This window comes from Pleurodeles waltl, chromosome 6, assembly GCF_031143425.1.
Source record: "Pleurodeles waltl isolate 20211129_DDA chromosome 6, aPleWal1.hap1.20221129, whole genome shotgun sequence".
Lineage (NCBI taxonomy): Eukaryota > Metazoa > Chordata > Amphibia > Caudata > Salamandridae > Pleurodeles > Pleurodeles waltl.
Window position 1 is genome coordinate 535708147 of NC_090445.1, and position 72089 is coordinate 535780235.

Genomic DNA, 72089 nt, shown 5'->3' on the forward strand with positions numbered 1-72089 from the left:
TAGGCATCTTCAAAGGCAGAAAGAGGTATAAGTAGTGGACCCAAAACCCCAGACTTCAGATAACTTCAAGGATTCAAGAGGAACCTCTGCCAGGAGAAAGCTGAGGAGAAGTGCTGCCCCTGTCTGTGACTGTGCTTTGTTGTGCTATCCTGCAGTTGCTGCTTCTGCCTGTGAAAGGGAACAAAGACTGGACTTTGTTGTGCATTCCTGAATGAGAGGTATCTCCAAGGGCTTGGACTGAGCTTGCCTCCTGTTTTTGAAGCCTCAGGGACAGCATTTTTTGCGTTCTTTGAGTCTGCATGCTGTGGATTCTAGCTTGCCAGAGGGTGCCATTCCAGTTCCAGGGCCCCTGGAAGTACATTTCTGGTGAAAGTCCTGTGAAATGACGGCGGACGACTCCATACGACTTCACTAATGATGCCGCTGCCTGAAGCCTGTGACCCCACCTACACCTGGATCCGTGGAGCTCGCCGAAGCGCAATGACCCCACCGACAACAAAGGCCCGACATCGCTGCAGCTGCTGACATCCACACGAACTTGTGAGTTGGAGTGTCGTACACACCACGTTCATGACACCTAAGTCCGTTGCAGCGCCTGTGACCCGTTTGAATGACTGCGACCCCGTGAGGTCGCCCTGCAGCATCATGACTTCGCCGGACTTTGACTTTGCTGGAGGTGCCACAGGACTGGCTACTCGCCGCCGACAGCGCCTCACCTCCACCGCTCCACCGCTAGGACCGGATGCCTCTTCATGCCAATGCTGCTCCTTTGTCCGGCAATACCAGAACCGATGCCACACCAGATTCAGAGACGCCTCACTCCCGACTACGGGCACGGCCTGATTTCCACATATTTTGCTAAGGTACTGTACCTGGGAGTCCGTGTGACTCTGTAAATGGCACTAGTGGCATTGCATTGTGGGAAATTATCAGTCACAATGCCGCTTTAACATCAGATTGCAGTATATGTGCCCTTAGGCACTATTTTGGTGTTTTTAATTGCTAGAGTCATATTTTTATTTGTGTGTGGTGGATGTTTATCGTATTTGGTCTTTTTTTATTTAGATAAATATTTTTATTTTTCTAAACCTGTGTAGTGTCCATTTTGTAGTGTTTCACTGTATTACTGAGTGTGTGTTGGTACAAATACTTTACACATTGCTTCTGGGCTAAGCCTTTCTGCTCATGCCAAGCTACCAAGGGGCGGGCAGGGGTTAACCAGGTGTGTTTCTCCTTTGCCCTGACTAGAGTGAGAGTCCTTACTTGGACAGGGGGCAATCTAACTACCAACCAAAGACCCCATTTCTAACAAGTCTGTTCGTGGTGTTTCCATTGTGTGATTTAATTTAAGTGTTGCACAAATACCTTTCACATTGCCTTTTAAGTTAAACCTGACTGCTCTGTGCCAACCTCCTAGAGGGAGAGCACAGATTAATTTAGAGGGGTGTATCTGACTTTCCCTGACTACGATTGTGGTCCCTACTTGGAGAGGGTGCGTATGCCTCTGCCAATTAAAGACCCAATTTCCAACAGACTTCTTGACGTTTCAGATAAAAATTTCATTAAGGAAGGCAAACATTAAGTTGTTCAATCAAAATCACATCTGATTTATAAGGATTTAGCAGAAAGCTTAGACAAATACAGCATGATATGACTTAAGGTCTCTCTCAATAACACAAGTCACCACTCTAGGAGACGGGCAAACAAGGCTGGTTCACCTCCAGAAGGAATGCTTTTTTGTATGACTTTTATAGTAAAAGGCATACAGTCAGCATGAGGTGACCAAAATGATACACGAGCTCAGCAAACTATAGTACAGAATAAAATGTAACAGTAATTAATACTGTCCCCTAAATGAATAATAAGTAGCCCCTTTTACACTTTGTGTTGCACACAAAACAATGGCAGACCTATGAAATTCATAGGCTCATGAGAGTCAGGTAGGAAGAACAGCAAGAGCCTTAAACAGTAACATTTGAGACGGAAGTTTGCTCTAGACTTACAAAGAACAACATTTTATTATGGCAGAATCGCAATACACAATACAGTCAATAATGTTTCAGTGCACGTTTTGCTGCAAGTGGAGACAGAAAGAGTGAAAACATGATCATGGTTAAAAATTCAAAATGGAATATGGCCCTAGTTTGGCCAAGCTAAAGAAAATGTGGTTCGGTGGTCTGTAGCAAATTCATTGCATAAGCAATTCATTCTAGTCACTAAATAGTCATTATTTACTCACTAAGAATCTGCCCTAACAAAATCAGTGGATAAAGTGGGCTGACTCAGTACCATGCTGAATGATACCGTGGGAGAAAGAAAGCGACAGCTGGTTGAATAGATCAATGAATAAGATCACTCTAGATATATGTGTGTGTGTGTGTGTGTCCCTGTGTCTGTGTGCATGTGTATATTCCTTCAGATTCTGTGATCACAAAGCTGTCCAGAACTAAATAGGTACAGCACTAGTGTTACCCATGCACCAAAGGCTGCATCTTCACCTTGTGGTAGAAGCCCATGCTGCTCATGAGGCAATGGAAGAAACAAGCATTGAGGAAGGAGTCAAAAAGCACTGTGTTGTACTTGTAGGCAGCAGTGCAGACAAGGATAAGACATGTTTAGGAATGGACCTGCAGGCTCTAGGATACATCCCATAAGATGCAACCAGTGTCAAGTTTCCCATACATTTTAAGTGTCTACTATAACAAAGTAAAGAGTGTAAGGTTTGAGGCAACGCAGGCTGGGGAAGCCATAACCTCGGGTCTCACATTAAGCATGCAAATGCAATTTTGCAGCTGTTTTTTTCAACCAGAAAATTACCTCACATGTCTACACTGCAAGTGTTTTACACATTTTTGCAACACCCAATAGAACAACAATTGTGTGGCGGGGCTATTAGTCATAATGACCTATGGCAATTTGCCTCTGTTCTTGTCTGAGTCCACATGGAGGAGAGTGAAATCAAAAGCAACGGCAGGGGCCTTCCATTGCTGAAGCAGGTGCAATGGCACCAGGGCCCAAAGTCCTGAGGAGTCCACTGAACCCTGATTATTTCTATATTTTATAATTCAAACAGCAGACAGGGGGCCCCTTTCCTTCCTTGTACTACGACCCATGACCCACTGGCTATGCTACTGGGTTGAGGCATTACTTCCTCTGCATGCACTAGGAGCTTTTTCAAAAGCATAAAAAGAGCTATAGGCGAAGGACCTCCAGACCAGGCATCTGAACTTCAAAGTTAGAGACCTTATCCAGTGCTACAAAGCCTGTCCATCACTACATGCAGGTCTTTGAGATGGACTCAGATGGCCACTTTTAAGCAAGAGTGTGACACTGATATCACAGCTCTCTCTATACACTAATTGTAGACCTAGCACTTTTGCAGGTTCTCCCGCAGATTTTTTGCCTTATGCTACTGAACCCTGTTTCTGCTGGTATTAAAACTCTGTGCACTTTTCCCTGCTAACCAGTGGTAAAATACGTGTGCTCTTTTCCTTAAAAAATGCTGAAGTTGGCATATACCAGATTGGTATATTTAATTACTTGTAATTCCCCAGTTAATTGTTCTACATGTATCCAAGGTCTATAAACTAAATGCTACTAGTGGACAACAACAGTGTATATACTGCCCACTAAAGTAGCTTTTTAAAACATGTTTCAGGCCTGTGACTGCAGTCTGTAGGGCAGGTTTAAACTGCCATTTCAACCTGGCAAAATAAGTATTTTCACAAGGCCTAAACCTTCCGTTAAAATACTTAAAATTCATCCCTAGGTAGGTCCTGAACACTCAAAGGACAGGGTGCGTTGTATTTAGAAGGTAAAACATGTGTACTTAAGTTTTACATGCCCTGGCAGTGAAAAACCTTTAAAGTTGTTTTTCACTGTGGAAAGGCCTATCTCTTCTATACACTAACACTGGGCTACTGTATTGCAATTTAAAATGCTCTTTAATGGTAAAGTGGGATTTTAACTTATAATTCTGAAAATGCCACTTTTAGAAAGTTGACATATTCTTGTTCCAACCATTTGTGCCTTCTGCCAGTGTCCCGGGTCACATGTGAATGGCTCTGCTATTGGGGTATGTGTATTGCTTCCAGACAGTAACACAAAGGGAGCTTAGGTGTGGACAGGATAGGCCACGATAGCAGCATGACTGTGGAGGGGCCGTGTGCTACCCCGCTTACACTTCAAAGAACTTGGCCTTTTGCACACACAAAAGAATCTGACACCAGGCCAACCCTGTCTTTTAACACCCCAGACAGTTTGGAACCCTGAAAAGGATGACCTTCTGGAACTGGATGTGGCACGTAGGAGGGTACAACAGGGAGTCTTCTCACACAAAGGCTGGCACCTCTAGAGCCATTGTTCAGAACAATTCTGGACCTGTGGAAGTTACAGATGAAGGACTGCTCTCCTTGCCCTCATTCTAGGATAAACAGAGTGACTTCAACTCCAAGGATCCGTTGGCTGATGACCTATGTGAGTTACAGGGACACAACAAGTTTCAGTGGCCTCCTTTCTACTGCCCATATGACCTGCTGCAACTGGACCTGCCTGGACTTGCAACTGGACCTGCCTGAACCCTGCTGGCTTCCGTTGGATCGAGTGCCTGATCCCCAAGGGATGCCTGGTCCTAGACCCTTGGCTGGCATCAGAGTGTGCTCCACCCAAGAAATAAAGTGAAAATCCTGAAATTTGGGCTCCTTGAGACCACAAACAAGCCTGTTCCTGCCCAGAATCTTTCAACCGCAATAACAGTCAATGTGAAGTTCTGGTGAGACCTGCTGCTCACATCAACAGTGACCTCCAGCAACAGGAAAGCTACACTTTGTCATACAATGATGAATGTTCCAACGACCATCAATGCAAAGCTACAGTAATAACTGTCCATGATGCTTGGCCAGCTCTTCACACTACATCAACAACTGTCCACAATGCCCTACTTGCTCTTCACTCTCCAGCGACGACCATTGAAAATGCTCAGCCTACCCCTCGTGGCCTCCTTCACCATGAACAGAAATCTTCATGATGGACTGTGAAAGTAACTTTTCGGCTGTACTAACGTGGTTCTTGTATCCAACCAGTGATCCATCGCAGTCAGCCTGAGCTTGTGACTTTCCCTTAGTCTAGTGCAACCAGATGGCGCTTGTGCTGTTGTGCACTATTTTCACTGAGAACTGAATATCTCTAGTTCTACCGGTTGGACTTTTGTCATTCTGATATCATTTTATGTATTAAAATTTTGGAACTATTCTTGTGTTGTGTTTTTACTTTATTACTGTTTGTGTGCTGCATAAATACTTTACACATTGCTTTTAAGTTAAGCCTGACTGCTTTTGTGCCAAGCTACCAGAGAGTTAAGCACATGCTAATTTAGTGACTTAAGTGGTTCACCCTCATAAGGATTATGGCTGTTGGTGGAGTGAAACGTTCACCCCCTCAACCAATAATGCAATTTTTTACATTATTGCTCAGCAGTGGGATTCAGTACTTGTATTTGTGCAGTTCTACTCAGTGATTTTGTGCAAAACTAAAATCGGATGTAAATAATCTGACATCAGATTCATCCTCTTTTTTAATTCTCCTTGATTTTTCAAAATTCCCTTCTATTCCACCTGACTTTGTGCACATGTAACTCTGTCTAAAAGCATGGAGTTTGAGCTCAACAACATGGAGAGATACACTGTGGCTTAGGTCAAGGGATTCTGACAGGAGAGAGGGCTTCCAGCAACCAAGAGCTCCAAGAACTAGAGCCTGGGAGGAAGCCAACTAGTTACAAGCCGCAGCACAGGAGCAGGAGCAGGAGGAGGATGAGGAGATGGAGGAGCAGGGGGAGGAGAGGATCGAGGATGGAAAAAACCTCCTGGTCATAACGCCAGAGGAGAGAAAGTAGGACCCATTGTAATGAGGTCGCCTGCCAGATCCATGGCAAGCAGCAGCATCTTTTCCTGCAACTTGCTCCCTGAGGAACTGAAGGGCAGGAGAGCTAAGAATGAGCTTCCTCTGCAGCTGGCCAGTCTACAAATGAAAGCAGACAAAGGGAAGGCTGATACAAAGGCTGCAATTAGGACCTAGGAAGAAATGAAGCTTCTGAAGCTCATGAAGTTTGTCTGAAGGAGCTCGATCTATAAACAAGGAATCACTCATAGTCCAACAGCATTGGTGGAAGTAACCATGCAGTGTCCCATGAAAACAGGGGGACCCACATCCCCAAGGATCTGGGGCTGTGTTGTGTGGTATGACATTGATAAGTGTTTGAGGCTTATGAGTTTATCGTAGAAATACAAAGTGTCCCTGAGGAGGATTGTAGAGCTACTCTCTTGAGGCACATTCCCATTGAAGGGAGGGATTTACTACTGACTCTAAGGAAGAAGCAGGATGAAGTATCTCCTCATGAAGGCCACACTTGTCAAGAAGTATGGTCCAACACCTGAAAAGTATTGAATGACGTTTAAGGACAACCAGAAGCTGTCAGGCCTGTCTTGGGTGGATTTCATGGATTATTCCAAGAAGGCATTGGAGGGTTGGAAAAAGGGCAGCAATGTTGGTAATTATGATGAGCTGTTCAATCTTATTCTCAGAGAGCACATGTTCAGTCATTGTTTTACAGCGCTGCACCATTATTGTTTTGATTCCAAGCTCACTGTCTACAGTGATCTTGCCAAGGAAGTGGACCTATGTCTCAGTACCAGGGTTCACAAGAAGGCATCTGGGACCGGCCCCAAGAGGGGGGCCTCAGGTTTCTCGCAACAGCATGAGCTAGAGGTCCAGGGTGATGCATACAAGTCCTACAGTAAGGTGGGGTGGAAAGGGTCCCCATGCCCCTACTGAGAAACATGAGGGAGGTTCTGGTGAGCAGTGGCCCAGGACGGCCCATTTCCAACCCTATTGCTTGAGTGTTCCCATTTAAGACACAAGCAGAGGGTTACTGTCTGTGCCAAGAAAACACCCACTGGTGAAAATTCCACAGGGTTGGCCACTCTGGCATTGGAGAAAATAGTCCACCCCCCCCCCCGAGCAGAGATTAGAGCATGCTCTAGTCTCCTTTAGTTGGGAGATAGACTCAGAGGGTAGGCTTGTGATCCCTAAGGGTAGGAGTCACCACTTCCATCAGATCAATAGGATTCCTGTCACTGCTCTGAGAGATAATGGTGCCAGCACGACCATGGTAGACCTGCCAGGACAGGTGTGTAGGGTATGCCAGGCACTAAGGCTGTTTTTTGACTGCCCTGTGGCTCTGGTACCCCTTGAATGGGGTGGGGAAGTGGCCCTGAGGAAGGTCATAGTTAGTTCCTAGATGCCCATTGAAATATTTCTGGGAAACAAGTTACCTCTGTTGTTGAAAGAGCTAGAAGGGGTGTGTGTCGAGTGAGTGTATAGTGTCGGAGCGGGGCACCATGTTATGGTAATAATCTTATTGTAGGCCAGTAGGATCCATTTTAGACATCCCCTTGTTTCACATGGCAGAAGATGGAGGAGGATATTGTACCGTTTAGCAGGGTATTGTTGATTAGCCTTTCCTGAGTGCCACCATTTGGTGGATGGTATGGGAGAGGAGGTAAGCCAACAGATTCTGTACTATTAAAACACTTTTCTTTGTCAAAGACATGCACTGGGGGATGTACAGTATATTATATTTTCACACTCTAAACATCCTCACTGGACCTTACTAGCCCAAAAATGTTTAGATCCCTTTCCTTACTGCCATATAGATTTATAAATATTGAGAAGACTGTCAGTTTTCAGCTACAGACTTTTACTAAATAGAATAATTTCCTTCATGACCAACAGGACACATTTCGGCCATGCTGCAGCACCATGATAGGCTGTTGCCTCTGCAACTGATAACTTAAGTCTGTTAGTGGTGGAGGTGATGGAGTGGTCCTAATTCTATTGAACTTCTCCACTACGTTCAGCACCATTGGTCATACTACCCTTATTCAATGCCTTAATGACGTGGTAACTGGTGCCACTGCCATACACTGGAGAACGTCTTTTTTACTTAATTGATATCAGTAAATCCAACTAGAGAGTTACCACTGTCTCCTACTCTGGTGAGTGCCTTAATGGGCATTTATTTATTCCCTGCTGTTTAAGCTACATATAAATCCCCTCGCATTTCTATTACAAGAATATTGTATTAATTACAACTTTTATGCAGAGTACACACTTTATTTGCAGCCTGGCTGCTAATTCAGATGGAAACACCGCCAATGTGTCCTCTATACTACACATTATCGAAAATGAGATGAAAACTAACTTCTTAAAGCTCAGTCCTAGTAAATATGAGAAATTATCAATTTCCTTGATGATAAACAGATTGGAGCCAACTCTCTGACCCCAAACCTCTTAAAATTGAATGCAATTTTACTAACGTGTAATCTATCCCTTAAATCCCAGATCTCAGCAGTTAAACAATCCTGTATCTTCCAACTGCAACAACGTAAACAGATTTTTCTATTTCTTTTATTTCTTCACAAAGTTACTGTGACCAAATCATTTCTACTGCCAAAACAGGACTATGGGAATTCTGTGTATCTGTGCCTTCGTCAGAAAAATATTGCCCATACAAAAAAGCCTGAAAAAAATGGTCATATACTTTCCCATCGTGAATAACCCCATTGGTTGCCGGTGAACAAATTTATACTGTTCAAGGTCACCTGTCCAATGCATAAAAATGTTTACAGTTCCGGGCCTTCTTTCTTCTCTGACAGATTTAACAAATACTCACCTTCTAGATGGCTACCATTCCCTCAACCAAGCCCAACGTTGGCATCCTAAATTTCAAATTGTTTAACTTGGAAGGAATCACCCCCTTTTTAATTTACCCTGAATGAGATCTCCTCAAATTTCGTTAATCTCTAAAAACGTGTCCATTAACGTCTTAAATACGACCGACATGTTAAACCAGTCTAAACAGTTAATGTTTCAGAGCCAAGAGACACTGTAAACGAGTGCCTGTGCCCTTTAAAATTATTATAACGAGATAAATTAATACTGTGTCTGCTGATTGATCCCTGAATTCTGAGCTCCTGCTCCCACACTACCTCATTGTGAAGCCTTTGCCAGCTCGCCCTCAGTGGTAAAAGCCATCTACTGAGGTCGGTTGCAACACTGTCTTGAACAGACATTTGCCTGGATTCTGGGTCTCATACTAATTTCTGCAAAGGTTAATTTAAACAGAGAGGTTCTCATAGCAACCCAGGGAAATGTCTTACACATAGTAGGCAGTAAGGCTCAGTTTCCTCTACAGCCACCGTACAAAGACCACTATGTGTGACTTGAGGCATGTAGCTGTCTCATCGATAATTGCCACCCAATTGCACAGTAGAATTCTGCTCTGCCTCTAGGTCTCAAACAGGCACAAAGCCCGACTTCCGGACTGCAACAAAAGGACTTCCACATTAATTGAAGATGCTATTTTGAGCTATGGTGATGTAATTGGAGGCACTGAAGTGGAACTTGAATGTATAACCGTCATCACCAGCCAGCTGTCAAGCTAGGAGTAGATATAGGGGCCATGAACCCTCAGGAACATGGCAAGTGTATTATTCAAGTTGATGAAAATTCAGTCTGTTGCCTCAGTCTGAGTTGGAGCTGCAACACCCTGTACTGCATGTGTGTGCCAGGCACCACAAATGGGAGAACGTGTATGAGTTAGTTTCTGTTTCTAGGGCAAAATATGAAAGTGTCCTTGTGCAATGAAAGGTCAAAGAGATGAGGTCAAACAAGCCTGTATAAAGGTGCAAAATAATAAAAGGTCCTCTTCCCACTACTAAAATGCGGGGGGAAATCCCTATCATATTTCACTTAAGAGGATATATTTGGTAGCCTCGTCATCAAATTGCTTCTAGAACTGTCCCATCAGTTCTTCAGAATCCAGATAGAGACATGGATGGGACAGACGAATCAACAATTCAGAATATGTGCCTAACCACTAATGATGCCAAAGGAGTCCTGAGAAACAGATCTGCAGGAGTGCAAGCTCTCTAAATTCTTTGTAAAGATAAGGGGTGATCTCAACTCTCTGGGCTTTTGGAGGCATTTTTATTGGAGATATTTGCATTATTACTAGACTGCTTGAGTCACACAGTTACTTTAGGAAGATCTGTGAAATCCCTTCTAGAATCCTCATAGTTGACTCTTCTGCTGGCAATGTTATGTTATGTGTATTTGTAAAGCATACTATCACCCATGAGGTATAGTGGCACTGAGCAGATGTGTGTGCCTCGGTAGACTGGTTTATTGAAAAGCCCGGTCTTCAGTTTTTTGCTGAGTTCAGGAAGAGAGGAGGAGGCTCTGATGTGGAATGGGAGGTCATTCCATGTTTTAAAAGCAATGTATAAGAACGCCTGTCCTTCTGATCTGGTTCTATGTATGTATGGATATGTGCAATAAGGAGCCCTGCAAAGCAGAGGTGTCTTGGTGGTTGGTGGAAGGAGATGCAACTGTTCAGCTAGATGGGATTTGAGTTGTGTAGTGTCTTGAAAGTGTGTGTGAGGAGTTTGAATTAAGGGCATCTATGTATCAGGAGCCTGTGTAGTTCCCTGAGATGTGGTGTGATGAGTTCTGTGTGGGAAATTGAGGTAGAATCTGGCTGTTGAGTTTTGGATGGTTTGTAGTCTTGTAGTGAGTTTACTGGTGATCCCAGGCATAGAGTCCCATAGTCGAACTTGCTGATGACGAGGGCATAAGTGGCAGTTTTTCTAGTGTTGTTTAGAAGCCATTTGAAGACCTTCCTCAGCATCTTCCAAGGTTCCTGGAATGGTTTCTAGGTGTGGGTCAGACGGCCACGAGCTGGAGTCCCATGGTGAGGTGTTTTTGTCGAAGAATACTACTTTTGTCTTGTCGGTATTGTGCTTGAGACAGTTGGCTTTTATCAAGGTAGCGACTTTGGTTATGCAGGTGGTAAACTTGTTTCTTGTTTTGGAAGTCTTCTCCAAGGGAGAGTAATAACAGATAATAGTTGCTCAAGGTTCCCTGTGAACCCTAATCTACAGTTTGAAATATTTCTACAATAGTGTGTAGATCCCCTAAGGAGCGATGTGAGGAAAGACTGGAGCAAAACCGCATTCCTGGACACTTAGAGGTCAGGGAAATCTTAATGCAGTAATTATGAGCAGAAACACCTGATCACACTTCCCTGCATCACTTTATGAATCAGAACATTTTATCCAGAAGTAGGTCATTAGCATCCCTGAAGAGGGACTTAGATAGAACCATGGCAAAGGAAGTAGGGTTCATCAGAATAGAGAGGGGAGAGAGGGCAAAGGGAGACACAGGAGTGAGCAGGGACCATCACCAGATCAGGAAGTGATGCTGGAGGCACAGCAGCAGGAGAAGAAATTGGATGAGACATGGGTCTAATGAAATCCCAAGAGGCAGAGGTGAGAATGGTACAGTCACAGGTGCAAGTTTAATCACCATGAGATTCCTAACAACATACTAAATTCTGTCAGTATAGAGCAGCAGTAAAAACAGTTCTACCTGTGAAAACCTCTGTCATGTTGATGCTTATTTTTCCGTGGGGAAGGAACTGATGCAACAAAAAAGTCATCCACTTGAGAGTGTTTAATCAATTCAAAAGCATTAATATGATCAATCATAAGCTGACCATTTCTCTAGCATGGTCGTCAGTCCTGGATGCATATTTAAGAAATAACTGTGCTTTGCTATGTTCTGTAATACTTTTTGAAAGTTTCTTGGGGTGAGTTTTAGTGCATTCTTGATATTTTATTGTAACATGCATGTCTTAAAGTAGTACAGTCTTCTTGCCTACATTTGGATATTTGTAGAAAAATACATCTGTTTTATTCATAATCCATGGATAAATTGGTAACCTCTTTTGGTTAGTTAAATAATTCTGCCACCCCATCCCATTGATCAAAATATTCACTTTGATTCAGACATTCCTGGAAAGATAACCTGTAATATAAATATGAACCCCACAGGCAAGTTCACTATCTGCATGACTGAAATCACTCAGTGGATGAACACCAGCTGTCTGAAGCTGAACACTGTCAAGACTGAAATCATGATCTTTGGAAAGAGCTCTTCACCACGGGACTCCACCTGGAGGGCAACAGATCTATGACTGACACTCACCCACATCAAGAACCTTGGGATAGTCATCAACAGCATCCTCTACATGACTGCCCAAGTCAATGTGTCAATGTCCCAGGCTTCCATACCCTGAAGATATTGAGGAAGGTTTTCAAATGGCTCCCAATCAGCACCTGGAAAATCGTCTTGCATGCCCCCTTCACAAGCAAGCTGGGCCACGGTAGCACCAGCTATCCCAGGATCAACAAAAAACTCACCAGAAAGCTGCACAGCATTCAGAACTCGGTGGCCATATTCACTGCCAGCCTCCTACATCGCACTCATGTCACAAGAAGAAAGAAGTCATTTTGAGAAATGCCCTCTAATTTACATGCTAGTACGGGTACACCCAAATTCAGATATGTGCAAATAATCACTGCCTCTAAACTCCATATCTTGTGGCCATTTTGGAAATACATTGGTTTCCTTGTTACCTATTTTCACTCTTTATATTTTAAGAAATGAATTAAAGTATCCCTGGTACACAATGAAAAACCATTGCAAGGTGCAGCTTAGTTATTGGCTCAGGATACCTCTGGTTCTTGCTGAACCTACAAGCCCTATATATCTTTGCAGAGAGAAGGGTCCAGTGGACCTAACAGTTTATTGCTATCAAAACTCTGCTGTTGCTAAAAGTTACTGAAGAAAATGTAGACGCAAATGGCTGTTTTTTTATCTCAGTTTCAATATTTTTTTATTTCAACTGTTACTTTCTTTGGGAAAATCTTGAAGGATCTACACTACTGGCTTTTGTTTACTTTTCAGAAATGTATAGCTTTCTGGGATCCACCGTTGGTTTCACACCCATTTCTATCACTAACTGGAGGGAGGTTAAAAGCACAAAAAAATTGTAAAATAGGCTATCTCCCAGTAAAATGCCAAAACTGTGTTGAACATTTTAGTTTTCTGATTCAAGTCTGCCAGTTCCTGATAGCTGGGTTGATGCTGATTGTAGCACAGCAAACCCTTCGTTTGCCTTTTGCAGAGAAAAAAAACAAATGCTATCTTCTGCAGCACTTCTTTCCCATTTTTTCCAAAAGACCCAGATATTTAGATGGATATTGGCTAATTCCTTGGTCCCCTCTAGGGGAAAGGAGAAACCCTGGCTACCTTTAGGATCCCCAGGATGTTGGGAAAAAAGGAAGGATTCAAATTTGGCATGGATACTTTATGTGGGCAAAAAATGATGGAGGCCTAAGCACAAACTACCCCAAATAGCCAAAAAGGCTTAGTACTGTGGAGAAAACGCCTAGCAGCAAAAGGGTTAATTCCTCCAGATCCGATGTTATGCAAAGTCTTGACAACAATGCATAACGCTTTAAAGATAATATATTTACTCACAGTTAGCCAATGGAACTTCACAATCCCTGCCGAGACTGATTGACATTTAGAAATAACAAGGATCAATCTTGCTAACGCATTTTGAACCAATTGCAATTTGGATATTGAAGTCTTCTTACTATCCAGATGTAGTGTATTGAGGTAGTCCAGACTGGATGAGATCAGTGCCAAAACCACACGCTTGCGCGCTGCGAAGGGAATGTAAGGAAACACCTTCCTAAAAATCTTAGAAACAGGTCGAAACTGTTCGATTGACCTGAAGGTCAAATGACAGGTTTTTGTCTGCTAGTACTCCAAGGTGCTTTGCTGAATCTGTAGGAGTGGAAAATGCACCCAGCAAGTCTGGCCACCACAAATTGGTCGGTATGGGCAGTTGACTACCAAAGATCATGACCTCTGTCTTGTCTTCATTAAATCTAAAGTAGTTTTTACCCCTCAGGTATAAAAGACACAGGTGTGTGACTTTCAATCTCACATCTGATGGATCTTTCTAAGTTGACTGAGACTCCAAGGGAGTTAACAAAAATAAAACAATTTATTTTTGCGAATTCCATTTTGCCACACAATAATGATAAGCAATCGGGGATTGAATTTAAGTGATTTTTATTTCCAATCAATAATCGGTCCAATATCTATGCATGTCAGCTTAAAAAGATACAAGATTACAGATGGCGAGCTGAAATATCACAATTGGTTCAATCTCAACAGATGAAGCCACTGCAATACAGATACTGAGAATTAGGAACAGGTGTTCCATAAAGAAACTCCTGTTCTCTCTCCTAAACACGAAAAAAGTCTGAAATCATCCACTCAAAGATCTAAATAATAAATGAGGATGGTTTGAATACATTTGTAGGGAAATTTGGAAATGCAAGAAGGTGTTAGCATAGTGAAGGCTTCAGTAGATGTCTTCCAGAAAAAGGAATATAAAGCTTTACACTTGCAACAATAAAGGAAGTAGAGAGGTCTGTACCCCTCAAAGGCTAAGGGAATCTGCTCTAACTTCTAAGAGCATGAACATTATTTAAGACAAACATAACCTTCAGTAACCATGGTATCTCTTCCCACCCCACCAGGAACCAATCACTTCTCTCCGCCTGGCGTAGATTAGCAACATCACCTAATTTCTCATCCTATGGAACATGGACAGATATTGCAGCCATGAGCATCCCTCATTCCTGATTGGCGACGAATAGAAGCAGAGCCAGACTGGGTTCCCAAAGCAGTCCTGGCAGTTTTGTCAGACCATCCCCTTGGTCAGGGGGGAGGTGCAAGTGAGAAGCACTGCTGCTTTTGTTACTGGGGGCCGAGCTTGCAGCACTGTTGTAAAACTGGCCATCAGTAACAAAACTAGGCCCCACCACTGCAAAACCGACCCCCACCCTTCCAGCCCCCTGGGGAAACGCCTGATGCCCACAAAGACTGGTCCAGCCCTTAAAAAATGACTTCCATCTGCTCATTAGGTCCTCATATTTTTTGGCAAGGTTTCTCTTCTCAGACCTTGCTATCAATAAACTAATATATTGCAACAATACTCCTTTCTCTAGCTAATGAAACCTTGAGAACACAGCTGCAAAAGAAAGATCACACTACCCAAGCAAAATACATTACAAAATTGAAGCTTTCAGTCCGGCTAACTTTAACTAAACATTTAATGAATGCAGAACGTGAGCAAAAGAGTGCAATTCGCCCAATTATTATCTGTAGTCTCTCTTGCCATTCTTTGAGAAGTCCCTGTGCCTTGTATAAAGTCTTTTCGTAATTGAGCCAGTAAATATCTGAAAGATTATGTGATACGAATATGCCCAGATATCTAATTACCCGTGAGGCTGAGTAGTAAGGCTGCATTAGCCTAGGGAGCATTGACACCAAGCTATTAAAAAGAAGTGCTTCAGATTTTGCGTGGTTCATGCTGTACCCCTCAAGATCAGTGAAACTTTGAATTACATCGAACACTCTAGTGATATTTTGCTCTTCTGCCAATAGATAAAGTATTATATCATCTGCAAATAATTTAACCTTGGGTGCATTTTGAATAGGGGCTGTAAGTGAAAAGTCTTGTTGAAGAGAGGTTGCCAAAGGTCAATAAACAGTGCAAAAAGGACCAGTGACATGGGGCAGCCTTGACATGTACCCCTGCGGATTATTATGTTTCCCACCCTATTCCCATTTACTACCCTCCCAGCCACAGCACAGCTATATAGGTTCTAAGTACATCAGCCAATTTCAGGGGGAAATTAAAACAATAAAGAATCGCAAAAAGGACTTCCCATTGTGCCAGATTGAAAGTTTTTTCTGCGGCAAGCATGATAATGGCCGCCTTGACAGAATTATTAGAAAAATAGTCAATTGCCTGAAGTAGGCAATTTGTATTGGATGTCATATGCCTTCCTGGAAGTAAGCCTGATTTATATAAATGGACCACAGCTTGAGCCAGGGAGATTACCCTAGGTGCTATCATATTTGCAAAGATATTGAAATGACTTTTTAATAGACTAATTGGGCAATAAGATCCTCGTCTATCTGCCGGTTTGCCTCGTTTTAAAAAGCTCACTATTACGGCTCCGTAAAAGAGTAGGATATTGTCATGCCTTTAAGTATTTCACTGAAGAGTGACACCAAGAATTTAGCAATTTAAGCCATAAATTCTTTATATAATTCAGTAGGCAGTCCATCACTCCTACAAACCTTCCCATTGGGGGGATACCTTGATTACGCCCTGTACTCTTACCAGTGTTATATGTGCGATTGCTATGAAATGGAGTTTGTCAATAACTATTGGCAATCTACTTCAATCTAGATATTCTTTTACTTGTTCTGGGGGGTCTGGATTCTATTGATGTATATATTGGAATAGTGCTCAAGAAATTCCTTACTAATTTCCTCTGGTTGAGTGTCCAAACATCACTCTGCCTCATCATATATTGATTTGATTACCGCGTTGTTGCGGCTTTTTTAACAGACTAGGCTAAGGTCCTCCCCACAGGCTCACTTTCCTCGTAATACAATGAAACTATGCATTATGATTTATCAGCTTTTGAGACGTATAGCATTCTTGTGATGCCTATCGCGCTTAAAGTAGCCTAGTACCTGACATAGACGTTGGGAGTGCCACATGAGCTGCTACTGCTCAGTCTAATTCTCGCTTAAAGGCATTGATATGTTCCTTTCTTACTTTGTGGATTCAAGCCTGATATGTGATGGCGTCCCCCCAAATTAACACTTTACAAGCTCCCCCCATATTGTGAACGTAGAAGCGGATCCAAGGTTCTTATAAAAAAAATCTTGTAACACCAAGCGCATACCTTCCAACCAACTTGGTTTGACTAGTAGTGCTTTATTGAGTACCCATCATATCTTAACTTGCTCCCTTTTACTCACTGTTATCTCGAGTGCGGGGACCAAATAATTGGAAAAGGGATTGGTAAGTATTAAAGGTCTTCTTCTTCTCAGTTGTGAAGATATTAGGAAAAAGTCTATCCGGAAAGCAAAATTGGATTGTTTAGAGAAACAAGTAAATTCTCGTGCAGAAGGATGCTCCTGTCGCCATGGATCTACTAGTGCAGAATCCCTCATCCTTTTGGCTAGAAAGCATGCTGCCCGAGTTTGTTCTGGTCCTCATTTCTACAGGAGGAATAACTTTGGACATCCTGTAGAATATTAAAGTCCACTTCATCACAATATAGCCTTGCAAGGTAGGCAAAACTTTATAAATTTTGCTAAGGGAGGTGACCCTTAAACCACCCCCTTAATGTCCCTTGAGCCCCACCCGTCATAGATTCACTCCCCAGCACCCTGCCCTCACCTCTATTGCCCCTACCTGTGTTCCCCATCTCACCCCCCTAACCCCTACCCTCCCTACAACTATTCCCCCTGAATAAGTGCCATAATCTGGCACTTGGGAGCCTGCATTAGAGCACCATAAAACAAAGCAATGAGAACAATCTGACACTGAGAGAGTACATATTGCCGACCGTATGTCATTTAGCTATTTCGATCAGAATGTACTATTGCATGATGGAGTTCGCCCCCCTCCATCCTCATTCATGTTCTTCAGAAATCTACTGGCCTGGTACACCGACTGACATATGTGAGTTTGACCTTTGAAGAAGACCTTCAATTTTGATTGCTAGACTAAGCCAGATAGTGCCCACTGGCTTTTAAAGCTATCAATCAGTCCAATAAACTATGCTTTCTTGCTGCTGTGGCGGACATGTCTGAAAATACATGAAGCTTAAATTTATGTGGGCTATTAAATATTATAGTTTTGATAGCCTGAGATAAGATCTGCTCCTTGACGAAAGTTTACCATGATAGTTTGTGGGTACCTTGCGTTTGAAGCCCTGGTGGACTGTACATGAAGCACTTGCATAATTGTCAGGTCTGAGCTCACTTGGGCTTGATCAGGGAGAACATACTTATTAACCAGATCAGTAATCAATTCAGCTACTGTTCCTTCCCACTTCACGATCCTCAGGAATACCGATGAATCAAAGATTTGTGCGATGAGCTCTGTTCTCAACATCGTCAAGTTTCATCTGTAGATCCTCCAACTGCTTGAATTTTGGAAGTTGTGGGGTCCTGATTGTTGCTTTTGTCTTCCAAATCACTGACTCTCTGCTCAACCAGAGACGCATGAGAACCAAATTGTTGACTATTAGTATTAATTTGTGTGGGATGTTCATTCATTTTCCTGTGGGCCTCTTCTTGTGAAAGTTTGAGATCCTGTAATTCTTTTAGAATCTGTTTTAAGTGTTGGTTCCAAGCTTGCTGGCAAGACTTGGAGTATTAGCCTATCCCTGCTTGTTTGGGGGGAGATCCTGCCCATGTTGGAATGTGCTACTTGAGCACTTGGAATACCCCCAGCAAGGCAGAGATTATAATTCACTTGAGTGGGGCTTGGCCTTAAAGCTGTGTCTTGATCCTATAAGGGTATTTCCATCGCCACCCTCCCCTTGGAGGCGGCTTTAGAGCTATTCACTTTTAAGGGAAGAGATCCAACTGTGCCCTCTCCTTGTGCTACCTGGGCTGCCATCGGGCCACCACCCGGGGAGGGGGCACCTTCTTCTTCTCCCTCTCTCCCTCCACTAGTGGTCCACAGGGCAGATCTGATTGGAAGAAAACTGATTCCTCAGGAGACTCCAGATTTGTACTTCCTGATGATCCGTGATCTCCCCCCCCTCACCCAGAGATCCTGTCATAGCCACATAGCCATTCTGGGTCTTGTATCTTGTGATAGGAGGGGTTGGCTTTAACTCTTGATTGGTGGAGCCGTTTTATTTGTGGCAAATGCTTCATGGATGTGACACGGGAAATCCGCTTTATCTGTTGTCCATGGCAGTTGCTCATGGCTCTCTGTGCTTCCTTGACTCCACACTTCCACTCTTAGCTAAACTGGGGAGATGCTAAAAAAAGAGACTTAGTGGGGCACTGGAAACCCCACAGGAGGGCCTCAAGCCACATTTATCCTGCATAAACCACTTCTGCTGCACCGCTTGATCCACTCCCCTCCAGAGGGACCAATCGTCCTCTCTACAGGTTGCTTCAACCCCTTGCCACTAGCAGGAATGCTGATTATGCCTATGCAGAAAGTGTATACTGCACGATTGTCTGGATTCAATCCTGCTACACAGAAGTCACTTACATGGTATTCTTCATTTCTTTATCCTCTCATATTCAAGTTTATCTGGCTCTGATATACATCTTGTTCTCCCTGGTAGCCTGGCTAAATTTGAGAAACCTTCTGAAGTGGAGGCATGTAGCTTTTCTTTTCCCTTATTATTGTTTTCCTCCTTCAGTCCTCCTTGCATCCAAATAAATTCATCCCCCACTCTGAGTTTTAGTATTAAATTCGGGCCCTCCCATAGGCCTGAAGCAGAGACAGTCTGAATTCAAACAGTCTTAATCAAGTCAGAAACGGCATCACAGTCCGGCAACTGAGTGGGGTAGGCAGGGGCCACAATGCAAAACATCGAGAAGAACAACAGCAGCACAGCAATATGGGAGGTAAGACGTTCACTCACTCTCTCCTTACGGCTTCAATTCATGCGTATACCGCGTGAGCTAGAAATATGCACTGCAGTCTCCTACCCATTCATCGATCAAGCTCCAGGGCTCCAATAACCATCAACTCTGAGTGTCTTCTCTTCCTCGTCCGCCTCCTCGTTACCTTGTTTGTTTGTTTTGTCATGCGCTACGGGTGGAAAGAGTGATGATGGCAACATGCGGCTGGTCACTTCTTTAAAGAATTAATGCGAACAATCACGTCGCCACACTGCCCCATATCACTCGATATCAATTCCACGCCGCACCCACTCCTTCACCTTCCAGTAGCCATCCGTTGAGCGTCTTTGCGTCTTGCAGAGTGCGTTGCTGCTCTCTGAGCAGGCTCAGCCACAGAGCATAACTGGAGCTCCTGTGGCCACTGTGAGCAAAAAGAGACTCATGTTACTTCTGCAAATACAACTTAAAGTGTAAATATGAACATGAATAATGAATACATGAAAGCAATTTAAATGAACCTTACTGCCCGCGTTTATAAAGCTTCGGTTTCTCAGTGTTTATATTTCATTCATAACTTTAAATGTTCACACACATTAATAATATTAAGGCACACAATAAATATAATATCAAATACAAATGTGAATTTGTGAAACACTAACATGTGAGGGATGGAGTCTAAACTGCGCTACTCCACAGGTGGTGCAACAAAAGCAATATGATCTCAAAATTTGCATACCCTGAACACCCTGACTAGCTGCTGACCTAAGAAACAGCAAATATATAGGTGTAAGGAAAAAACATCACGAGACATAGACAGCTCGAAATTTTGAGAAGGAAAGCTAAGGAACACGAGCTACACAAAAGTGTCCAATCCGCAAGGTGAGCAGAGAAGGATGGAGGACATGCAATAGAGCGGGCTGATGCAGCGGCTGTTCGCAGGACAGTCAGGCCTTGAAGGTTGGTAGTGACAGCCCTCTGATGGGTAAAGACGCCCTGTTTTCCGGCGAAGGATGCGTAGTTACAGGGAGTAAGGAGGAAGGCGAACTTAGGGTGACCACCTGTTTGTAAATTTCACGGACTGCCCGTAATTTCACCCTGCCGTCCGTTGTCAGTGATGAAAGGCATAACGGACGGCATTTGTCCGTAATTTTTGCCTTTCACCAAAAAGACAATGGAGGCAGGGCGAAATTATGGGCAGATGAGTTTCCCCAGCTGGATTGAAAGGCAGGAAGTCTCCAGTGCTCTGAGGGAGGGAGCAGCAGACAGATAAGAAAAATACCTTCTTGGCAGGGGGTCTCCTTCCCTAAAGAAAAGCAAATGTAGGCAACTGCTGAATCTGCAAATGCTGAATCTGCAAATGCAAAGGGGCATGAAAACCTGCATTGACTTTAATCAAAGGAGTCACTTAAAGCTTTCTGATGACAAATATATTTAGTTTTAGAGAGGTATTGTAATGGTGTTCCAAGGTGCACTGTGGAGTGTGTGGTTTTAATGGACTGTTATAACAAAATGTTAGTACTAGGTATAAACTGCATATTATTCAAATCTGTATTTTAGAAGGACTTTTTTTTTATTTAACCAAAATGTATGTACGCATTTTGTAGCAGCCTATATTGTGATGTAATTGTATTTATATAGCGCTTACTACCCCTAACGAGCGTCGAATTCATGTTTATAATAAGTACTTACACATTCACAGTTCTTTCAGGGACCTCGGTACCTCATAGTACTAACAAGCATTGGCAAAGCCAATAGGTCTCGTCTAAAAAAGAGTTATTGGCTTTGCCAATGCGTTTTAGCCATGTTAAACACCAGAGTGGCTGCTGTTCAGCATGGCTAAAGTTAGTGGCATAGTGGTGTGGAGTGGAGTAGAGTGCATAGGAGCAGTGGCGTAGAGCCCAGTGGTGCAGAATACAGTGCAGTGGGTAAAGTGCAGTGGTTTAGAGTGCAGTGGCAGGGAGTGCCGTTGGGCAGAGTAGAGTGGCATAGAGTGGCAGAGAGGGCAGTAGTGTAGAGTGGTGCAGTAGCACTGAGTGCAGAGTAGGCTTGCATGGCATAGAGTGCAGTGGCACAACACATGCTGGAACCACGCATGCCTAACAATGCGGTCGGAACAACGACCGTGTTGCTACCACTAATGCCTTTACCACGAATGCCTTAACAACGTTTTTTGTTGTAAAAGCATTCCTGGTAAAGGCATTAGTGAACGGCATGCATGGTTCCTGCATGGTACCCCACCCACCCCTCACCCGGAAACCTAAAACTACCCCAACCCCCCACCCCCGCCGCTTAAATCTAAGACCACCCCAACCCCGCCCCTTAAACCTAAAACCACCCCAAGCCCCCACCCGGCCCCTTAAATCTGAAACCAACCCAACCCCCCGCCCCACCCCTAAAACCTAAACTACCCCCACCCCAAAAATTAAAAATACCCCGGGCCCCCACCCCGTCCCTAAAACTAAAAATACCCCCACCTTCCACCCCGCCCCTAAAACTAAAAATATCTGAACCTTCCTCCCCCTGCCCCTAAACCTAAACCACCTTGACCCCCCACACCCTAAAACTAAAAATACCCCGCCCCTAAAACTAAAAATACCATGACCCCCCGCCCCTGCCCCTAAAACAGCCCCAGTCCCACCCCACCTACCTGATCACATCATCCTCCTCAGCCGACTCCCTTCTTCTGTGCCTTAACCACGCCTGTGCGTGGTTAAGGCACATGCGTGGTTAAGGCACTGAACAAGGAAGTTGTGGTTAACGAAAGCGTTGTTCCGCTTTCGTTGTCCACGACTTTGTTGTTCATGAGTCGTGGTTAAGGCTGCTTCCCGGCATAGAGTGGTGCAGAGTGGAGAAGTGTAGAGTAGTGCAGTGCAGAGTAGAGTGCATTGGCATAGAGTGCTGTGGCATGGAGTGGCGCTGGGCAGAGTAGAGTGGCATAGAGTGCAGTAGTGTCGAGTGGTGCAGTGGCATAGAGTGCAGAGTAGACTTGCGTGGCAGAGAGTGCAGTGGTGTAGAGTGGAGTAGTGTAGAGTGGTGCAGAGTAGAGTAGAGTGCTGTAGAGTGCAGTTGCAGAGAGTGGAGTGATGCACAGTGAAGTGACATAGAATGCAGTGGCATAAAGTAGATTGTTTCACAGTACAGTGAAGTGGCTTAGAGTGGTGAGGTGCAGGGTAGAGTGGAGTTGCGTAGAGTGGCATAGAGTGTGATGGCATAGAGTAAAGTGGTGTACAGTGCCGTGGCATAAAGTGTAGAGATGCAGAGTAGATTAGAGTGATGTACATATGTAAAAGAAACACTAAGTACATTTTACATTTTTTTACATTTTGTTTGTGCAATTTACATTTCAAATATTTTGAAGATTCTGTATGTACTTGACACTTAGGGATACCCAAATCACTAGTTTGGCTTTTGCTCAATTTCAAAACCATTTAAAGACATGGGCAAAGCGGGCAATTGCCTTGCACAACCGTGCAAGGGGTCTGGCCCCTGCTCACTCTTCACAAGCACGAACAGCAGACTATTGTACCAGAAGAGTTTGCCAAGGTGGATGGGTGTTGCTTGTTCAACCACTTGACAGTGCCTCTTCTGTTTCTCTCCTGTGTGCAGAGACAACTCCCCAGGTACCCAATACCTTCCGATAGTCTTGGTGGACCCATCTTGTCTGATTTTAGGAACTGTCCCACATTGTTCTTCTATTCCTTATTTATCAGGTTCTTAGCAAGAACCCTTTGAATTACTTGCCGTGGACCTCCCATTTGATCTCAATTTCATTTTCTTCTTTTATTATCTTTGATTGGTAGTCTGGGCTCCCATTTCTGAGATAAGTACCAAACATACACTCTAGTGCTGTGAGACTGCAGGCAAGTTGTGGGTACCTCACATCCTGACATTAGGGGGCATATTTATACTCTGTTTGCGCCAAATGATTTGGCGCAAACCTTGCTCCATATTTAAACTTTGACACCTGTGGACGTCAAAATTCCTCTGTGTGTATCATTTTTGGATGCGGGAAACTGCCTTGTGTTAATGTTATGCAAGGTAGGCGTTCCCACCCAAAAAATGACTTAAAGACCTGTGCAGCTTATTTATACTCCAGCGTCATTTTGACGCACAGGAGAGGGCAGCCTTAAAAACAAAGCACAGCCTGATGTGTGCCGTTTTTTAAAGCCTGTGGCAGGGCAGGCGTTAAGGGACCTGTGGGCTCACTTCCATGGTCTCTTACCATGGAAGGAGTCCAGAGGTGCCCTTCCCTGCCCCCAGGGACACCCCCTGCCACCCTTGCCCACCTCCTGGAGGACACCCATGGATGGGGGGACCCATCCCAGGTAAGTACAGGTAAGTAGAGGTAAGTATATTTTTTTATATTTTTAAAGTGGCATAGGGGGCCTAATTTGGGCCCCCCTATATGCCACTGTGACCAATGACTATGCCCAGGGGACCAAAGTCCCCTGGGCATGGCCATTAGGCAAAGGGGCATGACTCCTGTCTTTCATAAGACAGGAGTCATTTCAACAGGGGTTGTGCTACAAAAAATGGCGCAACTCCGGTTTGAGGCATGATTTTTGCCTCAAACCTGACTTGCACCATTTTTTGACGCACAACCCCCATTTTCCCCTACGCTGGCGCAGCCGGCTAACGTCATTCCTTAAATAAGACGCTTTCATGGCGCGTGGGAATGGCGTTAGCCGGCGGTAGATTTTGACGCAAACCAGTGCCGGCGCAGGTTTGCATAAAAAAGTATAAATATGGGCCTAGGTTTGAGACTGTCGCTCACAACATCTGCCCTGCCTCATTCATTTTTTTTTTTAGGTTGAAAGTCCACGGGCGGTTGGGGTGAGCCAGATGATTTTGTTCAATTTGTTTAAACTAGCATAAGGTTAGTTACCTTAATGTTTCCCAAACTGTTTGCCGGGGTTTTAAAATGTCGAGAAACATAATCAAAAGTTTTCAAGAAAGATTGGGTAGATTTGGGGAGGGGCGATGGCCTTGACACTGTGATAAAGGGCATTAATTTACTACTAAACAAGGATGTACTGTGAGACCTGAATGTAGCATACCAGGAGGCAATCTCAAAAAGACCACAGTGAATAAATAGTACTATGTAAAAAAGAGTAAATAAATGCACTGACAACAAAGTGAGGCATGGCCTCTCTTGGGGGGTGTCTGTAAAACTGACGTTTGATCTTGAATTTTTGTCCTGAATTTCGACCCTTTGTCCTGAATTTTTGTCGTGAATTTTGACCCCTTGTCCTGAATTTTTTACAGTCCTGTCCTGAATTTGCCTCAATGCCAGGTGGTCACCCTAGGCGAACTAAATGTTCAATTTCTCTGTACAATCATGCAGCCAGACAATATCGGGCAAAGGATGGTGGACTCGGTGTACCTGGATGACCCAGAACTCCATAATCCTGAAATGGGCCAATGTCAGCCAAATGTAGACTGGATGCACCAATACTCTAAATAATCTGCAATGGGGCAAGACCAATCAAATATGTCTACATCAAGTTACTCAAAGACTTCGTACATACTTCCTGGACTACTTGCCTGGAAAACAGAGAAGAACATTCCACTAAAATGTTCAAAGATGTAGATTTTTTTTACATGGATTCGCCGGGTTCGCTATTCTGAGTTTCAGAAAGGAGCTTAGGGCTCTATTAAACTATTTTGCCAACACAGGTTCTTTGATTCACCTACCATTAACAAAGAATTACACTCTTTCCAAATTGCGCAGTTTAATAACTTCAAATCCTCAAGTATGTGCATGCCTACGTGGGATTTCACCAGGGTGTGATATTAGCAACGTATGCAGTTTAATACAGTTAAATTATTACTGAAGGTAAATTATTGGACACGATGACAGAAATGCTATGTGCAAAATATCTCAGCCGTAGGAGGAGGACAAGGCCTCGTCGGCATTTGCTGATTAATTAACATACCGAACAACTAACCGGCACTGTCATCGAGTTCCAACAAGCTGTCTGCAAGGCTGCGAAAATGTGCACTGCACCCCAAATACTAGACTGGGTTAATGTACATAGATACATTACTTGTTCTAAACAGGCTCAATAATCTATCCATTGGTAAAACCAGAAACTTTCCTGATAGAAGGCAAAAGAAACACAGAAATAGCATGTGCTAGATGTTAAAGTAGGCTGAAGCAAAAAAAACGAACGCATATGTAGTATAAAGAGAGCTGAGCTGGAAATGCAAAACAAAATATGTTGTTGGAAATCAAACTAATGACAGTAAACCAAACTCTGTATTGTAGCAATGCAACGATGCGGAATGATTTTGTGGCTCTACAAGACACACATCTGAATTACAATTTATGTTTGTGGTGCTGCTAGACCAGGGTTCTCAACCCAGTAACTCTCCAACTAAATGTGAGTATCTCCCCTACGAGCATCGCAGCCTAGTAAATCAAAAAGTTTGTTAGGTTGAATTAGGTATGTTTCTAAAATCGAAATTGGATATATTTACAAGTAATATGTGTCTATTTTCAGAACTGGATAGCTGATGTTTGGAGAAATACTTTATTTAATGCTGATAGTTAAATGGCAAGTCATACACCCCGGAGAGTCTTATTATTGGTGTGGTTTCCCCTGCGCCAGGGAGCATTGTGTATATGACTGAAATGGAGTCTAGGAGCAATTAAACATTAACACTGAAAACTTTTTTTATATACTTGCTGGTGACATTACCTGATGCACTCTGGTGGTCAAAGCTGCTAACCCTGTATGGCCACTAAAGGAAACGTGTCTGAAGTGGTCACTCTTGTAACGCTAATAATGTGTGATAGCAGCTCAGGATGAGTTTCATTGAACACAAGTGTCTCTTATTGTAAAAAAGACTGGTGATCACTGCACTACACCTCGGTAACTGGCTCCCATTAGTTTGATTATGTACAATGGGACCTAAACACAATGTAATATCAGTTCACAATTTGTCATTACAGCCTTTCCTTATCCTAGCTACACTACTCCATACCCGATAGACCATGGTACCTTAACTACCTCTCTTCTTTTACATGCAGTACTAAACATCACAACCCTTTCACAGTAATTCTCATATGGGGACCCTAATGAGCACCCAATAAATTCCTATTGGTCCCTCTGTAGTATACAACTTCTCCTCCTATCCATCAATAACCACAGCTCTGATAAGGCACAACCCCTTGCTGACCAATCAACAAATGCAACATATTCACCCCACTATGGACCTACAAAGTTCTCCACGCCAGAAAGAGTCAGGTCTGCTTGTTTACTCTCCTTATCTAGTCTATGTCCAACCTGATCTCTGCACAGTTGTCAGCGCCCTACTTATCAAGTCTGCAGACCCATTTGGCACCAGCTCCATATGTGCAAGGGTCTGAAAGACTGAGTAAATTATAAACGAAGGTATATTTGCTGCCCACTCTCCTTCACTTCCCCCCTTGGCTGGAAGATAAATACACAATTTATTTATCTATTTATGTGTTTTACGTTGTTCCTGGTTATATTAGATCACAATAGGATCTAATGAATATGAATACAAGGTCAAGTACTGGCCGACAGTAGTAAGAGTCCAACCCAGCTGGGTGTTAACATCTATCTGTAATTCTTCAGTTGTTATCTTTTCTGGTGAAGGCAAGTCTGTTTCTTTCTTTTTTCAAGAATTTCCCGAAGTAATGACGTCAATGTGTTAGGACAGAACACAGTCCAACTCGCATTTGCTATAGACAATGGTCAAGGAGAGAATCTTATTTTACATGCTACTATTATTTATATCTTATTATATTACAAATTACTGGCATTAAAACTATAACCTCCAGGTTATGCAGAGTTCATTGTAGCAGACCCTCAACCACCTCAGCTAGCCCCACAGAGCTACCATCCATAATCTGGAGGGTAAGACTCTTGATCCATATCCGACTTTTTACTATTTTAGACTGGTCCATGTTAAGTTAACTGGAAGCACTTGAGACGTAGATAAGAAAACTCCTTTTATTCAAGCAAACACGAACAACCCCTGCCAGATTACAGAGAGGGCAACCAAGCCATCAGTGGTCTGCAAGTCCTCTTTCAAATATACATTCTAAACCTACACTCCAATAGGTTGTTAGGATACAACACATCTCCCCCTTTTATCCACTACTTAAAACATGTGCAAACAAACAAAAAGAAACAAAAATATAGTGTTATATGCACTGTTATTCACACCTGCTAAGTGCAATCATAATCTCTCATCCATGACGGTTTGGCTGCAGTTCTACCACTACTTCTCACACCACGATCCACCTGATTGGACCTCCTTCTGTTGATCTCCTCACGCTTTACTCCACTCTCCAACTCATTACAACTTGTCACTCTTCGCGCATTCCACTTCTTACCATCACTTAACCACACGCTATTACCTTTCACACCCTCTACCAGTTTGGGTTTAGACCACTTTGATGAACACCTTCTATGACCACATGGTACTAATGATCTGACCCAGTCCCCCTTTTTGTATTTATGACCAATTCTCTCCACACTGTCATTATGGGGGTCATTCTGACCTCGGCGGTAAAAGGCTCTTACCGCCGGTCAGAAGACCGCCATCATACCGCCGCGGCCGCGGTAAACCGCCACGGTCATTCTGACCCACAACTGGCAAACTGCCAAAAACCCGACATCCACGTAAGGCCGCCTCATCAGCGGTCAGCGATAAACTGGAGACGACCAAACCTCCACCGTCACGCCAACACAAACACGCCCATGCCATTACGACCCACGAATCCACGCGGCGGTCTTTCAACCGCGGTATTCCATTGGCGGTACACACCGCCGCACTCAAATTACACACACCTTTGCAAAACACAGCCACATTGGCCAATTCGAAATACACACACCTGATACACATACAAACAACACACCCACACACCCATCACTATATAAAACACACACCCACATCACCCTCAAACCCCCACAAATCAAAATTCAGAGACAAGGCGCAATACACAGAGAGAGAGCACAGGGAACGCAAAGCACAACACACACAGGAACCCAACACCATCACCCACACCACATCTACGCACAAAACACCACACACCACCACTCTCATCACCACAAACACCACCCCACACCTCATCCACACCACCCTATGGCACCCCAAAGACACCCCAGGTTCTCGGACCAAGAACTCAGGGTCATGGTGGAGGAAATAATTAGGGTAGAGCCCCAGCTCTTCGGCACACAGGTGCAGCACACCACAATAGCCAGGAAGGCGGAGCTATGGCAAAGGATCGTCGACAGGGTCAACGCTGTGGGACAGCATCCCAGAAATCGGGAAGACATCCGAAAGCGCTGGAACGACCTATGGGGGAAGGTGCGGTCGATGGTGTCAAGACACAACATGGCTGTGCAGAAGACTGGCGGCGGACCCCCACCCACTCCACCCGAATTCACAGCATGGGAGCAAGAGGTCTTGAACATCCTGCATCCTGAGGGCCTCGCTGGAGTAGGCGGAGGAATGGACTCTGGTAAGTCTGATCTCAACTACTTCACCCCCCCCAACTACCAGCATGCCAACCCACACCCCCACCCTCACCCCCAACCCCCCAGCACACATACTCCCTGTTAATGTCTCACCAGCACAACCCACCCAACCCCTGAATGCCAACACAAACCATGGACACCCATCACCTAAGCATGACCACTGCACATACCCATCCCCCCCCCCACAAACCACCCTCACAACTCCTCCCACATGGGACTGCCAGCACTGGGGGACAAGGGCACCCACAAATCGCACGCCATGGCACACACAAAAGCTATAACCATACTCTTTTACCCCTGCAGGGCCCGAACGCCAACACACCGTCCAGGAGGGTCCAGATTTGTCCATCCCACCCCCAGAACAGGCCCCCAGTGATGACAGCAGCTCTGTCGACCTAGAACCTGATGACCAGCCCGGCCCATCGGGGACCTCTGGACAGTCGGTTACCCTCAGTCAGCCATAGGCCACAGCAGACCTACCCCCCTCTGGAAACACCAGCACAGCACCCACCCAGCGGGCCCATGCTTCTGTCTCCAGGACAGGTCAAGCAGCGGTGTGTCTACCAGTACAGGGCACCCAGGGTAACCCACAACCCCAACAACAACAGGGACCTGGGGTCACTGGTAGTGGGCACACCGTCCAGGGGACAGAGGCCCAGGAACAAAGAGGAACTGGGAGGGCTGCTGTGCGACAGAGGGAGGACAGGCCTAGGGAACCCACTGTCCAAGAGGCCCTCACCATCATCATGGGAGCGTACCACCACTCCCAAGAGACGATGACGACGGTCCTGGCCAGGTTGCAGGAGATCCTGCTTCTGCATGAGCAATAGAATATGGGGTTCCGGGAAGAACTGCGCAGCATCAGTGCCGCAATGGGTACAATGGTGGTGGCACTCAACCAGATTGTCACCACTTTGCGGGACCATGTGGCCCCCCAAAGGGCCCCTGCCACTAGCATGGAGGAATAACAGCCCACCACCTCCGCCGGCGCTAGTGGTCAGGAGGCCCCGACACAACAGCAACGGCCCACCCGGACCCCACCCCCTGCAGAACAAGAACCACCCCGCAAGAAAGGCCTGAGGTCTAGGAAGAAGACAGAGTAGGATGTCAAGACCCCCGCCATGCACGGAACCCCCCGGATGTCATCCCACTGTCCCACTTTTTCACCCTGTCCAACCTTGAACTGCCCCTGCTCCACCTCCCACAGGCATATGGACAATGGAGCTGTAGGAACGACAGTCTGGACACTGCCATGGACATGCCTCCACCATCACCCATCACCCTTTTTGAACTATACACCTATTTGAAAACTTCAATAAACACAATTATTGCACAAAAACCAACTGGATTCTGCTATCTATTTATTTAAACCAAATGTATTCGATATAACCAACAAAACATTTCTATTTACATTGTGATGACAACATACCAGTGTCACACAGTGGTAGTCCATGGGGAAAAAAAACAGAGGGCACTCCGTGGGGATCAGATCACTGAAATAGGAAGTGATATACACAACTAAGTTACCATACATTGGGGTGAAAAGTCAGACAGTAGAGAGCCACTACAGTTACAGACATAATACAATGCAGGAGTAGATTATTACCTGTGTGTCACTGGAAATACTGCAGTATCACTCTGTCCCTGTTGTCTGTGTCGTCCTCTTCGTCTTCCTCCTCTTCACTCTCCGCAGGCTCCACAGCGGCCACAACACCACCATCTGGACCATCCCCCTGCAGGAAAGGCACCTGGCGTCGCAAAGCCAGGTTGTGAAGCATGCAGCAGGCCACGATGATATGACACACCTTCTTTGGTGAGTACATTAGGGATCCACCAGTCATATGCAGGCACCTAAACCTGGCCTTCAGGAGGCCGAAGGTCCGCTCAATCACCCTCCTAGTACGCCCATGGGCCTCATTGTACCGTTCCTCTGCCCTGGTCCTGGGATTCCTCACTGGGGTCAACAGCCAAGGCAGGTTTGGGTAACCAGAGTCACCAATTAGCCACACACGGTGTCTCTGTAGCTGTTCCATCACATAAGGGATGCTGCTATTTCGCATGATGTACGCGTCACGCACTGACCCTGGGAACTTGGCATTTAAATGGGAGATGTACTGGTCAGCCAAACAGACCACCTGGACATTCATCGAATGATAACTTTTTCGGTTCCTGTACACCTGTTCATTGTCTTTTGAGGGAACCAAAGCCACATGGGTACCATCAATGGCACCAATGATATTGGGAATGTGTCCAAGGGCATAGAAATCACCCTTCACTGTAGGCAAGTCACCCACCTCAGGGAAAATGATGTAGCTCTGCATGTATTTCATCAGGGAAGACACTAGAGGCGGAACCCTGTGGGTTGGCGGATGGGTGACATCAGGTCTGGCTCCAGCTGGGCACACAGTTCCTGTATAGTGGCACGGTTGAGTCTGTAGGTGAGTATGACGTGTCTTTCTTCCATTGTCGACAGGTCCACCAGCGGTCTGTACACGGGAACATTCCTCCGTCTCCTCGCAAGTCCCAGCGGACGGTGCCTAGGAAGGACAACATGGAGCACAGAGTCAAGCAACCCACAGGTAAGTGCCCACAGCATGCCAGTACACGAGTTTCTCGGGATTGAATGGCTAGTATGATTGTCGGCGCAAGGCCTAGCCATGTGTGACGCAGTAGGAATTAAGCCATGTGGGCCCTTGAAATGGCGGCTGCCTGACCTGTGAAGTGTGACAATGTGAAGTGAGGTCATTGCGCAAGCGTGGCACACCGTGGCGGTAGGCGGTCGCAGTCTGCGGCGCAAAGCCGCATTGGACAACATTGAACCCTATGGGTTTCAGGAGCCAATGGCGGTGAGCGCTGGCGGTCGCGGTACGCACCGCCGCGGTACGCACCGCCGCGGCCGTAACCGCCATTTTCTCTCTGTTGATCACACGATGCCTGAGCATCCACAGGAGAGGACCTATACTGCAAGTGCTGCTGTGACCTCGGTCTGGAAGTGACAATGGCTGCTGCGACTGGGGAAAGGGCCCCAGCCTTCAGTTCCGAGGAGTTGGAGAAGCTCGTGGACGGGGTCCTCCCCCAGTATGCGCTACTCTACGGGCCTCCAGACCAACAGGTGAGTACACAGGGGGCAATGCATAGTGCCCAATGCCTGGGTTGAGTGGGGAGGATGTACGATGGAGGGGAGGGCAGCGAATGACGAATGCATGGCACGACAGATGAGAGCATGTGCCACATGGCAAGGTTGGGGAGGGGGGCCACTCACATCGACCATGCAGAAAAGTGATGATGTTTCTCTTCCCCCCCTGTACATGTCACATAGGTCAGCGCCCATCAGAAGATCGACATTTGGCATGCCATCGCCAAGGACGTCCGGGCCCTGGGGGTCCACAACAGAAGGGGCACCCACTGCCGCAAGAGGTGGGAGGACATCCGCCGCGGGAGCAGGAAGACGGCGGAGGCTCTGCTGGGGATGGCCTCCCAACCTAGGAGGGGTGCCAGTCGTACCTTGACCCCCCTGATGTCCCGGATCCTGGCGGTGGCCTACCCCGATTTAGATGGGCGCTTGAGGACATCACAGCAGACACAAGGGGGTGAGTATCAGCACATTCAGCTATTTTGCGCACAGTGGAGGTGCCTGGGTGGGGGAGGAGGGCTGTGGGTATCCCTAGGCCAGGGTGATTTCTGTAGGATAGGCCCGTCCGTGAGGTATGGTCCTGTGCCCCCGCCCCCCACCTCTGTAGGGTGCCTAGTAACGCGATTCATGGACCAGTGTATACTCTGTGGGCAGTTGTCGCCCATAGGCTTGTAGGGCATGTCCCAGTGAATGAGTAGTGTACCCCAAGTGCGCAGCGTAGTGCAGGGAGCTTCTGTGTCTGTCCTCTCCGCCAACGGTGTCCCCAATGCAAGCACTCAACTTGTCTTTATGTTTCCCCCCCCCCTTTTCTTTTTTTTTTCTGTGAATGTGTGCATTAGCATCATCAGGCGGAGGAGAAGTGGCATCGGCGCAAGAGGGAGCTGCATCTCACATGGCCCCGGAGGGCCATGCAACGGACTTCGACATGAACAGTGAGACAGAGGGCGAGGGGGGCTTCACCAAGGGGACCCGTGGAGACGTCAGCGACACCGACACGTCCTCGGAAGGGAGCACCCTTGCGGTGGCGGCAACATCCGTGCCCACCGATCCTACAGGTACAGCCGCCACCCAGTGCACCAGCTCCGCCCTCCCAGCAGCCCCTCGGCCTTCGGCCCGTGCACGCAAGGCCAGGAAGCCGGCCATCTCCTTCGCCCCAGGCACCTCAGGCCCTGCCCCAGTCACCCCTGCTGCCCTCAGTGAGGAGGTCATTGACCTCCTCAGGACCATCATTGTTGGGCAGTCTACCCTTTTGAATGCCATCCAGGGTGTGGAGAGGGAGGTGCATCAAAGCAATGCATACCTGGAGGGCCTTCATTCGGGTCAGGCTGCCCATCAACGATCGTTCAACGCTCTGGCCTCAGCACTGACGGCAGTGATTGTCCCTGTCTCCAGCCTCCCTCTTCTGACTCCCTCCACCCAGTCCCACTCCCCTGTTCCTCTGCCTATCCCATCCACACCTACAGACCAGCCTGCACACACCTCAACACCCAAGGGCAGCTCATCCAGACATAAGCACCACAGGACACACAAACATTCACCCAAGCAACATCCAGATGCAGACATGCCAACAGTCACTACCTCCTCTGTGTCCCCCACCTCCTCGTCTCCCTCCTCCCTCCCTGTGACGTCTCCACACACACCTGCAAGCACACCACCATCAGCCATTGCACCCATCACCAGCACACCCTCCAGACCAGTCCGCACACGTGCAGTCACCACCCCCACTGCCATGTACACGTCCCCTGTATCCTCTCCCAGTGTGTCTGTCACCCCCGCTTCCCAAACACACAAACGCAGGCAGGCACCCAAACAACAGGCATCCACCTCACGTCAGCCTCCAGCCCAAGCACCTGCACCCAAAGACAGCACACTTGACTCTCCTACAACCACATCCTCTTCCTCCACTCCCATACCCACTCCAGCTACCCTTCCCATGGCTCCAAAGAAAATTTTCCTCTCTAAACATGACCTCTTTTCCTCACCTGACCCACCCCCTCCATCCCGTAAGAGTTCCACAAACACCTCAGCCACCACCAGCCCAGCAACTCCCAAGAACGTCGTGCCTGGTTTTTGGAGTCCGCCCTTTCCTTGGGCTGGGACATCGTCCAGCAGCAAAGGCACAGCCAGCCCCCCCCCCCCCCCCCGGGAAGAGGAGCAAAAAACTGAAGGGCAGGCGAAACAGGCCTGATACGCCTGCCCCCAAGGAGGGTAGCCTTGCACCGTCACCTGCCACATCGGGTAAGGGAGCCAAGGGCCACGGAGAGTCTGCCCAGGAGGGCAAGGGCAGCAAGGAGCAAAAGGCAGGGAGCAGCCGACCTGGCCATGAGGGCCCCACCAGCCCCATTCCGGGGGTATCGGAGGAGCCCCAGGGCCCCAGGACTCCATCACAGGAGGGCCCCGCAACGGAAAGGTCCGATGCAGACTGAGCGGCAATTATTGGCCAGGTGTGGTTCACTGGAAACACAAGTCAGGCACCGCTGAACAGGGCCCCGCCGTGAGGAGCACCGCTGAACAGGGCCCCGCCGTGAGGAGCACCGCTGAACAGGGCCCCGTCGTGAGAAGCACCGCTGAACAGGGCCCCGCCGTGAGGAGCACCGCTGAACAGGGCCCCGCCGTGAGGAGCACCGCTGAACAGGGCCCCGCCAAGACAGGCACCGCTGAACAGGGCCCCGCCGTCTCAAGCACCGCTCCGCTGGGCCCTTCCTGTCACGCACCGCTCCGCTGGGCCCCGCCGTCTCAAGCACCGCTCCGCTGGGCCCTTCCTGTCAAGCACCGCTCCGCTGGGCCCTTCCTGTCAAGCACCGCTCCGCTGGGCCCTTCCTGTCAAGCACTGCTCCGCTGGGCCCCGCCGTCTCAAGCACCGCTCCGCTGGGCCCTTCCTGTCAAGCACCGCTCCGCTGGGCCCTTCCTGTCAAGCACCGCTCCGCTGGGCCCCGCCGTCTCAAGCACCGCTCCGCTGGGCCCTTCCTGTCAAGCACCACTCTGCTTGGCCCCGCCGTCTCAAGCACTGCTCCGCTGGGCCCTTCCTGTCAAGCACCGCTCCGCTGGGCCCTTCCTGTCAAGCACCGCTCCGCTGGGCCCTTCCTGTCAAGCACCGCTGGCCCATTGGCAGTCCCGGTTCTGTGTCGGGCAGGCCTTCACGACGCACTCTGCCCACCATGCCTCCTCCATGACCAGTGGTCTCTGTAATCCACCTGATGGACTGTGGCTTTGCACTCCCCAGGATGGCACAGTGGGCAATCCACCCACTGTAGAGACTTGTGAGACTGTGGCTTTGCACTCCCCAGGATGGCACAGTGGGCAATCCACCCACTGTAGAGACTTGTGTGACTGTGGCTTTGCACTCCCCAGGATGGCACAGTGGCCATGGAGGGCCTTCGTGGATCTGGCGTCGTGGACTTAAGTGGCTGAGGTGCCCCCCCTTCCCTTCCCCCTGAGGTGCCTGTTTTAACTTTTTGTGGTGCCCCAGCAGTGTTCTCTCCAATTGACTCGATCTCGTGTGTGGGCTTTGCCCATGTGTTGCTGCACATTGGCCCACGGACATTTGGACTTTGAAAGACTGGGCCGGACTTTTGCTACTTGTATGGATGTGTATTAATTCTTCATATATTGCTAAGTCGCTATGCTTTATTGTTGCAATAATATAGTTCTACTTTTACATTCATTGCCTTTTGTCTTTGCTTTTTGGGGGGGGTTTGGGGGTGTCACTCTGACTTTTTTATCTGCATAGGTGTGTAGGTATTTCGGTGGGGGTGGGGGTGGGCGTGTGGCGTTTGTGTGTGCCCGTAACCTTTCCTCCTCCACCCTCCCCTGTGTCGTAGGTGCAGTACTCACCGTTGTCGTCTGCGGCGTGGTTCGTGATCCTGGAAGAAGAGCAGGAAGGCAATGGCTGGGAGGATGTGGAGTTCGGGTTTCATGCTGTTCCGATTCCGCGTGGAGTGTGTCGAGGTAAGCGTTTTCCATTGGAGATGTCTGTTTCCGCCGTGTTTTTATCGGCGGGGCTCCCGCCCCGGAAAAGGTGGCGGATTGGTGAGTCGTGATAGGGTGGGCAGTACATTGTCTGCCGCCTGACTGTTGGCGGTGACCGCCGCGCTGTTTGTTTGTACCGCCGTGGCGGTCGGAGTGTTAATGCGGCGCCCTGTGTTGGCGGTTCCCGCCAGGGTCAGAATTCAGTTTTTTGGGCCGCCAGCCTGTTGGCGGGTTGGCCGCCGCTTTAACACTGACCGGCAGGGTCAGAATGACCCCCTATGTTTTTTAACATATTTGTCCTGACACTTCTCAACTCTCCTCAATCTCACTTCTGTATGTCGTCCTGACTCTAGCTTTGTTCATCCATGGTGGTGTTTATTTAGTACCTGCCACTCTCCCCTTTAACAAGCTAAAATGGGTCTCCCCAGTAACCGAATGAGGGGTATTACGATAATTCCAAATCATTTCTTTGACAGCTTCTTTACAATCCATGCCCTGTTCCTCACCCAATTGCACACATTCCTTTAACACTCTATTGAATCTCTCGACAAGACCATTCTCCCTGGGACTGTAAACAGCGGTGGTGTAGAGTTCCACCTCCAAACTCCTCAAGTAGTCCTTGAACTGCTCTGACACAAATTGTGGGCCATTATCGGTAACCACACATTCAGGATATCCTTCTCTGCGAAACACCTCTTCGCAAAAATTAATTACATTGTCAGCCTTTACCTCTCTCATGAACACTACCTCTGGCCATTTAGAAAAATAGTCCACCAGAACTAGTGCAAACTTTACCACTATTCCTCTGGAAGTAAACGGACCACAAATGTCCATAGCCACTTTCTGCCAGGGTCATTCCGGAAATTTGGTACTTGACATAGTTGATTCACACACCACGTGAGATTTGTCGCTACACATGCATGCAACGCAATTTTGCATACACCTCTCTATATCCTTGTCCATGCCTGGCCACCAAAAGTCCACTCAAGCCCTCCTTTTCATCCCTGTCATACCTCCATGGCCTTCATGTAAGAGGTTCACCAACCTTTTCCTCAAACTCGCAGGTACCACTAATCTCTCGCCACTTCTCAACACTCCATCTACGATAGATAATTCTGGCCACAATTTACTATACTCACGCAACTTGTCCCCCAGGTTAAGCATTTTAGCTGGATCTGTCATGTATTCGCACAACGTGCTCAAAACTTTATCATCCCTCAATGCCTGCAAGTATTCCTCCATACCTATGCTACCTCCACAAGATTCACTAACACTAGCAACCAACCATTCCTAACCATCCTGATTATCTTCATTATCCTCCTTGTCTTGCACAGGAATGCGCGACAAACAATCAGCATATCTGTTAACTAATCCCAGAACATATACCAAATTGAAGTCATACTCTTGTAATCGATAAAGCCATTTGGCTATCCTTGGTGTTGCTTTGCCGGCTCCCTTAGTAGAAAATATGTCTACTAAAGGTTTATGGTCTGTCCTTAATTCAAATTGATTGCCCTACACATATATTTTGAAATAGTTAACACCCCACCAACATGCTAGGGCCTCTCTCTCAATTACAGAATATGTAGCTTCCCCCCCATTTAAGTGTGCGTGACGCAAAAGCCACCACTCTTTCCTGTCCCATTCTTCTTTGCATCAACGCTGCCCCAAGACCATGAGCACTGGCATCCACAGCTATGATAGACTGTTCCCTGGGATCAAATGGTTTCAGGGTCGCTGAACTTACAATTTCCTTTTTTATAAAATCAAAGGCTTCCAGACACTCCTTTGACCAGTGATATTTAATCTTAGATTTCATAAGTATCCTCAATAAATGCACTTTTTTGGCAAATTGGGTTACAAATTTTGAATAATATTCTGCCAGGCCCAAAAAGGACCGTGTAGTTGATCCTTATCCGTGGGAGCTGGTGCATTTTCGATGGCATCGATCAATTTTGTTTTTTGGCCTTACTCCTTCCTCGGATAAGGTGTGACCAAGATATTTTATTTGCTTTACACCAAATGTGCATTTATCAGCATTGATTGTGAAGCCAGCACAAGACATCATTGTGGTCATCCACATCCATGCCCCAAACCAAAATATCATCCTGGAATACTACAGCCTTCCCAACTCCTGTCAATATATTGTTTATCACTCTCTGAAAAACTGAGGAGGCCGATGCTAACCCAAACGGCATCCAAGCACACTGAAACATACCCTCGAGTGTAATGAATGATGTTAACTTTTTAGATGAGGGATGTAATCGAATCTGATGGTGCGCTTTTGACAGGTCAATCGATGAAAAATATTTAGCATCTTTAACAGACGATAATAATTCATTGATGTGAGGTAGGGGATGGCGATCCACCCATATACATTTGTTAAGATCCCTCAAATCTATGCACATGCGTAACTTTCCATTAGATTTTCACGCTAAAACGATAGGACTGAGCCACTCTGATGACTCAATGGGTTCGATAACTTTAGCGTCACACAATGTCTTTAACTCCTCCTTCAACTGTGGCCTCAAGGCAAATGGCACGTTTCTCACCTTGTGTATCTTAGGAGAGCTACCTGATTTGACTACAATTCGATGCTCAAACTTCCTTAGGCACCCCAATTTATCCGAAAACAAATCCGGAAATCTCCCCCCGCCACTTGTTCTTCTCTACGTCTATCAACAATACTTGTTCTGGATGGTTGGGATTTAATACCATTCTTAGAGTTCTTTGCTCACTCCACCCCAATAGGCTCTTACCAGGCTCCACTACATACACGGGTACATCTGCACATCTCCCCTTGAAAGCTATTATACACACCACGGAACCAATCAGAGGTAATTTTTCTCCACAATATCCCACCGGTTTTATATTTGAGGGCAAAATTTCACCGCAATCCAACTCCTTCCACACTTGTTTGCTTACGATATTACATGGTGAGCATGAATCCACCCACACCTCCACCTCTTTACCATTCATTTTAACTTTACACTTTGGAGGAGTGTATTTTTCTCCGATTGCCCCCACACATTCTTCTATTGTCAACACCTCAATGTTCTCATCATCCTCCTCCGACAGTACATCAATGCATGCTTTGATACTGTTCACTGACTGCTTTTGACGTTGCCTCTGCACTTGCCCAGTTCTGCACACAGGTGCGAAGTGTCCTATTTTTTTACACTGGTAACACTTCACAAATGTTGCAGGGCATTTACTCGCATCTGCAGTATGACTATGTAGGAGGCTGGACTGGCTTGCACCAGGCCCAGGTATCCCTTATTAGTGTATAGTGTGTCTAGCAGCTTAGGCTGATAGATAATGGTAGCTTAGCAGAGCAGCTTAGGCTGAACTAGGAGACGAGTGAAGCTCCTACAGTACCACTGGTGTCATATGCACAATATCATAAGAAAACACAATACACAGATATACTAAAAATAAAGGTACTTTTTTTTTATGACAATATGCCACAAGTATCTCAGTGAGTACCCTCAGTATGAGGATAGCAAATATACACAAGATATATGTACACAATACCAAAAATATGCAGTATAGTATTAGAAAACAGTGCAAACAATGTATAGTTACAATAGGATGCAATGGGGACACATAGGGATAGGGGCAACACAAACCATATACTCCAAAAGTGGAATGCGAACCACGAATGGACCCCAAACCTATGTGACCTTGTAGAGGTTCGCTGGGACTGTAAGAAAACAGTTAGGGTTAGAAAAATAGCCAACCCCAAGACCCTGAAAAGTGAGTGCAAAGTGCACTAAAGTTCCCCAAAGAGCACAGAAGTTGTGATAGAGGAATTCTGCAGGAAAGACCAACACCAGCAATGCAACAACAATGGATTTCCAGACTGGAGTACCCGTGGAACAAGGGGACCAAGTCCGAAAGTCACGATCAAGTCGAGAGTGGGCAGATGCCCAGGAAATGCCAGCTGTGGGTGCAAAGAAGCTGCTACTGGACAGTAGAAGCTGAGGATTCTGCTGGAACGACAAGGGCTAGAAACTTCCCCTTTGGAGGATGGATGCCCCACGCCGTGGAGAGTCGTGCAGAAGTGTTTACCTGAAGAAAGACCGCAAACAAGCCTTGCTAGCTGCAAGTCATGCAGTTACGGTTTTTGGATACTGCTGTGGTCCAGGAGGGACCAGGATGTCGCCAATTGTGTCAGGGGACAGAGGGGGCGCCCAGCAAGATAAGGAGCCCTCTCAGGAGCTGGCAGCACCCGCAGAAGTGCCGGAACAGGCACTATGAAGAGACGTGAAATGGTGCTCACCCGAAGTTGCACAAAGGAGTCCCACGCCGCCGAAGGACAATTTAGGAGGTCGTGCAATGCAGGTTAGAGTGCCGTGGACGCAGGCTTGGCTGTGCACAAAGGATTTCTGCCGGAAGTGTACAGAGGCCGGAGTAGCTGCAAAAGACGCGGTTCCCAGCAATGCAGTCTGGCGTGGGGAGGCAAGGACTTACCTCCACCAAACTTGGACTGAAGAGTCACTGGACTGTGGGAGTAACTTGGACAAAGTTGCTGGATTCAAGGGACCTTGCTCGTCGTGCTGAGAGGATACCCAGGGGACCGGTGATGCAGTTCTTTGGTGCCCGCGGTAGCAGGGGGAAGATTCCGTCGACCCATGGGAGATTTCTTCGGAGCTTCTAGTGCAGAGAGGAGGCAGACTACCCCCACAGCATGCACCACCAGGAAAACAGTCGAGAAGGCGGCAGGATCAGCGTTACAGAGTTGCAGTAGTCGTCTTCGCTACTTTGTTGCAGTTTTGCAGGCTTCCAGCGCGGTCAGCAGTCGATTCCTTGGCAGAAGGTGAAGAGAGAGATGCAGAGGAACTCTGATGAGCTCTTGCATTCGTTATCTAAGGAAATCCCCAAAGCAGAGACCCTAAATAGCCAGAAAAGAGGGTTTGGCTACTTAGGAGAGAAGATAGGCTAGCAACACCTAAAGGAGCCTATCAGAAGGAGTCTCTGATGTCACCTGCTGGCCCTGGCCACTCAGAGCAGTCTAGTGTGCCAGCAGCACCTCTGTTTCCAAGATGGCAGAGGTCTGGAGCACACTGGAGGAGCTCTGGGCACCTCCCAGGGGAGGTGCAGGTCAGGGGAGTGGTCACTCCCCTTTCCTTTGTCCAGTTTCGTTCCAGAGCAGGGCTGAGGGGTCCCTGAACCGGTGTAGACTGGCTTATGCAGAAATGGGCACCATCTGTGCCCATGAAAGCATTTCCAGAGGCTGGGGGAGGCTACTCCTCCCCTGCCTTAACAACTTTTTCCAAAGGGAGAGGGTGTAACACCCTCTCTCTGAGGAAGTCCTTTGTTCTGCCATCCTGGGCCAAGCCTGGCTGGACCCCAGGAGGGCAGAAACCTGTCTGAGGGGTTGGCAGCAGCAGCAGCTGCAGTGAAACCCCGGGAAAGGCAGTTTGGCAGTACCCGGGTCTGAGCTAAAGACCCGTGGGATCATGGGATTGTGCCAACAATGCCAGGATGGCATAGAGGGGGCAATTCCATGATCATAGACATGTTACATGGCCATATTCGGAGTTACCATTGTGAAGCTACACATAGGTATTGACCTATGTGTAGTGCACGCGTGTAATGGTGTCCCCGCACTCACAAAGTCCGGGCAATTTGCCCTGAACAATGTGGGGGCACCTTGGCTAGTGCCAGGGTGCCCACACACTAAGTAACTTTGCACCTAACCTTTACCAGGTAAAGGTTAGACATATAGGTGACTTATAAGTTACTTAAGTGCAGTGGTAAATGGCTGTGAAATAACGTGGACGTTATTTCACTCAGGCTGCAGTGGCAGGCCTGTGTAAGAATTGTCAGAGCTCCCTATGGGTGGCAAAAGAAATGCTGCAGCCCATAGGGATCTCCTGGAACCCCAATACCCTGGGTACCTCAGTACCATATACTAGGGAATTATAAGGGTGTTCCAGTATGCCAATGTAAATTGGTGAAATTGGTCACTAGCCTGTTAGTGACAATTTGGAAAGAAATGAGAGAGCATAACCACTGAGGTTCTGGATAGCAGAGCCTCAGTGAGACAGTTAGTCATAACACAGGTAACCCATTCAGGGCACACTTATAAGCACTGGGGCCCTGGCTGGCAGGGTCCCAGTGACACATACAACTAAAACAACATATATACAGTGAAAAATGGGGGTAACATGCCAGGCAAGATGGTACTTTCCTACAGACTATTGCTGCCACATCTGTAACATTCCTTTTCTTTTTTTTTCCCACTTTACAGTTTCACCCTTCTTTGCCTTGGTAATTACGTTTATGTCCTTCGAAAAACTATTGTTACTGCGTTGCTTGAGATTGAGTTCTGTCAAATACTTTGGCATATTTTCTATTCGTCTAGCTATGTTGATAGTCTTTTGTAACGAGGGATCCTTCAATTCCAACAAGTGTTCTTGAATCTTGGAATTGTTTGTTTTGTTAATGAATTGATCTCTTATCAGTTCTTCCTGTAAGTCTCTAAATTTGCACGACGCAGCTAATGTCCTTAATTCGGAGACATACTGCTCCACAGTTTCACCTTGCGCTTGAATCCTATAGAACAATTTGTGTCTTTCTGCTACCACATTGACTTCCCTACCATAATTATCATCCAAAGCTTTCATAGCTACACTGTATTCATCCCCACTGTAATTGTCAGACGGTGATGATGATTCATCATCACCTTCACCATCAACATTTGAAGAGACATTCCCACTGGGCCTAGGCAGTGTCTTCAATACTCTCCGTCCCTCGCCGCCCAAACTGTGCTTTAAGATGGCTAATTTTCGCAATGGATCAAACGTGACCCCTCCAATTGCATCAAAGTACGTTTCAAAAGCTTCACGCCAGTCTTCCCACACCATGCATGGTGGGCCTGGATTTTGTAAGAATTTCATTGGTGCTAAAATGGAAGACGTTTCCATTTTCAAACTACTTATTACAAGCTGAAAGAAAGAAAAAAAACAATACATATACAAATGGCCAAATAAATAAATAAATAAAGTGGTCACCATCGTCTGCATTGCTCGTTCCCTTCCAATTGTGCAGCACGAACATCAAAGTCTATGCGCATGCTACACGCCGATGCAGTGGCACACGATATGCCTTTTTGTTTAGTTTTTTTCATTGTGAGCGTCCTGTGCGTCCTTTTACACAACGTTAGTGTCCTTCCTCTGTTTCCTACAATGCTCTTATGTTGTTATGGTTACCATATGCGCTGACGTCTACAGCGCGTCCGTCTGACATAAAACGATGTCCTTCCTTTATTTTCAACAACGTTCTACCGTTGTTGTGGTTACACTCGGCTACGCGCGTCATCCACCACTCAACAACTGTGTGGCCACGGTTAGGTCCACGCGCTAAGCGTTTTAGTCTTATTTCAAATGAAGTGCACGGTCTTTGTTACCTATATTGCGCTAAAGAGAATATTCCCAATTAACACACATCCGACTTGGCACAAGTGCAGTCAAAATTGAAACACGTCCTCACCGCACCTTGCGCGGACTCAGCGTTGCTCTGTTTTTTCTTTCTTTCTTCTTTGCCGCCTGTCTCAACTTCACTTATTTACGCGACAGTCCCATGGGACCTTTTTTCTATTCCTCACTGCAGCCTCTTCGTCGACGTAAACAAGTTATTCAATTCCACACCGCCTCTTCCCTATATCTTTTGGCCACGTCTTCTTCTGACAGGGGTTAACTCTTGGCGCTGACTCTGTGCTTCCATCCGACTATCCCATCCTCGTCACCATGTTAAGTTAACTGGAAGCACTTGAGACGTAGATAAGAAAACTCCTTTTATTCAAGCAAACAATAACAACCCCTGCCAGATCACAGAGAGGGCAACCAAGCCGTCAGTGGTCTGCAAGTCCTGTTTCAAATATACATTCTAAACTGACACTCCAATAGGTTGCTAGGATACAACACACCACATCACTGATTGTTGGGAAACCTTAGACTCACACCCCTCTAATCCCTGGCTAAGATACAACCCTAATGTTTTCCATGTCATACGTCTTGTTTCCAGGACTTCTTTTAGCACTAGACTGGAAGTAACTGCAGTTAAATGATAAATGATTTTTGGCCACTCAATTGGACTCAATCGGAGGAACTGATTTAGATCTTGACAGTATTACCGCCAATCTGCATTGGAGATGACCACGAGTACTCCATCAAGTTGACGGTGTTCCACCCACCATATTTAGAAGTTATATGTCTGCAGGCGGTGTACTAGCAGCAGATATCTGACAGAGGGAGCCCGTCGGTGGACCCAATTGACATCACAGAATGGCACTGGCTATGAAATATAGGTAAGTCTCACACATACACACACTGTACCTTAGACATATGCGCCTCCCTGCTCGACACACCGCACAACACACCAAATACACACCATCATCCATTGCCATTCCAGCACCACTCAACACATATATACCAAAAACACACATTGCCATACATCCATGACACAACACACACACCTTATGAACAGTGCACCCGTACACAACACAACCACAATAACCACCACAACTACACACTCAGCTTCACAAACCCACTCACACAAGGCACAACTATACACATCACAACAACAATGCTCTACTGAATGTTACACACAGCAACACAGCACACAACCAACAATGCACAACAAAATCTGATCCATATGCACGTAGCACACATACTGACACAACCACATCATCCACTCCAGCTCCATCCACCACAAACAGCCAATCACATCACACACATGCATACACATACAGACTCACAAACACTACAGGGAACATCACACATGGACACAGATGACAAGTGGAAATGTACCATCATTGTTGTACAAGTATTCATTTGGCAATGAATACTGACACCAACATGATGTGTATGTGTGAGAGATGTGTCTTGTATCAGTGTCCCCCACCCATGTCTGCCACAATCATGTTCCCCATATATGCAGGTCACAGTAAGTAAAAAAAAATGACTGTGACTGTGCCTGCAGTGGTCCTGACCTCATGTGCAGAACCCACCCAACGTACCATGGCAATATGGGTTCCCTACCATTGAGTCCAGCAATGGGGAAAGGCGTGTGTTCTCCGTGAGTCAGTGGCAGCAGTGCTCAGTTGAAGATGGAAGTGTGGAATTCTGAGGAAAGGTACGTTTTTATCTAATTTCCTCCCAATCCACCAACTCTGGTAGGGATGTTCTACTGCCACATATAGCTTGGTGGTAAGGCACACCCAAATCTGCATGGTGAGAAAGTTGGCTTGATTCCCGCCAGCAGCCACTATTTCCAGTAGCACCATCGACACGGGTGGAGTTTCTTGGTGGAGATGGCGGGACGAATGCAAGCTTTTGCCTATGGGTCCGCCAACATTTAAATCTGGCAGGTGGACCGCCAAGGCAGTGGACAGTTTTTCAGTTGAAAAACTGATGGTGGGACCCTTACCATCAAGATCTAAATAAGGCACGGAGTTATGTTTTTAGCACTCACCATTAAATAACCTTTTGGTATTTCCTAGTTGTTGTAGAGGATTTTGGATCTAATTAGTGGTGTGCAAAATTTTCAATAGACAAGATTATTAACCCAACAGTTCTGAGAGTTTCCTGCTTTTCATAGGTGTACGGTCTGGCATATGTTTTTCCCTGCAAAATTAGTTTTACAAATGTTTTCTCAGCAACTCTGAATCTGGATATGTAAAGATAATATTTTTCTTCTCATAGCAACTTAGAAGGGGCAACTTAAGGTGAACAAGAAGGACCCAATTTTCACATGGCACTCTGCCTCAAAAAGCATCACAGCCTGCGGGTTGTAATGCAGTTTTTGTGAGAACTGCAGAAAGTTAAAAAAATCCGGATAAATTACTAATGGCTGTCAAATGCTTCAGATCAGCACAATTTCCAAAAGATCAATGGGACGCTGTGACAGGCAAACTAATTTACTAGCCACTTGGGTTGAGTAAAGAGATCAAAGTGCCAGACCAAAAAAAAAATATTATAGCACTTTTGCAACTTATGCTCAACCGGCTCGTTTTCCTTCAACAAACAAAAATGGTCAATGATTGCACGCAGACACAGAATATTGTTAAAGCCAAAATTTAACGTGAATAACTGTCTTTTACGTAATCATACTTATGTACTAATGTGTGAAAAAATTTAACCATGAAATTAATGTTAACACAAAAATAGTGCTTTCCTTAGTGGCCGCCATCAAGTTGTAATGGAAAATATTCTGTCATAGCTAGATGTTTTCTAAATTCATGTTACTAAATCTTTTGCATGAAGCCCAACATGCTAATGCTAATTAATGGTTAGTGAGGTATTACTCTCATACTCATGGATGGTCATTTTTGGATTCAATGTATTCTATTTCTCTTGCTCAGATTCTATTGCTATCGATTTGTGTATTCTCTATTGATATAATAATTCATATTGCATTGATCAAGCTTAGATTTATTCGCTGACTCCATCAGCCAATATTATTTCTTTACATGTATCAATTGACTTTGAGAATAATATTTGTGACCTTAGCATTGTTAATTTAGGGAACTACACATTTTAACTTCCTAATAAACTGGTGTGGTTATTCATGGTCACATTGATCATGCTCTGGTTTTCATTGACTTGAAATGATGTGTATAGTAATGCTTGATATTTGATGTGATGCCTCTGACGTTTTCTTTAAAGCAGATTTGTTTTGGTTCATCAACCTATAGCATGAAATCTGCTATCTAGTATGTTGTACTTAAAATATAGCTGAGATTTCTGCTTTAGCAATTTTGGTAGCAGAATTTGATGGTTAGTATCACTTTAAATGACGTCAGAAGTTGTATAAATTGATTTGATTGTTTTGATTATTGTCTTTTTAATTGTTGTATAATATGGAGAAATTGTGTCCCTAAATGCCTAAAGTGACGTTCCCCGGTCCTTGGAGTTTGCCTATGATGATGGAGAGTGTTCTCAGCATTTGATTGTTAGAAGGAATGAAGTAGATTATGCGCTCGCACAGCTCTAGCTAATTTGCAGATGACTGAGTTGTTTGCGAGATTTTAGAGGAGTTGGCATACTGCAAATGTGGTTAAAGAAAGAGTTAGCGTACTCTAATGTGTGAGAGTAGGGAAATTGGTGAACTTCACATGTGTGTGATCCTTGGTGCTCAAAAATTGTCCACGTGGTTGTTGGTATACGAACCTCGCAGGGTAGGTCTAAAACTCTGGAGTATATTAAAAGTGTATTGAGACAGTTGTTTTTTGGTGAAATGTGTCTGTTTAGAAGGCCAATCGGACGTGGTTGGCAAGTCAAGTTTGTGAGTTAAAATTGAGTGTTGGGACGTTTCGACAGGGATTTGGTGAGTCCTATGTGCACCAGGACAGTATCCAATGATCGGTTGAGAATAAAATTTGTAGGGCAAATTTTGCTTGCAAATCTGGGGAACTGAGAAAGAAAAATAGCTGCAAGAGCGAAAGCCACCAGTGAAAAATCCGTAAGGTTCCTGAAGCGACTGTGATTTTCTCTACCTGTAGTAACAGAGAGATTTGTTTTTTTGGTTTTGATGACGTGCTCACAAATAATTTGCATTAGTTTTGATTGTTTCTGAGTTTAGGAGGACAAGCCAAAAGACTTTGTCAATCGTTGTGTGTGTAGGTGTAACTTCATAATGTGCCACGCTGGGATAGGTTGGTTAGTGGGAAGGGTCGCGCACAGATTCGTGGACAACCGTGAAGAGCAATTGGGCTAGAAGGGAGATGAATAGGATTGTGGGATTAAAAATAACTTCCTTATTATTGATTTTTGAAATACATTTGTGAAAATTAAGTTCTTCAAAGCTTTAAAAGGTGCTCTTAAAGGAGATGAGTATATTCCAGCTAGGCGAGGAGAAATTTGGCCGCCTGAAGGTACTCCAGCATATATTATAATTGAAGAGAAAGGTACCGGAGCATGTCTTTGGTTAAAACATTGGATTAAAATCACAGAGAAGGAAAGGTGTTTGGTGTTTCCTGAAAATGGGACATTTAATTTGAGAATTTTGGAGAATCTGAGACAGGTGATGTATGGTTTAAGACCTCCACCAAGACCAGCTCAGTTTGAAGCATAAGCAATCTGGGAGTTAGTAGCTAGACAACAACAAGCATTGAAATTTGAGCGAAAAATGAGAAAAGCAGAGAAGTCACTAGCAGAAGCTAGGTGGGATGATGGACAAAGACAGTGGAGATTAGATGCCTTACAAGGTATTAGGTTATTTCCTGCTATGTCAGTGAGAAAGATGTGAAGAAAGCTTCAAAGAAATCTAAAAAGAGTTCTTCTTCATCAGATGTAGCGTAGGCATCAAAAGACCATGAACGGTCTTTGACTAATAATGAGGAATCGGATGATGAAGAATTTATTTTACAGATAATGAGAAATCGTCCACCACCTTATGTGGCTCAAGAGGGTCGAGTACAAGTGGTACAAACCCTACTGCACCAATACCTGCTGCAGTGACACAGAGCCCAATACAGGATTAATTGCAGAGTCCTATACAGAATAACATCACTGAGAGTTCCGTGCAGGTTAACCCTGACATGAACCAGAGCTCAGTACAGACTAGTCCTTGTACACAGATACCGATGCAGAGCAGCTTCAATCTGCCAATGAATTATAAACAGCTGCCACAACCTAGTGTTCCTAGGATTTATCTAGATGTACCGATTGTAAATATAGCTACTAATCTGGTAGTATCTTTAGGACAGACTTCATAAGAGCCGATGGTGATTCATACAGAGCAAACTCAATTGTTGCCACAAACACAGACGCAAGAAATTCTGAGACTTACTCCCTTAGTGAGTACACAGACTGATATGGCTGTATTATTGGTGTTACACAACCATAAAACACAGGGAAAAGATTAAGGCCAAATGCAGCATCAGTTCATATCACTATTGGTCCACCTGTGCCTTCATATGCTCAAGACAATAATGGTGCGGATGATCAAAGAGTTTGAATCCAGGATGGAAACATTAGATTAATTACACCTGGAAGACAGACTTTAAATAGACCAAGATCACTAATAGATTCAACCCATATTAGGAATTCGGATTTGGCAGAATTACAAAACGGTTCTGAGCTGAAATTTTTAACTCCTCAAATTGTTAGCCTAAACCAACAACAATTACCGAGTTGTAACCAGGTAATATTTCATTACAGGTTCTGAAGGCACAACAATTAAAAGTGTGGTTAGAGGAATTGTGTGCCTCAGATAATCAATCCAGAGAAAAGGAATTTATAAATCAGACGAGACTGTCGATGGAAGCTTCTTGAAGGGACAATGGGAGTAAATAGACTAAAATCTTACACTGAAGTTGAACTGAGATATTTGTGTTCATTAATTATAGAGGGAACAGCTGAAGTACATCAGCAATTAAAAGAGTTAGCAGATAAATATGAAATAGATCTTATGAAAATGAAAAGCCTGAAAATAAGTTATAGATTAATTTTTGAAGCTGAGGATTTTAAACACATGAGGTCTGCAGCGCTGAAAACACATCTTAAAGAATTACTTGAGAAAGTACAAATTTGGAGAGTATTGGAAAAGTGGGAAGGCAGATGGGTCAAGAAAAGAGAAAGACAGAGGAAAGGTTCAGATACTCCTCCTGTAGATGTTTCAAAAATTAAAGAGCCAGAAAAAGTTTTACCAATGAGAGAGGTTCCATGAGTGAATTTTGTACATGTATTTTGGAGCATCTTGTCATTTACAAATGACTACCCCAGACTGAGGGAGAAACCAGTAGAACGGTATCAACAGTCAGATAGATTTGTGAAGCTTGCAAAATGCTTGTGGGAAGTTTTAAACACTCTTTTGGAGATAGTTGTTCCAGCAGACATATGGGTTGAGTGTAAAAGGAGTGTAGGTTGACCAACAAGTGAGCTGCAAAGAGATCCATCAACAGGTGCACCATCTCCTGAAGTAATGAAATATTACTATAAGGTCACTGAATTTCTGAAAATAAGAATTTCGCCCCAAAACATTGATTGGCAGTGCATAGATAGGACATCGAAGGAAGCAAAGGAATCAATCCATGCATACTATGAGAGGTTGGTAAAAGCATTGAAACATTACAGTGGAACTGAAACAATTGAGCCAAAAGACATGATTCATTTTGTGTTCAGGTTTGTTGAGGGGCTAAGACCAGAAATTAGTGAGATGATGAAGAACCATCTGATTTGTTGGTAAGGGAAGCCGATTGATGAGGTGTTGCAGTATGCAAAATACTGTAGTGATGAAATTGAATTGAAACAGAAAAAGTTGAAAGAAAAGGCAATGGTTATGCAGATTAAGGCATCACAATCATGAATTCAGGGAGGATTTCCAATTCAACAGCAGCAACAAGGTAGTGGTATGTTTCAGAATCAAGGCAGAGGTAGAGGACATGGAGGAATGTCGATGGGAAATGTTAATTGTGGTATTGATTTGAATTCTGTGATGATAGAGGGAAAGCATCAGGGAAAGAAACTGTTTCCTTGTCAGAATTTGCGGCGGCGTCTGACATTGGAAAAGGCAGTGTGCAATGATAAATCAGAGAGGTGTTGTTTAACAGACGAATGGTGTCAAAGCTTTTCAGAATACTAGAGGACCAAGAATGAGAGATCAAATTTCAAATTTCCAGAATAATATAAATCCGATGCAGGGTTTCCAACCCTTACAACCCATGCAGCCTATGCAAGCTGTACAACTACAAGTACAACAAGTACAACTACCCCAATTGAAGCAGATGCAGCCACTAGTGCAGATGGTACCTGCACAACAAATTCAAATGCCTAGACAATTACAGATACCACAATCTCCTATGGATCAGCAACAGGTGATGGTTTCTCAAGTGGTCACGAGACAGAAAATGAACCAGAGTAATAATGCAGTACATCAATTTCCTTTACACAATGAGAATAGAATAAACGATGTCGGATAGTTCAGATGAGGAAGAATGTATGATAGCTGCTTCTTTAAACGTGGATCAGTAAGGTCCTTATGTTAAGGGAAAAGTGCATGGTCACAAGGCCTCTTTTCTGGTTGATACTGGAGCTACACGCTCAACAGTGAGATCTGCAGAGGTTCCAGATTTACCTTTATCAGGGAAAACAGTTCAGATTGTAGGAGTTGCTAATTAATATTTGACGAACCCGATTACAGAACCAGTCTTTGTTAAAATTGGCAATATTAAAGGTTTGCACAAATTTGTGGTTTGTAATTCAAGTCCTGTGTCCTTACTGGGAAGAGATTTACTGTGCAAAACAAGATGCTCAATTACTTATACAGGTGAGGAAACTGAAATTCAAACAAACAGCGACGATGAGGAAGACTCAACACTTGCTGTCAGTGATGAGTTAGTGTCCGAAGAATTTCCTTTGATTAGTTGTGATGAGCCAGTGATTGAGGAAGCTCCTTTGATTAGATCCTTTCCAGTTACTGTTGAATTACAGAAGTCTGTTAAGTCTAAAGTTTGGGATCTTTCAGGGAAGGACATTGGGTTAATTAAAGGAGTGGACCCAGTTAGAGTTGCAGTTAAGTCAAATGCAGTTTTCCCTCGGACTCCACAATGTCCAATGACAGTTGATCGAGCAGTTTGTGGAGAAAGGAATTTTAAAAGAGGTGTTGAGCAGTCCATGTAATCCACCAACAATGGGTCTTTGAAAGCCATGTGGGAAAATTTGTCTTGTCCAGAATCTGAGGAATATAAATGACATAGTAGTCAAATGTTGTCCAGTTGTACCAAATCCAGCTGTAATTATGTTTCAGACCCCATGTGATGCTGAAGGCATGTGATAGACCTATGTCAAGCGTTCATTTCTCTGCCTCTTCATGAGGACAGTAGATTTCTCTTTTGTTTTAAATTTATGAATAAGGTCTACTGTTGGTGTAGAATTCCACAATAGTTTTCAGAGATACCACCATTTTCAACCAGACCAAGACAAAAGAAGGGTTTAAATATGATATGATTGCTTTGTTAAATTTCCTGGGAGACAATGGACATAAAGTGTCCCCTGCTAAACCGCATTCCTGTTAGAAAGAGGCGAAATACTTGGGTCATATGATTGAAAAAGGAACTAGGAAAATTTCCAGAGAGAGAGTAGCTACAATTTTGCAAATGAAAATACTGAGTACACAAAGTACACAAAAAGATGTGAGAATGTTTCTGAGAATGGTTGGCTACTGCCGCCAGTGGATCCCAAATTTTTTGTTTCTTTCAAAACCCTTACAGAAGTTGACTCATAAAGATGTTTCTGATCCTGTACTGATGAATGCAGCTTGTATGAAAGCATTCAATGATTTGAAAGAAAGATTGTGTCAAGCTCCAGCTTTAGGCATGCCTGACTACACAAAACCTTTCCTACTGTTTTGTCATGAACATGATGCATGTTCTTTGTCTATCTTGACTCAGACTCATGGCGGTGTAAATCACCCAGTGGCATATTTTTCAGCCACTTTGAATCCGATCGCAGCAGCCTTACCAGGATGTTTGCGGTCCATTGCAGGAGTTGAGCAGAGCTTCGATCAGAGCGAGAGCATAGTGATGGGTTATCTTCTTACTATTATGGTACCACATTCAATTGAGGTTATGCTTACAAGGTCTAAACCCCAATATCTGACCAGCTCTAGGCTGACCAGATATGAGACCGCAATCTTGGGGTCTCCTAACATCACTATTAAGAGATGTACAGTGCTTAACCCAGCAACCTTACTCCCGATTGAAAATGTTATCTCTGACAGATTCGATGATACAGAACATGATTGTCTGGAAATTACAGAGTTATGCACAAAACCCAGAGCTGATATTAGAGATGTGCCTTGAAGAAAATGACCAGATTATCTTTGTTGATGGTTCCTGCTTGAGAGACAGTGTGGGCACATCAAGAGCAAGATATGTAGTATGTACTATTACTGGCATACTGGAAGCTTCATGGTTTCAAGCAGTGTTTTCTGCACAAGTGGTAGTTCTTACTAGATTCAAATCATATGAAAGTGACAATATACACAGACAGTTATTATGGATTGGGCATTGTACATGACTTTGGTCAAATCTGGTCACAGAGAGGTTTCTAGACTTCTTCTGGTTCACCAATAGGGAATGGTGAAAGAATTCATGAGTTATTACAAGTCATTCAAAAGCCCGTAAAGGTTGCTGTGGTTAAATGCAGTGCACATCAGAGATCACAAAAATTACTTGTCATTGGGTAATGCATATGTGTATCAAGTTGCAAGTTTTTGCGCATTGAACGGCATATCCTTTAAAGGAAACTGGGAATTGTTGCCTGAAGATGATCAGATCTGTGCGAGTTTTACCGTGAAAATTATTGACACTTTAGAAGAGTTAAAGACTCTACAAGATAACGTTCCTAAAGAAGAACGCAGGGACTGCAAGAAACTCAAATGAGTACAGCATAATGATGATATCTGGGTAACGGGAGAAGGGAAGGTAGTACTGCTTAATAGTCTACTGACTCAAATGGCCAGATACTATCATCGACAAGCCCACGTAGGTAGAGATGTTATGGTTTGCTGTTTCAAGCAGCATTGGTTTAATCCAAAGTTTAGACAGGTTCCTGAAGCAATCTGCCATAGGTGCATTGTTTGTCAACAAATGAATGTTGGCAAAGGGATAGTAGTCAATATGGAACATATTGGCATGGCTGGATGACTATTCAGCAGAATGCAAATGGATTTCATTGAGATGCCTGCGTGTGCTGGTTTAAAATATGTGTTGGTGATTGTGTGCATTTTCAGTCATTGGATTGAGGCTTATCCTACAAGAAGAAACGTCAGACTCACAATAGCAAAGTTATTGCGTAGGGAATTAATTCCACGTTTTGGTTTCCCGGCCTCTTTGGAATCAGATAGGGGAAGCCACTCACTTCAACAATGAAGTGATTAAATTGCTATGTCCAGCCTTAAATATTGAGCAGAAACTCCATTGTAGTTACTACCCAGAAGCATCAGGTCTTGCAGAACAGGTGAATGGTACTCTGAAATCAAGTCTGGCAAAAATGTGTGCATCCACAAATTTGAAATGACCAGATGCTTTGCTGTTGGTTTTAATGTCAATGAGAATCACGCCTTCTCATTGGCAAGAAAAGAGGACTGCCGCCCCATGAAATCCTCATGGGAAGAGCAATGAGATTGCCAGCTGTACCTGCAAATGCTCTTGTGAACATTACAGATGATATGGTGTTAGGCTACTGCAAAGGTCTAGCTGATGTCGTCCAATCTTTCTCTCATGAGTTGGAAGCTATCACACTTCAAGCACCTCAAGGCCAAGGACACAATCTGAAGGCTGGTGATTAGGTTGTGATCCGAAAGCACATGAGAAAATCGTGTTTTAAACCACGGTGGAAAGGACCTTATCAGGTGATACTCATAACAACTACAGCTGTAAAGTGTGCAGGGATTTTGAACTGGATCCATGCAAGTCACACTCAGAAAGTTATGAATCCAACAGAGCAAGAAGAGCTGTTGAGATTACCTGCACCTAAGCGTCTTCCAGGTCAGGAAAGAGAAAGAGAAGAGCTGTAGACTGCACCTGAAAACACTCCAGTCAGCTTATCCACTACTGTGTCAGACGAAGTGGATGGTATCCTGGAAGATGAGGGTGAATCATTCGCAAATGAAACAGTGAGAGCAAGAACCTCTCCAGACTGAACCCGCTCAGAGGAGGGTATCGGGTACAGAAAGTGGTCTGGACAACCAGACTGAACAAGTGACTGACCCCAATGGTAAATGAGTTGAGAGAGATCCAAGTCAAGAGGGTTTGACTCCTCCTGAACCAGCTGCAGCAACGTCGAAGGTGAAAAATTGTATCCAATTCTGAAAAGAGTATTAACAGGAAAACCTCTGAAAGGTGACAACTGGCCTGAGACAAGCTCAAAGACAGGGAAGATTATTGTGAAACCACCAATTCAGGAAGAAAACGACTTAAACAGAGAAGAAGATCTGAGTGAAGGAGAGGCAAACAGTGGTCGAAGATTGAAAAGGAAAAGATTTGCCAATAAAAGATATTCCAGTCCTGAATGGGCATATGCAACTACCAATGAATGGCAAGAAGAATTTGTGAAGTTTTGTTTTGACACAGACATTCCAGGTCTATATTTTGGCACATCAAGATAAAAGCAATTTGAGTAGAAGTTAATACATTTGAATTTGAAAAGAAGATAAAAGGACTTTGTTGAATCTTATCTGAAAAGTCTTTGATAACCTGATTTGACAAGCTGCTAAACTGATTTTGACAACTTCTACTGAACTTTGACAAAGGGTCCTGATATTGTGAATAAACTTTTGAAAAAAAAAGTTAGGAGGAATAGAAGATAGAAGACTGAAGATTGAAGTATTGAAAATGTTTGTCTTGTTTGTTTTTTATTTGATTTTTGGTGTATAGCCATATGTACAAGATCCAATCCACTATTATGTAGTAAAATGCAGGTATATTTATTCTTCATCAACATAGTACTCCCTCTTCCAAGTCCTCTCCAGTCTTACTGACCTTCCTTCTTTCCCTCTGTTCTACATTCCAATACAGAATACTACACTCAAAGTTCAATAACACTAGCATTCCTAAATCTAAAGTACGACAACATATATGTCCCTCCTTTCAAACAAACAAATAAACAATAACAAAAAGAACTACACAATATATACACTTTTTTTTTTAAATGGCTAAAACTCCAAAACATTATACAAAGTTTCCCAGTTTGGCTGGCAAACATCTTGGTGAAGTACTAGATTTCACTCCTGATGCTATGGAGCCATTTTCCATTGTCATATTACCATCTTTACCTGTTGTTTTTGTAATTTCCTTGCGAAAAGAAGTATTCTCTAACATGATCTCATTTTGATCTACATTCATGTTAACATTTCCAAAAAGTGGCAAAACCCTCTCATCACACTCAGTTCCTAATTTAATCAAATAACCTGCATTTCCATCATTAGGAGACAGCTCACCTATTATTGCATTTTGTCAATCTCCTCACATTCCAAACGTTCCCATCTGGTGTGGCCACACTCTTGTTATATACTATGATTACTTTCATGGCTTTGCCAAACTTGGATGTTCCTTTGTCGCATATCCTGGTTTGCATATCCTAACCCGATCCCCTGCTACAACTGAGGGTTCTTTCACTTTCCATCTGATATCATAGGCATCCTTATACTTTTCTTGCTTTCTCCTCACTCTTTCCTTAACTTCCTTATACTCACCTTCTCCCAATCATTTCCTTGCTTGTTCTTGAACCACCACGGACATGGTTTGGCCATCGTATGTCTTCCTCTCAACAACTTGAATGGACTGACTTCCGTTGTGCTCGGGGTAGTGATACAGTAATACCACAATTTCTCCCTCAACTTTTCTTTCCACTGTCCTCCAAATCCACATGCCCAGCTAATGCTTTCTTTAAAAACCTGGTTGGATCTCTTACCTTGCCCATTTCCTTGTGGTTCATAAAGTGGAGTGGTGACGTGGCTAATATTGCTATATTTAAAAAAGTTCTGCATTTCGTTTGCCACTAACTGAACACCATTGTCAGATATCAAAGCTTCAGGATACTCTTCTCTGGCAAACACTTCCTTGAAAAATTCAATAATTGTACCTAAAGTAACTTGAGAAACCAGCTTCACTTGAGGCCACTTAGATTGATAATCTATCAGGACTAACGCGTAGAGAGACTCAGCAGGCAATGAGTATTAAGGGACAGAAATATCAAAACCTCATTTCTGCCAGGGCAAATCCGGCCAAGGCACTGGCCATAAGGGAGCCGGCACTGTCTTCAACATTTTCTCTGCGTTAACACACACTCCACCCTCCCTCACCACTCTGTCTGCCATTTTATCCAGTCCCGGCCACCAAAAACATGTGCATATTAACCTTTTCATAGAGGACATACCAGGATGACCCTCTTGCTCGAGCTTTAAAATAGATTCTTTCATACCTTTAGGTGGAATGCACTTTCCCTTTTTGAACACCAGTATATCCTCTACTTCTAATTCATCCCATACATTGTGAAAGGATGCTACTTCTGCCTTGATCTTTTTCCTATTAGGCCATCCACACCTTAAGTACTCTCTAACTTCTTGCAAAACCAAATCTTCTTCACCACACTTCATCCATTCTTCCTCCTCAATACCACTAAACTCACTAATCATATACACAGATACAACAGATACCACATCTATTCCCAACTCATAACAATGTACCCTAATCTACTTTGCCCCTTCTTGAGGAAGCCGGAACAAACAATTCTCCACTGCATTGCTCTTCCAGGCACATACTCACCCTGGAAACAATAATCTTGTAGCCTAGATACTAATCTCGCAATGCGAGCAGTAGCATTCCACCCACCCCCTAGAGAAAGGATTCCTGTAATTGGCTTGTGATCAGTCTGAAGAATAAAACGTGGCCCCCAAATGTAATTCCAAAAATGTTGAATAGCCCAAATGCATGCTAATAGTTATTTTTCTATAACAGCATACCTCCTTTCAGCCTCTGTTAATGTACGAGAAGCAAAAGTAACATTCCATGTCTCTCTCCCACACCTCTGAGACAACATTCCCCCTATGCCATACATACTGGCATCAACCGTCACTATACATTGTGCTGCCACACTAAAAGGCTTAAGAGTAGGGTCTTCAACAATCTCTCTCTTGATCATTTCGAAAGCATTCTTTTGTTTTTCTGTCCACGCATACTCAACCCCTTTTCGCGTGAGCTCTCTCAATGGTTCCATTTTAGTGGCTATATTTTCAATATATTTGCTATAATACTCAAAAAGACCTGCAAATGACAACAATTTCTCCTGATTGTCAGGAGCATTAACAATAGCATCCACTGATGATTGTGTTAGTATTACTCCTTCTCCAGACACTCTATGTCCCAAGTACTCCACTTATTTAGAAAAGAATTGGCCTTTTTTTCCTTTTAAGGTCAAACCATTTTTTTTAACACCTCACGTACCTTTATAACATGCTTCTTAGGCTCCTTTTCATCTTTTGAACATATCAACACATCATCTTGAAAACATTTAACATATTTATCCATGTCCTCAGATAATTGAAACATTGCTCTTTGAAATACCGAACGCCACAGAGGCTAATCAAAAAGGCATTCTTTGAACTGGAACAACCCCTGTGGTGTGATAAATGCTGTGAGGTTTCTAGAATCTTCGGTCAGCTCAATTTGATGGTACGCTGACCTTAAATCCAAAGTGTAAAAAATGTTTGCACCTTCTAACATACTGATCACTTCATTTATGTTGGCCAGGGGGTGGCAGTTCACAATAATATTTACATTCACAGCCCATAGGTCCACACACAATCTCAAAGATTTGTCCGACTCACGGGCCAAAACAATCAGAGATACCCATTCAGATGACTCAATTTCCTCTATAACGTCCTCATTGATCATTTCCAATAAAATGTGTTTCAATTCTTCTCTCACACTAATAGGTACATTCCTACGTTTCTGTACCACCGGTTTGGCATTAGCCTTAACCCAATCTTATGGTTGTACTTTTCCAATATTCCCTACTTATCGATGTAAACCTCAGGAAATCTGGATGTAATCTGCTCCTTCTCCTCACAACTTTCTATCAACAAAACAGACTCACAACTCCTCGGATTCAATATGATTCCCAGTTTACCTTGGTCTCTCCATCCCAGAACATTAACACCTTTCACTGTGGCATAAAACTTTATAATGGCAGATCTACCCTTAAGAGTTATCTCAGTTTCAACATATCCAATAATATCAATTGCTGTACCATCAAAACTTTAGGCTATAATATCAGGTGCCTTTAAATAAGTTATTTTCCACACTCCATCAAATGTTCGAATTAAATATTCTTGTGTAATAATTGTCCAGGGTGATCCTGGATCAGCCATAAGGTCCAATTCTATCCCCATTACAGTACTTTACACTTAGGTTGACCTATAACTACACAATCATAAACATCCCCATCAGTACCCTTTAGATACAACACCATACCTTTTTCATCTTCCTCCCTCCAGTCCCTCTTATGCCAACATTCATCATTTCTTCCACTGCTCATGCAAGCTACTTTTCCTTTTAAATTATTATTGTTCCTTTTTTAAACCCTACACACTCGAGAAAAATGCCCAATCCTGCCACATTTCTTACATTCTCTACCAACAGATGGACATTGAGGTGAAGTTGCAATGTGATTCAAACTACCACAATGATAGCATGAGAATCGTTCCAACTTGTCATGTCTATCCTATTTCTTGCCAAATATATTACTTCTTGTATTTGGATTACTACCAGAACCACTGCCCCCCCATAGCGCCCACTACATCACACTCTACACTTTTAACTTTATCTGATTCCTGCACAGATTTCATTCATTTCTCTGATTGTTCTAACACCTTTGCTTCAGTAATTATATCTTGTAACTTAGGATCCCCCATCACCCATAGTTGTTCTTGAATTCTCCTGCTTTTAACATGGACTATAATCTGATCACAAAACATCTAATCTGCCATCGTTCCAAAACTTAAATTCATAGATAATCCTCGAAATGCAGTGAGAAATTCATCAAATGTCTCCTCTATCTGTTGTGCTCTAGTATAAAACTTGAACCTATTCAAGGCTATACTTGCTGTAGGTTTAAATCTTTTCTCTAGCCTTAATAATGTCTCCTTGAGTACATCTATTTCTCCTTCTTGTTGCCCTTGTATAACTACTTGTGATGTAGTTCTGAAAATCATCTGTCCCTCTGAGCCTAGACAGTGTAGTAAAATATTTTTTTCCTCCCCTGCAACATTTCATCATCATCTATTGCTTTCATATAGGTTAAAAATTATTCTTTCCACCTAACCCAAGGTATAGGTGAATCACCTTTGTTTTGTAAGAATTTAGCAGGAGGTTCAAATTGCATCTTTACGATGATAAATTGAACAGATAGTGGGAAATGTAATACAAATGTTAATACAATTATAAGTACAAACTGTCAAAATATACTAATCTGCACTAAGGTTCCAAGTGTGCAAATCACTGTTGGAGATAGTTGGATTATATATTTATATTTGGATTAAACCCATGTTAAACAAGCTTTCCTCTTTTGCAGTTGTTTTGTTTTTGAAAAAGCTCCAAAAACTTGTGTCCGTTTTTTCTTTCTACAGAGGAAATGACACGAGGTGAAAAAGAAAAAAACAAAACACTTCCAGGTAAATTCAGTCATTCACAAACAAACCAGACAGTTGAGACGGTATGTTGCTTGTTTTTGTTATCACATATGCGCGATGTGCTCACTGTTGTAAAAATACGTTTTCTTAGTGGAAAGGCAATCTTCAACTGACACGCATCGCATGGTGCATTGTTTACCTTTAACTGACATCGTGTAGCGCGTCGTTTAAACAAGAATCGCACAACGGCTTCGCCAACACAGAGTTAATTTTAGGTGCACGTACACAAGATTAAAACGATAATTTGTAGATGCCTTACTTTAAAAAAATAAATCAAATCCACAGCGGCCTTTATATAACGCTCAGCTTACAGTCAACTGCAAAACAATCAATCTTTTGATTCCTTACAGGCCATGAGAGACTTTAGCAAACAACACATTAAGAATAGTCTTTGCAAAGGTATTGGTTTGGCAATCGTTTGTGCAATAGTATTTTTGTTATTTATTGTGAGTGGGATTGTCCTTGATTCAAATGGAGCCAACAATACCATAGCTATACATACAACTACTACATCATCAGAATTAATTCCTACTCTTCAGCAATCGATAGGTTTAGAATAGATGGAAATTACTCACACAAAGAGAAAGAGCTTTCTTCTCATGTCTTCCATCGCTTATTGCAAGAGTATGATGACACTATGGATGCGAGAAATTAATATGTTTGTACTCAGATTTCAACCTCTGTTGAGGAGGGAATTTCATATCACAACTTGCCTTCAACCTATGGCATAACTTGCAGACTTTTACTAACAAGGTTCTATAATCAGGAGAGTGTTCAGTATTTCTACTCTAACTATGATCTTGTATTTTCCTTTGTCCCCATACTTAGATATTTGAGTAGAGCAGCTAAGGATAATGACATAGTTTTAGTAAGAGGATTCTTTGTGTTAAACTGTTTTTATTAATATTTAGCATTTAAGAAAACAGTGAAAGAAACAATTCAAATCACAAATATGCTCCAGCAAATTACCAGATGAGTTAGCCCCCCCTTGCCTTAATGGGAATCATGTCAATATTCAACAGAGGATGGTCTTCAGTCCAAACAGAACTCAAACATTTCCACCGGAGCAAGAGCCCACGCGCTGACCTCTGTAATAGCACTTCCAGAGAAAGAAACAGAGAAAGAAACAAGAAAATAAATAAAAGTAAAAAGATGAAAAAGAGAAACAAGAACCCACAATATAAACAACCAAACTATGGCCCTCATCATGAACTTGGCGGTGTGGACCTCCATGCCTGTGGTGGCGGGAAATCCCACCATCCGGCATGACGGCCCACACCGCCACATAATGAGGACAGGGAGGGCCACCATAGGTGGCCCTCACCCACCGCCAGGCTGCCTCCAACAGGCAGCCTGGCGGTGGACAGCATTATTACCCGACAGGGCAGCGCTGCTGTCCCTCGGATAATGATCCCAATTACTCCAGCCTTTCGCAGGAGGGTTTCCCTGCCAGGTAAAGCCTAGCGGAAGGGGTGCTCCGGGGTCCTCCTGGGGGCCCCTGCGCTGCCCATGCACTTGGCATGGGCAGTGCAGGGGCCCCTGTGCAGTGCCCCGTCACGCAGGTCACGATTTACGGGCAGTGATCTGCACGACGGGTACAGTTGCACCCGCCGCACAGAGGCATTGACGGCGGCTCCATGTGGAGCCGCCGGCAATGTCCCGGCCAGGCATTCTGCTGGGCCGGCGGGCGGAATTTTTTTTTCCATCCGCCGGCCCAGCAAAAGGCTTGTAATACGGCTTGTGGGGTCCTAGGGGGGCTGGCGGTCGATAGAAAGACAGCCAGCCTGAACACGGCAGGGAAAAACGCTGTGTTCATAATGAGGGCCAATATGTCCCATTTTCTACAGTTCATTATATACAGTCTGAGGCTAGAACACGAGAAGACAAGGGGCTCATCTGCCCGCGAGGCGCGATTCCCCACACCCCCTCCCCAGTATCTCCCCCCATGAACTGAGTCTTATACATGGAAAAGGTGTGAAGCCCTAAACTGCGGGCTACAGGCTGTGAGTGCTACGCCCCTAGAAAGGAACCTCACCAGACGGTCCCAAATGTAGTCAAAGCTCCTCCTAGAGATGTCAAGTTTATCAGCCAAGCGCTCCATAGCGAGCCCGTGCCACAGTTTAGCGTACCAGAGCGCTATTGGGGGTGGTTCTTTTTTCTTCCAATATGACGCTAGTACCATCTTTGCTGCACCCAATGCCAGCCAAAGAAGAGAGCGGTCGCCCTGAGTCTGGTGTTGCAGTTCAGGAGCACTCAGACCCAATAGAATATGTGCTGGTGATGCCGTGACAGGGTAGCCCAAATTCTCTTTTAGATGCAACAGAATTTCATTCCAGTATGGGCGTATAGTGGGACAGTGCCACAAGATATGCCTAAAATCTCCCAACATCCCACCTCCCTGCCAACATCTATCAGACACCTGGGGATAGAGGGGGTCATTCTGACCCCGGCGGTCTTAGACCGCCGGGGCCAGGGTTGGCGGGAGCACCGCCGACAGGCCGGCGGTGCCCCGCAGGGCATTCTGACCGCGGCGGTAAAGCCGCGGTCAGACCGGCAACACTGGCGGTCTCCCGCCAGTGTACCGCCGCCCCTTTGAATCCTCCAAGGCGGCGCAGCTAGCTGCGCCGCCGAGGGGATTCCGACCCCCCCTACCGCCATCCAGTTCCCGGCGGTCCGCCCGCCGGGAACCGGATGGCGGTAGGGGGGGTCGCGGGGCCCCTGTGGGCCCCTGCAGTGCCCATGCCACTGGCATGGGCACTGCAGGGGCCCCCGTAAGAGGGCCCCTACGAGCCCCTGCTTGGCAGACAGTGAAATACGCGACGGGTGCAACAGCACCCGTCGCACCTTCCCACTCCGCCGGCTCGATTACGAGCCGGCTTCATCGTGGGAAGGACGGTTTCCCCTGGGCTGGCGGGCGGCCTTTTGGAGGCCGCCCGCCAGCCCAGGGGAAACCTCAAAATACCCACCGCGGTCTTCCGACCGCGGTACGGTATTTTGGCGGCTCCCGCTGGGCGCGCGATGACCGCGCCCGGCGGGAGTCAGAATGACCCCCAGAGTTTTTTAAGCTTATAGGGGTAGAGATACCAATTCTAGGAGTTTATAATGAACTTCTCTAGTGCCCATGGAGCAGTTGCATTTGACTATGTCCTGAAACAGGTGGGTCCAGAAACCCTCCTCCACCAGAGACTCCAAAGCCCGCTCCCAGAAAAACAAATGAGTGTAAGCGTGCTGTGCTGATATCAATAATCTATATAGTGTAGAAATACTACCCAGTGCTACCCACCGCCCGCTGGACAAATCTCTCGATGGGAAGAAGATCCGTAACAGTCGCCGCTCTCACATGGGGTTGAGTAACCCAGTGGAGTAGTTGATTATAATGAAAGCACTCAGAAATGGGTAAATGGAAGTCCCTACAACACTTTTCGAATGTACGTACATGTTCCCCATGAAAAAGATCAGCGATCGTCAGACAACCCCCCCTCCCTCCACTTCTCAAAAGGTCCTGGAGTAGCTCCCGGGGGAAAGGCTGTGTTGTAGTGGATTGGAGTATGGGGTGAGGGAAAGGTCATAAGTCTGTAAGTGCTTGTCACCGAGTCCCACACCTTGAGGGTAGTAGCTGTGGGGGTGCTGAGGTAAGCATTTTTGGGCTGTCATCCTTGGGTTTCCACAGCACATCCCACAATGTCCGCCCCGTCACTGCCCTTTCCATGTGCAGCCACAACTTGTCTGATTCCCGAAGGGACCATTCCACGATAACGCAGAGCTGTGCCGCTCTATAATATATAAAAAGGGTCTGGGAGGGCCAACCCTCCCCTGTCCCTGGGGGTCGTAAGCAATCTGTTGGAGAGCCGGGCTCTTGCGTTTTGCCAACTAAACTGAGGGAACAACCTACGAAGCTCGGTAAAAAGTCTGGAGGAATGTCAATGGGCGGGCTTTGGAACAGATGTAACAACCGTGGGAGAACTGTCATCTTAATGGTATTGATGCGACCTAACCAGGAGTGCCAGAGTGGTGACCATCTCTTAAAATCTGCTCGCAATGTCCTAAGGAGGGGTGGAAAATTCGCCTTAAATAGGTCAGCCACACTAGGGGTGAGCCGCACTCTTAGATCTAGAATTTCTTTCTTGGCCCAGACAAATGGGTAAGTGGCGGCCAACACACTCATCCCTGTGGAAAGAAATGTTAAGTTGAGGATATAGGATTTCCCCCTATTCACTTTGAAGGCTGCTACGTGCTCAAAGAGACTCAACTCCTCCTGAATGGCCCAAGGGGTCATACGTGGTTGAATGACAAAAAGCAGGATATTGTCAGCAAATAGTGAGATTTTATGTTGATCTGAGCCAAATTGAATGCCATTAAAGTTCAGATTGGTCCTTATTCGAGCTGCCAGTGGCTCCACGTTAAGTGCAAAAACCTTGTCTGGGTCCCCTGGACAGATCAAAAAAATCCGAGGTCACCCCATTGACACATATTCGTGACCTGGGGCCCGAGTAGTTGCTCATTACTATCGCTATGAACTGCTCTCCAAACCCAAAGCGCCGCAGGGTCGCCACCAAAAAGGACCATTCCACTTGGTCGAAAGATTTTTCAGCATCCAGTGCTTACAGCATAGCCGTGACCTGCTTCTTCGTCATCTTTTCCATCAGGTGGATGACCCTTCTAAGGTTATCATGTGTTTGCCGACCCTTAATGAAACCCGATTGGTCCGGATGAACAAGATCTGGCAACACCCCTTCAAGTCTCCGGACAAGTATTTTGGTGTAAAGTTTTGCATCGAGATTAAGAAGGGCGATGGGCCTATGGGAGGCACATAGCTGGGGGTCCTTCCCCTCCTTAGGAATAAGTGAGATCAGGGCTTCCCCCATAGTGGGGGAGAGTGTGTGCTCAGTTCTTATGAAATTGAACAGTGCAGCTAGGTGGGGGATTATCTTGGCCCCAAAAGTTTTGTAAAAATGCTCAGTGAAACCATCAGGACCCGGCTCTTTGTGTAGTGGAAGGGAGTCAATGGCATCCCGCACTTCGTCTAAGGTGAATGAGGCCTCTAGAAACTCGTTGGTATCACGAGAAACCTGCAGAAGTCGAGTGTGGCGCAAATAACTCTCCTGGGCGGTAGCACTCGGATTATCTGATTCATACAAGCGAATAGTGCTCCCCAGATTATCCTGCACTTGCGCTATGTAGCCCTTAGATTGCTTAACCCGCAATTGCCTGGCCAGGAGAGTGACGATTTTGTTTCCACTGACATAATAAGACCTCTGAAGCCGTAACAATGCCACCTCTGCCCTGTTCATGTAAATAGTTTGTAGTTTCCCTTTAATGGAGGTTACTTTCCTCTGATTCTGCCAAGTAGGGGAGAGCCTATAGGCCCATTCAGCCTCCTTCAATGCACTCACCAAACCTCGTCTCTCTTCAGCTTTCAGCCGATAAAGTGAGGTTGTGTCCCAGGTGGTGGGGACAGAGGTGTCCCCTGGTTTATTGCTCTGAAAAAAGTCCCTGATAGCTCTCCGCAATTTGTCTTGAGTCGCTGGGTCTCTAATTAACACGTGTGGAAAATACCAACGCCCACTCTGTGACCTTGGGAGGGACCACTCCAAACCCACCTCAACCAGTGTGTGATCTGATATGATTATCGGGTGGATAGTAGTCGTTCAGAGAAACTGTCGAAGGGGCTTGCTTAAAAATATATAATCGATCCTGGAATAGGACCTGTGAGAATGGGAGAAAAATGTATAGTCTAGGTGAAGCGCGCCCCAAGAGTCAAGAAGCCCCAATCTGTGAAGTGCCATCTTAGCAGATTTTGAAAAGGCACTGGTAAGCGGTCTCTGGGGATGCGTTGTGTCCAGAGCGGTATCCCAAATCAAGTTGAAGTCTCCCAGAAGCACTATCTCACCCTCTGCAAAGCCTCCCAGCACATCCAGGAAGTGCATTAGGAACTGTGTTTGACCACTATTAGGCGCATAGAATGTGGCTATCGTACAAACCTGCCCCCCCCCAGGGAGCCCTTGACCAACAAGAATCTACCCTCTTTATCTAGTTGCGACCCTGAAAGCTGAAAGTGCGTGGATCTATGAAACAGCAAGGCTACCCCACAATGCTTTGTTGCAGCGGAGGCAGTATATATCTGTGGGTAATGTTTGTGCTGCAGTCTATGACCGTCGCCCTTCTTGAGATGTGTTTCCTGCAATGCCACTATATCGTTTTAGTGGTCATCAAAGAATTTCCGCAACTGTGACAGCTTCTTAGGTGAGTTCAGCTCCTTAACATTCCATGTTAGAAAGTGTAGCGTCATGCCGGTATGACTAAGAAGGCCTCGCCCGTGAGTACCTCTTATCTAATGTGTCACCCTGGGTCCCCAGCGCTCCCCCTCCATCCCATGACCCCCTACCGCTCCTGCCTCCTATTCTGTTCATCCACATGAAATAGGGATAACAAACAGTAATCAAACATCAAGAATAAAAACAAAAAAAGTAACAACATAGAAACTATAAGTCGCTGACATTGAAACGGGAAACTCTGTGTGGTCCTCATGATCGGGAAGGAATATTCATCCACTTCCACCCCCGATAGACCCTTTACAAAAGCACAGACAGTGTCCAGTGCAGGAACCTCCTTTGCCGCCAGTTGGAGGGATGATAGAGAGCCACCCTGGGAGCGCTCATGTCACCAGCACCACGCCGGCCAGTCCAAAGTCTCCAAACTCTCCCCTGAGGAGAGGGCCCCCACACGGTCCCCATCAAGAACCTACTCCTCTGCTCCTAGGCGAGCCCACAGCTGATGTGAGTCAAGTGCACAATACTACGACTTGGGGGCTTTCCTCCCCTTCTGCAGCAGCCTCCAGTGATCCCCAACGGAAGACACGGCGGGCTCCTTCCGATGCCACGACTCCCCCTGCACAGCGAGTCCGATGTCCACACTTCGCTCCAGCAGACATAGTGCAGCTACCGCCTCCCCATACTCCACAAAGTGGTGGGCTTGTTGTTAAGTTCAAAAGCAATGCCAAATGGAAATGTCCATCTGTACCTAATATTTCGCGCTTTCAACTCATCCATGATTGGACGGAATCTCTGCCGCTGGAGTAGTGTAGCTGGAGCAATGTCCTGGAAAGCGTGCACTGAGCACCTTGAAAGGACACCAAGTCCTGTTGCCTCGCCTTCTGAAGTATGCGCTCTTTAATCTTGAATGAGCTCAATTTCACCAAGATATCACGGGGTCTCTTATTCTCAATGGCGGGCGACTCCCCACCCTATGCACCCTTTCAATCTGTACTTCTGGATGAACGTCGCCCAAGAGAGCAGAGAAGAGGCCCACCACAAATGCCTCCAGATCAGACCCTCACTGCCCTCCTCCAGCCCCCGCACTCTAATGTTATCTCTTCGAGAGCAGTTTTCCAAGTCCTCGCATTTAATTATTGAAAGTTGGAGTTGCGACTTAAGCTGTGAGACCTCTTTCTCCAAAGGTCCCCACTGAATCCACGTCTGCCTGAAGACAGGTCATGCGACTAGTAACATCTGATTGAAGCGCCTCCAGTGCAGACTTGAAGTCAGCCATGAGTTCCTCTCGCAATGCCACCATAAAGGTGCGGAGGGAAGACAGAAGGTCCTCCTCAGTCAGTGCCATGTCACCTGACCTCTGCGACGCGAGCACCCCGGATCCGGCAAGCGGGAAATAACTAGAGACCCTTTTAGAATGTAGCTTCCATAGAGGCATAGGCATCCCCCAGACCTCACTCGCCTTGGTGCTCCTCTTGTCACGATAGGTACCACTTCTTCTGCTGGCCCCCAGCTGCTCCCCACTGGGAAATGACTCCCTGCATTAACAACGCTGGTAAACAGAAAACAAAAAAAAACCTATGCAGGGAAAGGAGGAGTATCCATCCTGCTATGTCTCCATGAAAGGCCTCCCCGGGGGAAGCCATAAGAGGATTCTTTGAACCAACATTAACCTTTGGGACGGTGTATGCCCATAAAAAATAACCTAACCTGCTTATTAACACCTGTTGAAAAGAGTTTCTTAGAGAACCCTGAGGAAAGAAGAAGGGTGATGAAGGCTAAGAGAGATAGGGGAAAGGTTCAACGAAAACCTGGAAATGATCATGCTTATACTGACATCACTAAAGAAGGAAGGTTAACTTTAGATGCACAACATGTAGGCAAGCTCTGTATATATATGCCACAATCTTATTTTGATCAAATATATGTGGAAACGAGTGAATGAATACATGTGTTTTTGTTTCAGAGCAAACTGACATTTATGTTGAATGGTCAAGATCCTGCAATACCTGGTATATATTACAGCTGTGGGAAAAATGTCTATTACAGTCTTTCACGAGGATGGTATGGCACATGTTATTTGGGAATAGTCTTCCCCAAAATGTACCAACTGGATGACTTGAGTAACTTTCCTAAATATTACAGAATTTCAACCTAGACACAAGTGAGAATCCGTTTCTAGCATTGTTGGTGTCATATTTGGAGCAATAATTCATTCAGTGGGAGTTGTTCTGAATTCAATGAAAATATGAAGGATGTCTACAGTAGTAGATAACATGTTAACAGATTTTTTAGGAGCTATTCTCCTCTTGGATACTGAAATGGCTGCGACAAGAGCTATGACTCTTCTGAACCGCCTTGCATTAGACATTCTCTTAGCAAAAGAAAGAGGGCGGAGTTTGTAAATTGCTTGGTCCGCATCACAGTTGTTCATCCATACCGGACAATAGTAAACTAGTTAGAGGTTTGATTAATAATTTAACAAAACATGAATCAGAACTAAAAGAATTAACGGAGACTAATATTTGGGAAAAAGCAGGCAAGGGAATTGCAACAATGGGAAATTGGATTGGCAACCTGGGAGAAGGTATTATATTAAAATTAGTAAAATTAATTTCTATGATTATGTTTTTTTCTAATTGGAATTTGGGGAATTTACAAATTATTTTGAATGATCAAAAGAAGAAGATTTGAAAAGAATAAGAGGAGGGTAGATATTTAAATGGAAAAATGTTATGGGAAAAATTCAAGAAGAAAGAAATTTACAAAAATGTGAATGAAACTAGGTTTTAAAGTGCACATTTTAATAAATACATTTATTTGGGATGTTTGTGTGATGACATATATAGTCATCAGAGGAGGGATTGAGAAAGCTGGAATATAATGTGAATAATTGTCTTTTTACGTAATCATACTTATGCACTAATGTGTGAAATAATTTAACCATAAAATAAATGAAAACACGAAAATTGTGCTTTACTTAGTGGCTACCATCAAGTTGTAATGGAAAATGTTCTGCCTCTTTAAGAACATGTTCTCTGTAAAATGAAATACTGAAATATTATGAGTATTTCTTGTTTTCTGCTGGGCCTCAAGCTGACAAGGCCACAATGCGTAGTTATCTAACACTTTGTGGTCCTGTTATTGATACATAGATGTATTCTCAAGGTCTGTTGCTTAACAGACTCCATTCATTGAATTCCCATATTTGTCTGTAGTTATGTCTCTAATCCATGTGTTTTTCTTGAGGGAAACGATGTGGAGAAAATGTTTCTTTAGCTTTGTAACTACTGTCCAGCAACAGCACATTCAGATGGTGCTAAAACAATGGATGGATCCACAGATCGTAGCCAGAGAAGGAAGTGTACAAGATACATTTAGTATTTGTTCGAGTTTCGTCAATGGAACAGAAGCCAATCAGTGGCTTACAAATAAATGTTGAGTCTATCTTCGCACAATAGTTTTGTCCAATAGAAAATGTTTAGTAAGTTTAATCTAATGTTTGAGAGCCATTTGCCATGAGCTCATACTGCCCTGGTTTCCAGAGACTTCACTTAGTATACTTGATGTGATCTGTCACTTTGACATTTCATCCTTTACCAGTTAATCTAATGCAATTCTGCTATTTTAACAATTTTTCAGAATTTAATATGTCTGTTCAATACTGAATTAATACTCTGATGGTTTAGTAATCTTATAGTCCAAATTCTAAACTGCCCCCCTTTCCCTGTTCCCGTCTTGATGCTGATGCTGCTGTCCTTTTGATGAAGCTGAGCCGTTTGTTGTTCTATTAAAAATAGGCAATCATATAAAATAATGTCTTATTCTTGGTCTTTTGTTTTACAGGTACCAAACTGCTGTTTATTTTGAGAGAGTCATAGCAAGTTTTTTAAATTCATGTTACTAAATCTTTTTCAGGAAGCCCAATATGCTAATGCTAATTAGTGGTTAGTGAGGTATTACTCTCAAACTCATGAATGGTCATTGACTTTCCATTTGTTTAGTCAATGTATTGAATTTCTCTTGTTCAGATTCTATTGCTATTGATTTGTGAATTCTCTATTGAAATAAAAATTATTTTTGCGTTGATCAAGCTTAGATTTATTCGCTGACTCAATCAGCCTATATTGTTTCTTTACATGTATCAATTGACTTTGAGAATAATAATATTTGTGACCTTAGCATTGTTAATATAGGGAAATAAACATTTTAACTTCATAATAAACTGGTGTGGTTATTCATGGTCGCATTGATCATGCTGTGGTTTTCATTGACTTGAAATGATGTGTATAGTATTGCTTGATATTTGATTTGATGCCTCTGACGTTTTCTTTAAAGCAGATTTGCTTTGGTTCATCGACCTATAGCATTAAATTTGCTATGTAGTCTGTTGTAACTAAAATATAGCTGAGACAGCAACAAAATGATTTCATTTGTCTACTCACTAAACTTCATTTCACATTTACTCCACCTCCATTATCTTGCTTCCCCACAAACACCTTCCCTCCTGTGTTGCTCCCCAGCTCCTACCCAGCCAGCAATAAAAACAAGCATTGGCAAGGACAATAGGTCTCACCCATGCAAGAGCTATTGGCTTTGTCAATGTCTTTTAGCCATGTTGTGCAGCATGGCTTAAAGAAAACAAAATTGTACTACGTAGCCAGTTCTGCCACGTCATAGTGCTTTTTTCATAGCGATACAATGCAGCACAGCTTCTTTTTTTATAACTTTCAGCCTTGCTGTACAGCAGATGCATTGCTGTACAACATGGCTAAAAGGTATTGGCAAAGCCAATAGCTGTCGCATAGGTGAGGTTATTGTATTTGGTAATGCCTATTAAAATTTACTTATAACTTTGTTAATCCTAAAGCCTGTAACGGCTCCTTCTCGTCACCCTCGATCTCCGTGCTCACCACATTCTTCTCAGCAGTTCGCACTTTCTATCATCCACAATGTGGGCCCTCCAGTGTCCTTGGCAACCATCTTGCCATGTCGCAAGCGTCATCACACAAGTAAAAGTCTGAACATTGTGTTTTTTTACGTGACGCTGACCTGTGGATCTCATCGAGCTAGCCTTCTAGCTACAACATGAGTTTACCCCAGTATTCGTGGAGTCCCTCTAAAAGCTGACTTTCCATTGGCCTCCTCGACACTCCAGCTTTTCCTGCTTTTACAAACGTAAACAGAGAAGACACACTCTGGACTCTTCCTGCTACCTCATGTCATCGACAGCAAAATAGGACTTGAGCATTTTACTGTAAAAAAAATTACTTTTCTTTCACAGACATAATGTCGGATACTAATTTGCGTATCTATGAGTTTTTTTCCCCTTATCCTTTTTTTTGTCTTCTGTGCATATTTTGCTAGTGTTAGTGATTTCCTTTCAGTTTTTCTTATTTCTTCACATTTTCTACATTCCTTCTTGTGTTGTTACTTCTTTGTTGTTCTTTCTCTTCTTATAGTCTAGTACCTTTGACCTCCTCTGTTTTGCAATTTTCACATTATTATTTTTATTTTCACTGCACTCTTCCACTTACCATTCATCACAAATAGCCACCC